This window comes from Sceloporus occidentalis, unplaced genomic scaffold (assembly GCF_023333645.1).
Source record: "Sceloporus occidentalis isolate IW3139 unplaced genomic scaffold, rSceOcc1.0.p SCAF_79, whole genome shotgun sequence".
NCBI lineage: Eukaryota > Metazoa > Chordata > Lepidosauria > Squamata > Phrynosomatidae > Sceloporus > Sceloporus occidentalis.
In genome coordinates this window covers 1,798,893-1,870,981 of record NW_028317059.1, presented here as the reverse complement: position 1 = coordinate 1,870,981, position 72,089 = coordinate 1,798,893, and the positions used below count along the sequence as shown (strand labels likewise).

Genomic DNA, 72,089 nt, shown 5'->3' with positions numbered 1-72,089 from the left:
AGTATCAAATGGTAATATGTAACAGGGAGATCCAGGTAAGTAGTTAAAGTAACACAACTCTGTCGCATCGTAACATTTTGCAACAATATACCATATAATGTCATATAATGACATTACGGTACTTCTGTTTATTAAAAAGAGCATTTTTTATTTTAAAAATTGTATCTCAACTCCAGAACTGACTTTAGGCTATAATTGAGCTCGAAATTGACACCTACTACATGGCAAACTACAAACAGAAAACTGTATTTTCCTTTCATGAGATTGCCGATATAAGAAATGTTATCCTGGTAAATCAAATGTAAATCAAATGTTTGAATGGTCCACTGCTGCCACCACCACCACGATAATGTGACCTCCCAGAAATCTGACAACAACCACATTAATGTAGTACTCATGCCACAGTGATGGTATAATTATTTTTCACAGTGATTTTATCCAGTCCATGTAATATCTATTAAATAGCCAGCTATATCACAATTATTTAGGACTTGTCAGATATATTTCTTAAATTGCAGTTTATTCCACAGAGTTCATGGCCAGTTGTGCTTTAGATTGTAAAATAGACCGCATACAGTAAAATTAGATCACTGATATCACTGATATTAACTGTCTACTAATAACGCATTTACAGAGTTTGAAATGTGTTATATAATTGTTTATTTTAACCTTATCTGCTAAAGGATCTTAAAGGTGGAAGGACTGTTAAAAATTACAAGAGGTATTTTAAAAAATATAATTTTCTAAACAGAATCTAGGGGAAAAAAAGACTTAACTTTATAAAGTGACCCCCATCTTAGCCTCACACAATTGGTGGATGAGAGTTCCTACTGTACTCATTGTGGAGAAGTGACATAGCAATAGCCAATCAGTGGTCTCAATGATTGACACCATAGTCCAACAAGATCTGGCAGTCACAAAAGCATTGGTTGTCTTGAAGGGATAGCTTCAAAGTGTTTGTGTAAGTGGCAGCATATTGCATTATGTGTTAGACCTGTGACATTGTTTTCACTGTTCAGTGACCTACACTGCCAAGCCATGGTATATTTACGGGTATGATGCCACTTTGTTTATTATACAGAGCCTTCTTTCTTCCGTTTATTCTTGTCCTACAGAGATTACCCAGCCGACCTTCTACCTGTCTAGGCTGCTAGGATTAAGGCTCTGCTTACTGAAGCATGGCAGCTTTAATGGGATAAGATGCAGATCTGGGATCAGCTGGTAGGTTTTTTCCTCCCCTATTCCAACTTGCTTATTCTATTTATTTAAGTCTTGGGTTTTTGTATATTGCCCTACTTGTAGAATAACCAACCAGTAAAAGCATGTTATGAACAGAGCAAAGAGTTTCAAAAATGATAAATTCAGGCAGAGGCTCTACTGGAACTATAAAAGTGTATGGAAAAAAATAATATACGCTTCAGATATTGTTGGACAGCATACCCTATTTCTTGTTAATCCCTTATTTCTATTATTTATAAAATCAATTTTCCAAGCCCTATATGAAATTAACATAAAATACATTAAAATACAATACTTTATTCATCTATATCGATCACTACCACCTATAGTATCAGCTCATTGATATCATAACTGTATACGCTTAAGACATGTTTCTCCTTATATCCCGATGATTAAATATTTAAAAAATCCAGTATCAGCATTTTGGATCCAAAAATATGCATAATAGAGATACGGCGCAAATAAAGAGAATGCTCAGCCATTTTCGTTTTCTTAAATTCTTGATGTGTCTTTCATGTACTCTCAAAAACTTGGGCATTTAAATGTATTTTAGTAAAAATGTAAAGATTTTTACAAGTTCCATATGTGTTAAATGACAGTGTTACCCAAAATGTGAAATTCATCTTTTATCTGGACTGGGGAAGGTTCAACATCCAGCATTGAAAACAGAACTGAGTTCACCCAGTGACAGGACCATTCTCTTTGGTCAATTTCTCCCTTTTTATGATTCCAATTTCCTCTCACCTTATAACCTCAGCAGGGAAACCACTGGTGTTTGCTCTCCACAATGCTTAGTTTGTAAATTGAAATTAAATATTTCTCACTTACAGCAATTAATTTGCAATTTGTCTGCCGTTGACTCTTTTGAGTGAATATGGTTTCCCTTGCTATCTGTGTGCGTGTGCTAACAGGTAAAGATATTGCCAGTGAGATACTCACCCAGGAGGAGCAGTTTGACTGTTCTGGCATCTTTCTCAGCATCTTCCTTCAGCTTCTTCTCCAATTCTCGAGAATGCTTTTCTTCTGCACTAGCTCCAGCTCCCATCTTCCCGTTTCCCTAGGGGGGAGATGTATGTCCCTAGACTGCTCCTCTTGGCTACTTTGAAAATGGGGTTTCCTTTTACAGAGGGACAGGGAGTTGGTGAGTCAAACTGCCTGTGTTACCACCACTTGGACTAATGGTGGAATGAGTCCTCTCACCCTGCCCTCTCCCAAATCCGATCTGTTCTAATTCCCAACTGGATTTTACACCCCCAAGTAGTCAGGTGACTGTCTGTAGCCTATGCTGGCCAAGGACAGGTATAGGGGCTGAGCAGGTGTGGGAGATGCTGAGCTCAGCTGAAGTGTATATCCCGGACACATAGGTATCCTTATCCACAGAAGAGGTTTATCTTAAATCTCTGTATACGCTGAGTCCAGAGAGGAGAGATTTATAGTGAGCCATCTGCATCCTGCAAACAGAACTGACACATTTCCACCGACATTCTTAGTCCATGCATGTTGCTTTACCGATATGTTGTTTACAATTGAAAAATAAATTATTATAGGCTGAGGCTTCTGCAATTAATACATATATAGTAGTTTGAAGAGACTCGTCTCTTTAATGTCAATGTTGTATTTCTAAAGCTGACAAAGGTAGGGTAACTAGATAGCCCTTGCTTTAGGGGACAGTCCCCGGAATAAGACATATATTTATTCAGGGAACTCTCTATTTGTACTGTATATACTATATAGTTACTAATTATTGTTGATTGATTCCAGTAGCCTTTGTGAGGGTGGCATGAGAAGAAGGAAGATAACTTGAGAAAATGAAATTGATTAGATAATACTGGCATTGCCACGTACTGTCACTGATGTCTGTTTCCATGAGGTTAAGATTTAAACAAACTATCTCAAAAGCAATTATACTAATATGCAATTTGTAACAGGCAAATGATGGGAAATACCTAATCCAAAAGTAATTAAGAGCAATGCGGGCACTGCAAGGCCCCTGTGTGGATCAAGGTGCCCAGAGGCCCCCCAAGACCAATGGCCACTTGTACTCTTGGGCTACATGTTAGACCCCTGATTGATATCCCACTGCAAGCAACAGTCTGTAAGGGTTATGTATACAAAGGAATTCTAAGTATCAAAACTTTTATTGACTACAAGCTGCAATGTCCCTGGGAAATTGACTATTGTTTTCCACTTTTTTTCCACAAGTCTAATACTCCCTTACTTTTGAACTAAATATCTGCAAACAATTACATTGATTGAAAAAAGTAGGTCTCACAAATAAGTCATTTTGTAATGTATGATAAAAGCTGTGATGGGTAATGTTCCATTGAAGCTAATGAAATGAACTACCCATCTGTTTCTGTCCATTACCAGCCGCAGACACTTAGAATACCTTTGCACTTCTACACCCTAGACTAGCTAGAATGCCATGTTCTTCATTTTATTATTATTTTCTATAGTTTACATGAAATAACTAGAGCAGTGTGCAAAGATGGCTTCAATGGCATCTATTTAGTCACATCTAATTCATTAACATGGTTGATTAATCATAGATCTATCATGGACTGTGTGCGTGCTAAAGATTAGTTTGTAACCATTTTTTAAGCATTGAATTCACATTGGGCAGTTTTTATTCTACTAAATACCAGTGGTCTGTCCTATTTGAAGTAGGGGAGGACGGCTGTCGAGCAGGATTTAGATGGTTTTGGCGTAACTGCTGCAGCTGAAATGGGACAGTTGCCAACTATGTTTTTCTATCTGAAAAGATGATATCTTTCCTGTCTAGTATTTTATCTGCTATTCTGGTAACCTCTTGTGCTGCACAGTAGTTTCTGGTTGTGACCACAAGAGGGAGCTGTACTGACATACATCTTTTACTGTACACGGATTAAGTTTGGGACAGCACAGATATGAGGCTAGAGAGGAATGGAGAGGGACATCAAATAAATCAAATAAAATATAAGGTAGCAGGAATCAGGACTGGGCTGAGGAGGAAAAGGCAGCCTTGGCACTTTAGGTCCAGCTGCAGCTGCTACTGATGTACATGCGTATCCAGATTGCAGCCAGACACTGAAATAAACTAAGTAAGGTATAGGAGTTGGAGAATCAGTTTATGAAAAAATTGCACACTTGCAGAATTTGGTGAACCTTTTGCAACCTCAGTAACTTTGCAGCTATATAACCCTTTGAATGTCAAATTAATAATTGTGTTGATAACCTCTAGGACCCAAATCCGCTAAATTACAATTTGGCCATTATAGCTCCTGGGTCCTGTCAGCACTTAATGTCTTCAACGCTAGCCAGGGTAGTGCTACATTACAGTGACTAATTGATGGTTTGAACAATGACAATTCTTGGCCCGCCATTGAATTGACATAGAGACCTCTGATATTTTCTGGGCTGGGTACACTATACAAAAAACAAAAACTGTCTATGCTTCTTACCCTAATAAAGTTGGCAACAAATATATAAACATAATATAAATGAGAGGTACCCTATAACCAGCTGTGAGAGGTTTCAGTTTTACTTAAATTAACTTTTTTCAAGCAAACTCTTGCCTACCCAATATCACAGCGTGGGAAGGATGACGATGAGGTAAGATGTTTGTTGATTAGTCACATGTTCTAACATTAAAGCCAGTATGGCACATTTTCCATATAAATAAACTTACATCATAGTGTTTACAAAGTAAATTTACTAGAAACCTAGTTTATGTGTGACAGAGAGCAGCCATCTTGACTTCCTGTTTACCTGATTCTTATGATTCATTTTAACATACTAGCGGATGTGACCATCATTAAAATGATGTAGGGAAAAAGCTCTTTTCCCCTTTATCGCTTTCTTCTTCTTTCTCTTTCATCTATCACCCCATTTTCTTCTTCTCTCTCTCTTCCTTTTCTCCCACTCTCCTTCCCTACCTTCTTTCTCTCTTTTTCTCAATCTCTCTAACCACCTTCTATCTCCCTCTATCTCCTTCTTTTCTCCCCTCCCCTACTTCTTTTTCTTTCCCTCCTTCTCCTCTCTCTCTCTCTCTCTCTCTCTCTCTGTGTCTCCTGTTTTGCTCTTTAAAGGGGGAGTCAGATGCACTGCAGCTCTTGAGCTGCAACAGAAGGGTCGGTATACCCCTCATAGGCAAGAATTCATATTGCAAAGTACTTCAAAATATGCAGTCTTCTATGGTGAAATGGATAGGGGCTGCCTCCTCTGCTGATGTCAATTCACTGCTAAGGGAAAAGAAAAAATGTCGGTGCGCTAAGCTAGTCTCAGGCTCAAATAATACAAATGTATAATATGAGGCCTACCAAACAGTGTGAGCATGCTGCAAATACAGTGTGTTGGCTGTACAATGTATACAACCTTGACGTGGCGGGTGAGCTTAATTATGCTTTGGCCAATTCATAAAACCAAAACCTCTCATTTATATTATGTTTATATATTTGTTGCCAACTTTATTAGGGTGAGAAGTGCAGACAGTATTTTGTTTTTTGTATACATTGTACAGCCAACACACTGTATTTGCAGCATGCTCACACTGTTTGGTAGGCCTCATATTATACATTTGTATTATTTGAGCCTGAGACTAGCTTAGCGCACCGACATTTTTTCTTTTCCCTGTTTGCACATATTTGAGGTTGTTGGCTCCTCATCAGTCTGGTTGCAGCTTGCTGTCCAGGGGTTAAATGGGAGGAGGTTTAATTGCACCTCCCCCAACACATTAATAAGGTTTTGGTAGCAGTATAAACTGCTTTGTGTGCCCACTATGCAGGAGGTGAGAGTAGGTTCTCGCCCTATCGAGAGTGTGCCTTGACGTGGCGGGTGAGCTTAATTATGCTTTGGCCAATTCATATAACCAAAACCTCTCATTTATATTATGTTTATATATTTGTTGCCAACTTTATTAGGGTGAGAAGCGCAGACAGTATTTTGTTTTTCATTTCACTGCTAAGCACTGGGATATGATGTCATATTCCACCTCTCTGCATCTTAAAGCCTTGCAGCCCCATTTGCTTCATATTATGGAGGCTGTAACGGCTTGGCACAGTCCTACAAAGTGTGAATACATCATTTGAAGAGATCAAAGATCTCCCTTGTAAAAAAAGAGATATGCTTTCTTGTATTCACACATACCATGCTTTCTTCGTCAGCACTTGGTAACTCATCTGCGTAGGACAGAATACTTTATTTTGCACTGTAAGAAGAATGAGATGCATCAGATTTTTCTGTGTATCCATTGATTTCTCAGCTATGACTTGTGACCAGTAAAAATATTTAATTTAACTTTAATGTGTATTTGATGTATTATTTATTTTATATAGATGAAAATTTGACACCAGATCAAAGCATGTTGGCTCATCTTGGCAGTCTAAACTAAACTAGTTCAGAATTAATTTAAAATGTTCTACTAGGGACAGACTTACTTCTATGCCAAGGATTCTTTGATGTTCCTACAGTATTCACTCTCTGCAACCTTTGCTTTAAGGCACTTGCTTGTACCTACCACACTTGCTACAAAAAGTATTTACTTATCTCCACAATTCTTTCATCCTTTTCTGTTGTGTTGTGTTGTAATATTTCATTTCTTCACAATGTATAAATTAAACTGGTTAAAGACAGAAGACAGGGATATACAATATTAGTAATATTGGAATTGGCATTGGAAGCAGGTATTGGACAATGTGGGAGACACTGCTCATTTTTGAAAATTGTGTTTATTAAAAATAATACACATGCAAGCTGTATAATAACTAGCTGATGACAATTAAAACCTTCTATTGGGAAGGATACTTATTGACAACAGACTTGCAGGGAATGATGTAATAAATCCAGTGTTTAGCAAAAGCTCTTCTACATTCTACTGATGGGCCAGCAGACCATTTTTGTTATAACCTATTATACCTGTCAGGTAGAATCTTAGTTAAAGCCATGAGTCATTTGGAACAGGTTCACCTAGTATTAATTCAAAAATGTTGTATGACTACACATTAGGACAAAACCACCAGGAGAGCATGAGTCCTTGTTAACACATTACCTTCCAACAAACATATACTATACAGACAAAAGTATTGGGACACCTGGCCATTACACCAAAAGGGACTTTTATAACATTGGATTCTAACTACATAGATGTTAATATGTAGCTGGTCCCCCCTTTTGCAGCTATAACAGCTTCCACTCTACTGGTAAGACTTTCCACGAGATTTTGGAGTATCTCTTTTTCTTTTGTTTTGTGGTTGACTCGCTGCTGTTCCTAAACGCTTCCACTTACCAGTAATATCTATTACAGTTGACCGTAGAATATCTAGCAGGGATGAAATTTCACAAAATATTTATTGCAAAGATGGTATCCTATCACAGAACCACTCTGGAATTCACTGAGCTCTTCAGAACAACCCATTTTTTTTACGTTCGTAAATGCAGACTGCATGGCTAGGTGCTTGAATTTATGCACTTGCGGCAATGGGTCTGATTGAATAATCTGAATTGAATAATTAAGAGGTGTGTCCAAATACTTTTGTCCATATAGGGTAACTAGATGATAGGTACAGAGGAGCATAGTTTGTACCCAAAGTAATCTTGTATCCTTGTGTTATGTGGGAAATACACAAAGACACCTTAAAGGTGATATTTTACGTTTCTTCCTAATCCCTGCCCATCTCAATAAATTCCAGGTCTCTTTAGTTCTTCCTTGGGCCTACAAAGATCAGCGTCTGACGACACCGGATGTTCATGTATAGCCCATATGAAATGTTTCTGTCTTACATCTGATAAATGATCAAAGGCAATCAAACACCTACAGGCATCCCCACATTATCGTACAGCATGTGGTCCAGAGCATGTATGTAAAATGAAGCACTACCTTTTTTCACTTATCAATGCATGCACTGCAATCTTCAGGTCATTTTCAACACAAAACACGAAATGCTCAAACGAATGGCAAAAGATGTTCAAAAGATGAACTAACGGACTGGCATCATGTTATGTGCCCATCCTCATAAGAGCATATATATATATATGGGGGAATGGTTGTGCTGCAACTATGTCCTTACTCGCGAGTGTCCTTAAAGTGGGGTATGCATGTTTTACACATTTGAGAGTCACGTCTGTGGCTCACACAGCTTGTGGGCCTGTTACTCTTAGGTGGCCAAATACAATAGTTGGGACTTTTGTCAGTAGCATAGGACATTGTTGACTTACTGTTTGTGAAATGCGGAATATGCTCGGCTTGTATCTGGCTAAGCATGCTATTTCTTTGTAAAGTGTCAGTATTCATCATAAGTCTATAGCCAAATTAATTGGAACCAAGCCTCGTTGACTTAAATTGAGTGTAAATTTATTAGCTAATCAGGTAATATTGGCCTAAAATGTATTAGGTGGGATAAAGGTAAACACTGTAACACTCCAATAAGACACTAGGTGGCAGTAGTGCTGTTTATTAACAGAATATCTAACAATAAAATGCATTCAATGTTTATTCTTGCAATTCAGCATCTCATTATTTGTTTTTCATAAAAACAATGATATAATAGATTTTCCATTATGTCCCCCAGTCCATGGATGCCACTAATCACTCAGTTTATTATGAAGTGTACAGTCCTAATGCAGAGCATATTCTACAGTCTATGCTCTAATTTCAGAATTGCAAGTGTGTATGTCAGGCCTTTTTGTGGAATTATTAGCATAGCAGCTCAAAGTTATCCCATGTTGAGACCCCATTTCCAGCACATTTCCTCTAGCAGAAAATAATTACTGTTGTCAGAAATGTTACAGGTACATTAATCATTAAGTGCCACCTTCCTCCAAGAGTTCAATAAAATAAAAATTATCTCAACCTCTGCTAAGATTGCCGTAAATTAAATGGATGGAAACAATAACCCTTCTGGGATGCTGTATAAACTCTCATTATTAGTATAACATGGTGATCTCTACCTAGCCAATAATAACAATAACTATCTTCTTCTATGACCCACAGCACTACCAATACCAATGGACAACTGTTTTAATGGAAGCATTTTGGCCACTTTCTGTTTGTCTAATGAAGTTCTCTGCCCCTGTGTGATTAAGACAGAGGCATTCTATGGTATAGGGTCAGTTGGGTCTAGTAACTATAAAATTATGAGCCCTTTACCCTAACACATAGCATAGCGTAAGCAGGGGAGGTCTTGGTTCATCCTGTCAACATACACTCATGCAATGGTGAGTCTTTCCAAGGGACAGCTAAAGGGAACTACCAAACTAATTTAAGCCTGCTGGTGGTTCCTCGGTGATTAAAATTGTCTATATATTAAGGACTCATGTCTGGCCTGATGTTTACGTAGAAACATAGAATCTGACCACAGATAAGGACCATTAGGCACATCTAGTCTGTCAATCTAGTTTTGACCAGCCTGTTGTACATGATATATGTTTATTTTGCAAAAAAAAGGGGGGCCTATAATTTTATAATTACTAGACCAGACTGACCCTATACCATAGAATACCTCTCTCTTAAACACACAGGGGGAGAGAACTTCATTAGTTAAACAGGACTTCATCTCATTGCCATAAAGAGCCATACCAGTGTGGTGTTTGAGCAGGAAATGTCACCCAAATTATTACAAGACTGATAACAATGGCAGCACTCAGAAATGTAGATAAAGGAAATGCATTGGAACAAAATTAAATAAAACCCATTTTGATTTATTACCAAACTACATTATTGAATATCTCACTATTTTTAAAGTGAGTATGAATGTATGAAGTAGAATGTCCCAAGCTGCCTCACCAAATTACCATAAAATGCATATCAAAGTACTTTGTAAGTACATTTCTATGAATGTGCGCCTGAACACATCTACATGGAAAATACTGTGTGTGTTGAGGGGGGTAGATATGAAGAGGTTCTACAGAATCCCACATGAATCATTCAAGGGAGACACCACATAAATTTAAAGGACCATCTAGCTCACATGTGCATCCCTTTAGTGTTCAAAGAAAAACATTATTTTCCCATAGAACTTCTTTAAGTTTGACATGATTGTTATTTATATATTTCCAATTGCTATGTACACAGCCTAACAGCAATATTGGATCACATCATTAATACCCTCTTAAGTGAACAAGACAAGTATAGTAAATTACAGTGCATGGCATGAAAGAGCTCCATGAACCTGTCTGAAGCAAGGTCATTGCCCCCTGCGTGCACATTAAACATCTGGGGCTAAGTATCCCAGGCAACACTCGCAACTCCACCAGAACGTGCCCCTATGTCATTAATAATGACCCAGCCTCATTATTCCCAACCAATCTCCCTAAATCTCTCAGTGGGTCTCATAAAAAGGGAGATTGTCCCCTAGGCTAAACACCCAGAGAATAACACAACTTTATTAACTACACAAAGTATAAAGTATGTGTTTGCTATCACCTCATTAGTTGGGTTTCCTTTGTGCCCAACCCAAATTGCTCAATAGCGGCAGCTATGGTATTGCATCTATGCCAGATCCTTCCTCATTGATGCTTTTCCTTCTCCATATGCATTGCTACAAATATTTGCTAAACTGAAAGAAAGTACATTAAAAATACACATGGAGACAGAACCATTATAACCAAAGTTCTCTTTATATTCAAATCGCTGGTAAACTATAAGGAGGGAGTCTGCAGAGAATAATTCTTATCTTCAGGACTGCCTTTTGGCATATTGGTAATCTGGGTAATCCCTTCTCAATGTGCAGATCCTCATGTATAAACATACTTTCTAGAAAAAAATATTAGCTTCTCCACCCAATCCTCCTTAAAAATGTATATGTATGATTTGGAAAAGTTATTTTTAGTATACTCCCAACATTTTGAGAAAGCAGCTTGTACTTCCAATATACTTTCTCATGGTGACAAGATCTGTCTGCTTGGAGACAAGAGCTGTTTCCTAATCCTGCACTGAGAGGCTTACTTTTAGCCTAGATCGATAGAGGTTCTATGCTGAAATGAGCAATCCTAACTGAAGAAGTACTGAGATAACGGTGCACTGTTGGCATCATCTGCACATGTCTGCAGCCCGTCAGCTGTCAGACAGCTACAGAAAAAGAGGTGCGTCTCAGTAGATATTCCACCTTCCCGTAATTCTCTTTTCGTGCTTTGGTGCCCTGAGGAAACCAATAATCCAAAAATGCAATTTCCCATAATACAGCAAGAAATGCCGTTTATACAACATCTAGTGCTGTTTAGTCAACACAAAATAAAGTGTATTCATTTTTTTCCTATGGAAAATTGATGATACATTCAATGCCAGTATATTCTATTTTTTTATTGCAGCCTCTTTCTTAAACGAACAAATGGTTACAAAAATCTCCCAAACATTTCAATTGACTAAATAGACACGCTTTAGTTTTATAGGGTGTTGTTAGAGGCATGGCCAGAAGGCAGGAGTTTTATTCACACAGCTTCATTTATAGACACATGCTTTGCTATATACATTATTTGACGGCTGTATACATTGACTTACTCATACCCACTAAACTTCATGAGGTCCTAAAAAGAGGGACATTAGGGGAGGAAAAAAACACTGGGAGATTAAGCCAAATGCGGGCAGCCACTCTTAAAGATGTTTCTTATTTGTAAAATGTCTAAAATATTGGCAGCATTGTGTATTTTCAAATAGAGTGGAAAAACAGTAGTGTTAAGGCAGTGCCGTGGGTGGGCAACACCAGAATATGACATCAGGTATGTAGGTATGTGTATTTTATTATTATTATCTTTTATTTATATAGCGCCAACAATTTACGTAGCACTTAATACAATACATATATTCAAGGGGTCTGACAAGACGAGAATTGACAGACTAAGACAAACCGATACATTAGGTGGAGAGAACCCGGCCCGCAAGCTTACAATTTTGAGGGAATGGGGTGACAAACATAAGGCACAGAGAAAGGGTGAGAGGTAGTGTGGCGGTCGTATCAATGACAAGGAGGTTCTAGCAGCTAAGACGGTGCGGTTTCTCTGAAGAAGTTGGTTTTTAAATGTTTCTTGAATGTTGGGAGGGAGGGTGAAGGCTGAAGGTTTGGTGGAAGTAGATTCCAGAGATATGGGGCAGCCCGAGTGAAATCTTGTAGATGGGAAAAGAAAGAGGTGATAAGTGAGAAGGAGAGCCTTAGCCCATGGGAAGAACATAAGGATCGAGTAGGGAAGTATTTGCTTATGAGGGCAGAAATGTATGGAGGAGCAGTGTTATGGAGGGCCTTATATGTTAGTACCCGGATTTTAAATTTAATTCTAAAGCTAATAGGGAGCCAGTGGAGGGTTTCACAGAATGGAGAAGCAGAAGAGGAGCGACATGCAAGGAAGATAAACCTAGCAGCAGCACTCAGGATAGACTGCGGAGGAGAGAGTCGAGACAGTGGGATGCCAACCAGAAGAGTTTTGTAGTAGTCAAGACAGGAAATGATAAGTGAATGAACCAGAGTTTTTATGGATTCTTGGGTGAGGAATGGGCGAATACAAGAGATGTTTTATAGGGACTGAATGTGAGGGATGAAGGAGAGGTTTGAGTCAAGGATGACCCCAAGGCATCGGGCCTGGTTAGTAGAAGAGATAGTCGTATTGTTAATGGTGATAGAGAATTCAGGTAGTGGAGAGATGGAAGGAGGGAAGTTAATGGTAATACGGGATATGAGAGATGGAGCGAGATCAGGAAAACACAGGTAGATTTGAGTATCATCTGCATATAGATGATACTGGAGGCCAAATGAGTTGGTTAGTTTGCCAAGAGATGAAGTATAAAGAGAGAACAGCAGAGGGCCAAGAACTGAACCTTGGGGACACCAACCGAAAGTGGAAGGGGTGATGATGTCTTGCCAGAGAAGCTGATGGAGAAGGAATGATTAGACAGATATGAGGAGCTCCAGGAGAGAGCTGTATGTCGAATGCCTGTAGAAGCAAGTGAGTCTAGAAGAAGGTGGTGATCAACAGTATCAAAAGCAGCAGAGAGATCCAATAGTATTAGAATGGAGAAATTACCTTTTGCTTTGGCAGAGAGCAAGTTATTGGAGACTTTTGTTAGAGCTGTTTCAGTAGAGTGAAGGGGTGTGAAACCAGACTGTAGAGGGTCAAGGAGGGAATTAGAGGAGAGGAAGTTAGTAAGGGGATTGTACACAATCCGTTAAAGCAACTTAGAAAAAGGAAAGCAGAGAGATAGGGTGGTAGTTAGTCAGACAGATGGGATCTGAGGATGTTTTTTTTAGAATTGGTGTGATTAGCGTATGCTTAAAGACTGTTGGTACAGTTCGAGATAATAGAGAAAAGATTAAATAAGTGGGTAAGTGATGGACCAAGGGATGGACATAGAGAATTTGTGAGGTGTGGTGGGATGGGGTCAAGGGGACAGGTTATTGGGTGAGAGGAAGGAAGAAGAGTGGCTATCTCTTCTTCAGTTGTAGGGGAAAAGACAGTTAGTATGGGATGAGTGGAGAGAGTGGTGGTGGGTGGTGTAGAAGGGAGTTTTAAAGAAGAGAAGTCTTGTCTTAATAGTTTTGATCTTGTCTTTGAAGTGGGAAGTAAGTCTGTGTGTGAGCATGTGTATGTAAGTATGTTATTGTGCGTATGTGTGAGTATTTGTAAGTATGTTACCGTTTGTATATCTGTAAGTAACTTACTGTGTACAAGTGTGTTACTGTGTGTGTGCAGAAATATGTTACAGTGTGTGGGTGTTTGAGTATGTGTGTGTAACTATGTTACTGTATGTGTCAGTTTGTGAGTATGTATGTTGCTATATGCATGTCTGTAAATATGTTACTGTATGTGTGAGTATGTTTGTGTCAGTAAGTTACTATATGTGTGAGTATGCTATCAGCCAGCAAAGCTAGGGATGTGTGTAGATTAAATTTGTGTTCTGTGAATTTTAAAGTATCTAAATAGAGGTTATATTTATAATATAAAAATAGGACTCTGTTTCCTTTTTGGATTTCAATCTATTTAGATTGTGGGTTTTAGTACCATATGCATCCTATTCTGTTCACTAGTTAACGTTCAGTTAGAGCCAATGCCCGAAAGTATAAATAGTATGTAAATAATAGTAAATTACAGGAGTGGGAGCGAAAAAATGCTGCACCTAGGTTGTACTAACCCAAGGTTCACCCCTTGTGAGACAAGGTGTTTGATGTCTTTTCATTGCTGACTTCTACTCCTACTAGGTTCCTCTAACACTGATTTTATCTAGCCTATGTTCTTTTGGCTGCATTTTATCTTTAACAGGACACGTTATTATTCATCCTTCTTCAGCCAGTCATTTTGAGCCATTAATCTGAGAACCGGTAAACTGCTGCTCTTGAGGTAATGTTTTTACTCCATTATTAAATGCAGGATATTTATCTCATTGTATTGTACATAAGAAAGATCTTAAGACTTGTAACAGCTAATGATCTGCTGCACACATGATTATTCGTGGCTTGAAAACAAGACAGCCTGCAATCTGTGATCTTCATACCATCTAGGGACCTTTTCAGTATATTCCTCCTATATGTTTTTTTTTTATTATTATTAGAAAACAGCATACATTTTTATTATTAGAAAACAGCATACACTAGCTTTGTGTTTTACACCCCTCATTTTGTGATATGAAATGTCATTTGACTCAACCTTAGTGGTTGACTGGTATCAGTGGCTTTTTGTGCAACCCAGCTAGAGATTGTGCATGCATCAGACCTTTGTGTGCATGGAACAGCAATGAACAAGCAGTAAAGAGATTAGATTTGTGCTCTTGGTCTTTCCTCTTGTCAAACCACATATCCCCTCCATCCTAACCATTCCCACCTTACCCAGTTTCTCTCATCTGCTCTCGTCCCCACACTAGCTCCTCTCTACTGGATCTGTGCCATCCTCCTTCAAGCATGCTATCAAAACTCCTACCTTGAAAAAGCCCTCCCTGGACAATAACGATCTGTCCAACTACCGTCCCATCTCTCCCATTCCACTCACCTCCAAGCTATGTTGCTTGGTGTCAACTCTTTACTTGACCTTCTCCAATATGGATTCCACTTTCGACATTATGCTGAGGTCGCCCTTACTAAAGTTACTAATGACCTCCTCAATGCAAAATCCAAGGGCCACTACTCCATGCTAATACTACTGGACCTTTCTAAGGCCTTTGACACTGTGGACCACTATCTTCTCCTTCAAAATATTCACAATCTTTGCCACCTTCACACACTACTCTCCCAGTTCACATCCTACCTTTCTGATTGTACCGTCAGCTTCTCCCTTTCCAGTTCCCTTCTCAGTAGGGGTACCCATAGGCTTAGTTCTAAGACCCCTTCTGTTTTCTCTTTACACTACCTCATTTGGCAAACTAATCTCAGCCTTTGGCTTTCAATATACAACCAATGATGCCCAGATCTACTTATGCTCCCCTGTTCTCTCTCCCTCTGTTCATATCCCTCTAATGTTAATGTTTTCCTCAATGTCAATAGTGCAAAGGTGTCACCCTTGACTCTGACCTTTTATTTACCCCCACCTCAATTTTAAAAACATTGCCCGCATTCGTCACTTGCTTACACAAGATACTATTAGGCTTTTGTTCATGCCCTTGTTATCTCCCATCTTGACTATTGTAATTCTATCTTAGCAGGTCTCCCTCCCTCCGTCTCCCTCCCTTAATCATCCATGAACGCTGCTTCCAGACTTATCTTCCTCACTTATTGGTTTACCAACACCTCTCCCTTCTGTCTCCCTACTTCATAGCGGTTGCCCTACTTACATCTCCTCACTCCCTTCAGAATACACTCCTAACCAATATCTCTGCTCATCCAATGATCTCCGTCGGTCCTCTCCCCTGATTTCTAGTTCTTAGAAACACTTGCGAGATTTCTCAGGGGCTGCCCCTATCCTTTACAATGCCAATCCATGTGCTATACATCTTTCCTCCTGCCTTCAGTCCTTCTGGAAAATCTTGTACTTCTTTAGTGATACCTACAAACTTCTGTGTTAACGCCCTTCATCCTGTCTTTCTTTAGCTCACCTTTCCTAGTCCCTCTACTGCTTTCGGACAATAGGTATAGTAGTGTTGCTAGTCCATTTTAAGAGTGGCACTTTGATATTTTGTGGTGTGTTCTATTCAGTGGTCTTTCTAAGTTCCTTGTGACTTGAGTTTGGTACCCCTACATTTAGATATGACAAGTTTAAGAGCTTTTATTCCAGATCTGATGTTATTGGATGACATTTTTGTACTAAAGTAACTTTTGTTTACTTTAGTTGATGTATATTTGTTATTTATATAGTGGTTCAGATAAGAATTCATGTGACTCTCCTTTTGGGCAATATTAGCATAAACATAAAAGGAAACCATTGCTATCACAACTTTTACCATAACTAAGTTAATTTGTAGAGCTACTTATAGCATGAACTTTTTATTTGTCAATCCATGGTTTTGAGGTACAGTATGTCGTTTTTTAATCTTACCTCAACTTTGAGACAGACTACCTATCAGAAGGTACTTGAGTGTAGTCCGAATAAAATGCCTGTTTGAGCAAAGATTTCTAGAATGGTAGTCACAGCTCACTCTCCCTGATCAGATACTTATACGCCAACTCCCAATAACCTCCATTTTTTATACTTTCTCCTCCTCTCCCATGAGAGGAAATTAGACATGCACACAGGTTGATAATACAGAGCCCATTGCATTGTTCATGAGAGCTGGTTACCAGGTGTGCCCGATGGTATTCAGGCATGTGGCCCGTATGTTTAGGTATTCTATGTCAATTTGTATAACCCCTCCTCTTCTTTCTTCTGCATCATATTACTCTGTTTATTACTGTGAAAAAATGTAAATATAAATTTGATTTTCCTTGAAAAAGCTGAGATTGGCATCAGTTTCATGGCATGAAGTTCTCTCCAGTGTCCTACCCATGATTACAAAGGCTACAACAATCAGAAACTTAACAATATGAGGGAGATAACTAAAAATAACTTATTTATTATCCTAAGGTCTCCAAGCTTTCAGTTAAATGTGAGAAATTTAGGAAAAGAGTCTATTTTTCTCTACAGGGCCATCTGGAAGTGGTAGCAGTCGGCAGGTGACCCATAGTAAAGAACCTCTCGTTTCATCAAGTTTTTTACGTTTATTTGTGGTGAAGGATGAAGCCTCCAGTCAGTTATCTTATTGTTTAAGGTAGCATGTGGAGACTTCAATGATGTCTGCATGCATACACAAGCTTTGTGCATTGACATCACTATGGGCAGATAAAGCTGCCAGCACTAAGAGCCAATGTTTTAGCTGTGCCTCCCAGTCAACAGATCCAGCACGAAAAAGAACTTGATTTGGATGCAAAATGGTCAATATTTCAGCTGACCTATGCCAGTGGCCGTGGGTTATGAGATTTTAATTTAGTTGTGCATTCATGTATAATAATATTAGAGGGTTTTATATAAAACATCCAATTTTATAATAGACTCGTTTATCAGTCATGACTGAAATTAGCGGATGTCTTTTTGTTTAGTGTATGCTAACGCATAAAATGTAAAGTTCAATGATTCATCTATGCCTTGGCCCAAGGTGAACAGTACCATGACTAATATCCATACAGTTTCCAGCCTCTCTCTACTCCAGACTAATGTTATAAGATATTCTTTACACCTCTGTCATAATCAGGTGCGCAGTACTGGAGTAGAGTAAGACTGGTTCCCAATTTCAGGGATAATGGTGCTTGAACCAGAGGGAAAGCCCAAGGAAAAATCACGGTATCTGGGACAGAGAGTGAGGAAAAAGTCAGGTCACAATAGCCGGAGGTCAGGGGAGCCAGAGGGCCACAGAATCAGCTAACTACTAAGCAACTCCATAGAGATTTATTTAAAATTTTGGTACCCGTAGTGAGCTGTGCCTCCTGTTCTACGGAGCTCGGCTCCGTCTGAAGATGTATTGTTGATGTATAGTTAACGGACAGGGGAGCCGCGGCGTCATCCCGCTGCAGTGCGTGACCAACGGTAAGTAAGCTTCATACTGATATTCTAGAGTTCGCTGAGAGTGCAATGCACTAATGAAATTTTCTGATGAACAGATTTTTTCTATGATGCTCCTTACTACCCTTTCATTCTCACCGCCTTTTTCTTATTTCAGAATGTTGTCACATATACATATAAATGTCAAAAAGTAACTTTAGCAAACTTTTACATTCAGTAGATCAATGATCTGAGTAAAAGTGTATCTGGAAAATTGCTTAGCTCTTCTCCAGATTATCTGTTTGCTTTCAAACTGATCCATAAAACCACAAATGCGTTGACAGATGTTTATTTGGCAATATACTCTGGCCATGAATAAATCACAATGAAAACACTGGTCTCAGCCCGGTCCTGATAGACATGTTCATCAACAAACCTGATTGTAAAAATGAATGCTTGTTCATGGGTTATTTAACGTACTTAGTGATCCAGTTAACAAATACAGTGACCAAGAGACACTTCTCTTTCCTTTGATTAAGAAGATATATAGTATAGATGTATAATAATGTTAGGGGGTTTTTTTTATATATAAAACATTCAATTTTTTAATAGACTAATTTTACCCATTTGTCAGTCATGATTCATGACTGAAATTAGCAGATGTCTTTTTCTATAGTTTATAAAGGCAAAAAACATGTTCTCCTTCCCTATGGAACATTCAAGAAGCTGCACCAAGACTGCCGACTCTGCTAACTTACAGCAAGCGGGTGAGAAGCCCTTACCGCTTGGTTGTCTATTTGTATCCGAAAATTAAATTAGCAAGTTTCAAGGAGTTTATTGGGTATTCGAGTTTGGGGGAACGTCAAAAGAATTTCAAGCAAAAATGAAATGGTTTTCACCTCAAGTTTATACATTTTTGGATAAGTATGAAATAAAACATGTATTAAAATGTATAGCTCCACATATAAATACTAAATTGGAACAAATCACCCTAACCAGATTAGCATAGGTTCTAATATTCATAGAAGGCACATTAATGATTAAAAGACAAGTTGCAGCCCTGGACGAACAAATGCTTGTCAAGGCTTTTCAATCAAAGTGGAACCCTGCATCAAATGTACACGATTAGCAGAACAACTACATATTTGTCAACCTTTCAAGTATGCTGCCCAACCCACCCTGTTCAACTTGAAAGAAAATTGGCCTGGGGGCAACCGACCTCTAGCTACTCATTAAGACATTTAACCTCACTGTCATTACCCAGGTACGCAAGAAACCAGTGTCTGTTCTATACACCGGTCCCTGCTGTAGAGAGTTACACTACTGGTACAACCATCGTTTTTGGGTTGCGATCTAGATATTATATAGTCTCCAGTTCTGTACTTGTGTTTACCATAACTACACTCCCACATGTGAATGTTTATATGGTTTACCTATTGCAGATATTAACTGCAAAATTTGAGAATAATTTAAATGTCTGAAGAAGCAAACACCCTGCAACTAAGGGTATCGGCAAAGTAAATTAATTTCTCTCGCTATATATATATACCATGCTGCAGAATTAAAACAGAGATTTCACCTTAAACAAAAGGATCCTCGGCATATGCTCTTTCCAAAAGTGTGTGTTTGGAAGAAATTATGTTGTGTTAGAAGATTCTCTTTTAATTAAAAAAATAATAAAACAAACAGAGGTGCCATATTGATCAAAGGGAAAATCAGATTGTCTTTGGAGTCAAATAATATATATTTTTTCATCATTGAGGGTTAGTTGGAAACAGTGTGTCTGTGTGTTTTTACTGGAAGACACATGGGCCAAGAGCCTGAGGCAATATCCTTGATTACCTATTAACTAATTTAGCTCTGATTATTCTAGACCAAAACAGGGATGGATAGACTGAAAAGGTGGATTTGATTATTTTATCAAAGTCAAGGGATGAGTTGGGGGCAATAACCTCTCAAGGCCACCCCAGGCAATGGAGGTTATTGTCATCCCTCTCCATGTTCTTGTTTAATACAGTGTTTTATTTATTTTCTTATTATTATTTATTTCTACTTCACCTCCCTATCTCCTCCTTTTCTCATGACCCTAAATGTCTCTTCAGTACCTCTGATTCCCTTATTCGCCTTAACCCCTACACTAAGCTTACTGCTTCTGACTTTGCCACATACTTCAATAATACAATTGAAACAATCAAATGTGAAATATCTGCTCAGTCCTCCTCCTGCCCTTGCCCCCTGTCTGACTCCACACCCTATTATACACACTGAACCCTTCTTCTACATTAAACCAATTCTCTCTGAAGATGAGGTTTATACTCTTCAACTTTGCTCTTGTCCAAACACATGTCCCCTTAATCCAATCCTTTCTCACCTTACTGAGGATCTGTCCCATGCTCCTTCATGCATGCTATCATTACTTCTATCTTGGAAAAGCCCTTCTTGGACTCGACTGATCTGTCCAGCTACTGTCCCATCTCTGTACTCCCTCTCACATCCAAACTTCTTGAAAAAGTTGTTCACGCCCAACTTAGTACGTTTTTTAAACCCTTCTCCTTACTTGACCCCCGTCAATCTGGATTTTGCTCTCAACATTCTACTGAGACCACTCTTACTAAAGTTACTAATGCCCTACTCACTGCTAATCAATGGTGTAATCATCTCCCCATCCCCTCACGCTTGACTCTGACCTCTTGTTCACCCCCCACATTCAGTCTGTCTGAAAAGACTGCCGTCTCCATCTTGAAAACATTGCCGGCGCTCTAACACAAAATTCTCCTCTGATTCCTCTGGTTCTCATGCAGGATTGCAAGATTTCTCAATGGCTGCCCCTATCCTCTGGAGTGCCCTCCCCCGCCTATCCATCTTTTCCCTTGCCATCGGTCCTTCAAAAAATCCCTCAAAACCCACTTTTTTAAGGATGTTCATGAAGGATGTTAAAGCCCTTCCTCACGTATCCCTTTGGCTCACCTTTCCTAGTCCCTCTCATACTTATACTAGTGCGGCTGGTCCATCCCTAACAGTGTCACTTTTACCTTTTGTGTATAACACCCTAACTCCCTCTGGATTGTAAAATAATTTGAGCGGAGCCCTCCTTACCTGTTGTTTCTGTAAGTCAAATTGTTATATTATATACAACTTGTTATGTCCTGTCTACCAATTGTACAGCGCTACGGAATTTGAGAGTCAATGTCAAACCACAAATGCCATATAGACATACTGGTACATCCATAAAAGAGATTGCAAGACGCTCGTGTGGATGTATTGGTACATCCAATAGAAAATACAGCGGTGAGCTCCAATGCGTCAGGTTCTCTCTTCAGTGGACTGCTTCAAAGTCCAGGGAGAACCAATCAGCAGCCAGTAGAGTCATGTAAGCGCTCTGATGACCAATCACATTGATGGCATTTAGAATCAGAATAGTCAGAATCCTGTATTTTTTAAACATAGTTTCATACCTCCCAACAGTTCAAATAGCCAAAAACACACACACCTTTGTTTTGGAGGGTGTAGTTAGAGGTGTGCCTGATTTTTTTGTAAGTGGCTTTCTGACCCCGAAATACCTTTTTATGCAACATGAACAGCATTTAAAGAAGAATGTATTTTTTTACAGAATATATAATAAAATAATTATAATATAAAAATTATATAATTGATTGTAATATAATAATAATGTATAAACACATTCCCTGCTTTTTCTATACACATCGTTGTAACTTTTTAGGGCTGCAGAACACTGTGATGATCTCATACCCAGCAAGCATTTTGAGATAACAGGAAGGGATGGAGGGATTGAGTGTTTGATCTTCTCAACTGTCACATGAAGAGCTACAGCGTAGTATAGCCTAAAAAGGCACTATCCCCCTAGAAAAGTGCTACCGTCCCTGGACCAAAAGGAAGAATATTCAACTTCCCATCTACTAACAGTGCTCTTTCCATATGATTCTGTATTGGAGACCCTTGGTTTATAGTTTTAAACTATTTGAACTCAGTGTACTCTGTGGTGAAAGGTGGAAGCTGGCATAGCAATAACGTGTCAATGCAGGGTTTTTGGCTGCATTTACGCTGTTTGCAAGAAAATTGTACCGTGCATGCATAGTCAAAGCCAGTGTACCCAAGATGACTGGATTTTCCATATGTTTCCATGACTTCTCTGACTAGGCAGACCTGGTTTGAGTCAGAGTCTCCGGGTGACGTGCTGCTTCCCTGGATCTCTGGGTATCCTGGGTAGAGGAGATGTACTTGGCCGCGCTTATGCCCACCCACTAGCCCTCCTACTACCAGCCCATCGAAGGCTGTTTGAGGCTGTCCCTGCCCCCAAAGAATACAAGCCCCACCCTCTCACATGGCTAGCCCTGCCCCTCACAAAACCACTGGTATCTCCTGTAGCCTGCCACATGGGAAGTTCCCAGTAATTCAAGCAAGTCTTGCGTTATCCTGCATTCTAACAAATAATCACTGTCATGCACCCCCTGCTGCCCTTTACACAGGCGTAATAAGCATGCCCAGCCCTCCCTGTACTATACATTGTGTGAGATTTTGGGGGGAGGGATGAGAAGTTCAGTGAAAGGGAATTTCAAAAATTGGCAACTTTGAATAAAATGAATTAAGACAGATGACTGAGGTGAGAGGTCAGGTCTCAGATGTATGTACCAAATTCTGCATGTTTCTGTGTTTGTTTGGCCTAGGCGCAGATAAATCATTCTTTGTTTAGCATTTGTGCTATTATTTGGGTTGAATCTTTGCATTTTTTGACCTCTTCTTTCCCAACCATCTGTTGTGTGGCTGCAGCTGCTTCACCCTGTTCTTGCCAGGCGTTCTTTTCTTTGAATCACTTTTTTAACTCTTTCCATGCCTGTATGCCATGCTCTCTTGTACTGCATTGCTTATGACTAGTTAACCCTTTCAGTGGATGGGGGGACACATTACACCAAAGAAGTAATTCCAATTCATTGCTCTCCCCATTGGCTTCCAGCACAAAGTGTTCTATCCATGTGAGATTCAACCAGATGTATTCCTCGCCTTACAAATAATCCACAGGAACCGGACCAGGTATAACTACTATTACTTTTGATTTATTAGGAGAATTCTGTGTTTCAGAAGGTAATGTTGTTACATTCTCAAATCATCCTAACTTAACCCACTAAAGTCACAGGGTATTCTGTCCAGGTCACAAGCCCCTAAATAGTCCACAAGATATAATGATCTGCCCTCTTGCTTGCCTGTAACATGACGCGGTTTCTGCCTCTGTAAATAATTGACTTTATTTTCTTTCCAATAAAGCAGGGAATTTACAGATGCTGTAAAAATTGTCGACGTTGGGGGGTAAAAGAGTGATTCTGGGAAAGAGACAAAAGGTTGTGATGAAATTCTTATGACTAACCCCCAACCCATCAGAAACACACAAAAAAACAATAAAAGAGAAAAACAAGCATATGTACCATGTCATTATTAATAGAACAGATCACGCAACATGGGTTTTGTATATGTTAAAGCTATAGGAATAAACTTGTGAAATGTTTACTATTCCGATCTTAAATTCCGGATTAAATCCTAAAAAGGCTATAGCAAGTATGTCAGCAAACATACCCCAATCACTTTGTTAGATGTGGTAATATCATTCATCAACATTTTTCTCATATATGCGAATTGTAAATATGTCCTGTTCGTGACAACCATGTATTAGTGCGCCTACAGGGCCTGCTTTCTACCCTTACCAGCATTGTATTGTACCCTAATTTATCGTTAACATGTTTGCATTTGAGTTGTATATATGTTTGAAGCGTGGATTGAATACACATGTACGTGCTTTCCTCTCTGCATATTTTGGGTTTTGATATAAACCAGATGTTTTTGTTTCATGCAAATTTAGATGTATGCACTATTAAAAAAATCAAAGCGTGAAACCTTTTTTTCTTTTAATTCCTGCTAATAAAAAAAAGATGATGCTATTTTTTTATTAAACAAAAAAAAAATCCTTCTTACCAGGTTTCAAATGCGAACTGCATTTGGAAAGTTTTTATGTACACGTTGTCTAAACAGTACTTGGTGGGATTTGAGGGGATTTGCAAACCTATCACAGGTAAAAAGTAGCTAAATACCCCCCTTACTAGACCTAACCTCTTTACCTTATATATAATTCTCCAGGGCAGATCATACTTGGCAGGTTTATAAGCCATTAGAGCCTGAGAATTCTCCAGCGACATTAATCACAATGACATTGAGTGGTTGAGAAACTTAACCCCTTCAGGGATTTATTTAGTTTGACAGCAGATAACTGTTTGGCCCACCCACCCTGCCATTCTACCTGCGCTAAATCCAGACCCTATTCGAGCCTTGACCTTCTCTAATGAAGATTGCGTAACTCCTGCCAGAAGCCTGCATTCATTCACTTAATTAATGCTACCAAATGAGCTTTTTAATGTGGGAGACTGAAGAAAATACTTGTCATGGCTTTCGCTGATTGCAATTAAATCCTCTAATATTAATTATTCATAAGTACCACATTCTAAATTAATATGGAACAATAATGCTTACCGAGTAAAATCCTACCACCTAAGATGGGATACTGTTCTGTGAAATAACTTCTTTTTTCTGTGAAGTATTTTCCATCAGCCAGATTTCCTACTGTGCCTGTTAGGAGAAGGCTGACATCAGGCCAGGACTAGCCAACAGACACACCAAGTAAAGGTCTGGTGGGCCAGTACCCGGCAGCACACCCTAGCAATTATTATCAGTTCAGCTCAACATATATCAGGAAAAAAGAACTGCATAAATGGAGTTGATGGCAGAACACCACAGAGGAAGCCATTGCTCTCCAACGTAACATCTCTGTTTGCCATAAGTTTGCCAAAGAGCCCAGTGACACTCCAGCACAACTGACAAAATGTTTTGTGGTGCTGATGAAGCTCAAGTTGAATTGTTCTGGAAGAACTCACAGCATTACATGTGGTGTAAAAAGGGCACTACATACCTACATGAAAACATGATCCCAAAAGAGTACGGTGAAGGAAGAATCATGAGGGACTGGACAGCTTGTCATCATTGAGGGTACAATGAATTCCCAAGTGTATCAAGGACAACGACCCTAAACATCTAAGTAAATCTACTACTGAATGGTTTAAAAAAAAGAAAATCTGTCTATTGGAGTGGCCTCCAATTGTGACCGGACACGAGCACAGTATTACTCCAAAAGAGCAATGTGGTAGGGCAACAGACATCCATGTCGACTCAGTGGGCATCGCCATGGTTCTTAGCAACCACACAGTTCCATGGATTTGCGGCTAGGTCCTGGTCAGGCGCATGGAGTCTTTTAGGCCATGTGAGCACAGGGTGACTTAGACATAAGTGGGGACTGGGCAGGCAGGCAAAGAGTCTCCACATGAATCCGTCATGGCCCCCTCCCAAACTCAAACCTACCCCCATGTATCCACAGCCTCTGTGGGTCACCGTGACAGCCCAGTCACAGCCTAGACCTTAACCTATTAGAGATGCTGTGGAATCAAGAGAGCCGTTCAACACCACACATCCTAGGAATATGACTGAGCTTAAGCGGTTCTGTAAGAAAGAATGGTCTAAAACTCCTCCTGAACGTTGTGCAGGTCTGAGCCGCAGCTACCAAAAGAAATCGCCTGAGGTTATTGGTGCCCAAGGAGGTTTGACCTGTTATTAAATCCAAGGGTTCATTTACTTTTTCACCAGCGCTGTGAATGTTTAATGGGTGTGATAAATAAAGAGATGAAAGAGCGTCATTGCGTTTGTCTAAACTTAGATGTAGATCAGATCACATTTGTATGAACAATTAATGCAGAAAACCAGGTAATTCCAAAGGGTTCATTTAATTTTTCTTGCCACTGTATCTTCTGAAAACCAAGTAAAATGTTAATAAATTCATGCCCCTTCTTCAGAATTCTAAACTTCCTCAGAGCTTGAATGCAGACACCATTTATAGAAGAGATATATGGAGCCAGACGTGATGTTATGTTATTACATCACTTTTACATGCTCACAAAAATATCATCACCACTAATGTGCGCCTTAGCTTTCTCATTATTGTGACCCCATGTCCCTCATCTTGCCTCCAAGCCTGATATATTACAGTTCTTTGGGTTTTTTTGGCGCCCTTTTTTATGACGAAGGCTGTATACCTCTTCTCTTCTACTCATTGATACAGAAGTTATACAAATTCTTGTGCTTATAGTACAGAAAACCATGACTGCAGCGCTCCTTGTAATCTCAAGGCTGCTGCCTCAAATGTACTTAGGTTTGTGGTGGTGCCAGATATTCAATTTACCGCTGTTGACCTTTGTTTTAATTAAGCACAAGTTACCTCCCATGGGGCATTAGTGAATTAACCCAGCAGTGCTTCATGCTTTGTGCTCTATGAGAGAAAATATGCATTTCTGGTTTAAGGACTAGAACTATGGGAATTGGTTACAAAACTCAACTCATTAAAAACACGGATTAAATCTATACTGCATCCATTGTGTTTATGTGGGTTGCTCCCAATATGTGTTACATTTTAAATGGTCGGTAAGCATTATGTTTTAACTATTTTTTTAAGCATTTGTAAATATGCTGTATATTATCTCCATGTCAAATTAGACCATGGGGTACAGTTTGGAAAATGTTAACATTTTAAAAATATACAGTTTTTTTCTCAAGAAAGTAATGCATTGAATAAACGGCTAGTGGAGGTAGCTTGGTAACAGTTTGTGGGAACTGGATAGTGTCAAATTTGCAGCCTGAGTAAGCTATTGAGATCTCATTGGCTGCAAAATTCTATCATTTTGGAAGTGATATACCGTATTGGCTCGAATATAGGCCGCACTTTTTTCCCCCACTTTAAGTCTTTAAAGTGGGGGTGCGGCCTATATTCGGGGTCTAGCGCCCCTGTATGTCCCGGGCGCCGGGCAAGCAGCGGGGTTAGGATACGCTCAGACAGCCTCCCCTGCCAGCACTTTCCACGGGGGGGGTGCCGGCTGCGGAGGTTGTTTACCCGCATCGCCGCAGCCGGTGACCGTCCGCACGATGCGTTTTACCTCTGCCCCCAAGACTTACCAGAGCAGACTCCCGGGTGTCTTGCGGGGCCGGCGGGGGACATCTACGCAATACGCGTATACAACTTCCGGTGCCGGCACATCCGCTGAGTGCCGGCACCGGAAGTTGTATACGCGTATTGCGTAGATGTCCCGCGCCGGCCCCGCAAGACACCCGGGAGTCTGCTATGGTAAATCAGGGGGGGCAGAGTGGCAGCATATCTCGGGGGGGGGGGGAGGAGGACAGTGGCAGCATATCTCGGGGGGGAGGAGGAGGACAGTGGCAGCATATCTCGGGGGGGAGGAGGAGGACAGTGGCAGCATATCTCGGGGGGGGAGGAGGACAGTGGCAGCATATCTTCGGGGGGGGACAGTGGCAGCATATCTCGGGGGGGGAGACAGAGTGGCAGCATGTTTTTAGGGTGCGGCCTATATACGGGGGCGGCCTATATCCGAGCCAATACGGTAAATGAGTGTCCGGTGATGTGAGTTGGATTTCTCTTCTGGTGAAAGGCATGAACTCAAGACCACCAAAGAAATAGAGCCTGTCCATATCCTGATCTTTGCCACATTTCCCAGCCCTAGATTTAAGCTGTTGACCCAATGCACCAGGTTTAGATAGGTAACAATATGCAACGCTTCAGGCATGGTTAAAGATGCTGTTCCACTCAGCATATCTTAACTAACAATACTGTCCTGTGCTTTGCCTTGCTGTTTTTCCCTTGTTTTTAATGTATGCTTTAGGACAAATAGAAGAAATTCCAAAACTGCCTTTGAACCCTTCATCCCTTGATACATTAAGAATACACCCCAGGTCATTTTAAAGTGGGTTAAATTTAGATAAGAGATACAAGTTTAATACTTACGCACCATTCACCTTCTTGATATTCCTTTTTAAAGACCCTGTTTCGTTAAATGTGACGTTTATTTAATTGAAAACAGCACAATGTCACTGCTTTCTTTTTAAACAATTTTAATGTTCTGTAACTGCAAAGAATAAAATGTAAAGCAATTCATAGGAACATTTCATTGATTTTTATGGTTTCTGCACTACATTTAGTACTAGGCCTCAGAATATGTTAATTTACATTTAGAGTATTAGACTGATACAGTGCTGTCTGTTCTAAATATGAACTGACATCCAGGTTCTTCCACCATGTACACCTCCAATCCCCAGACACCCAGGGTCTTCCAGCGTGTACATCTCTAATCCCAGACATCCAGGTTCTGTCCCATGTATACCTCTAATATCCAGACATCCAGGTTCTGTCCCATGTATACCTCTAACATCCACACATCCAGGTTCTGTCCCATGTATACCTCTAATATCCAGACATCCAGGTTCTGTCCCATGTATACCTCTAATATCCAGACATCCAGGTTCTGTCCCATGCACACCTCAGCCCATCCTCAGTTACCTGTAATATCTGTGTTCTGCACATGTAAAATCTCACAATAGCCATATTTTCAGCACTAACTAGATGTTTTAATTCACAATGCAATATATTTACACAGCCTTAATATATAATTTTAAGAGTTCATTGTATTCAATGGGAGAAACTATTTTTAGGAAATTAGTCTGCTCTAAATAAACACAGATATAGGAAATCATCAGATTTTTCATCTCTTCCACTTCAGTATAGGTTTCCTCACCATTGTTGCCTCTGGCTTTTGTTCAGATAAAGATTAAAAGCAGTGTTTGATACACAGATGGAGCAAAATGTTGTAGGGGTTATTATTTTTACAGCGTGTACAATTCATGTGCCACACCACAATCAGTATTTTTAACACATGACCAAATATTGTAATTAGGTAATCTCATTTATCATAAGTCATATTGTGTAAAACAGGACTGTATTTATTATATTCTGCTTCATCCACAGGAGAGAATTCACTGGACATTTCAGATTTATACTCTGAGAGAAACTTAGTTACATATTCATTTACAACTATTTACAGATGAACAATACAGACTCTCCCCACTAAATATCTAAAGGAGTGGGGGAACAAATATGAGAGCTACCTATTTACGCAAAACACACATTTCAGATCTTCCTATTAGAAACATACCCCTGACATCTTTCACTCCCTCCTAATACATGGGTAACACCAGAGAAAATTACATTACGCCTCATCCTTAGATCTAGATATTAGGGGTGCAAATACCTCTCACCATCTCCTGATACACCTCGCCTCCTCTTAATACAGAGACATTTGTACATGTAATTTTCATGTCTTGCTAATTCATAGGCATTAGAAGAAATATCTCCATAATTCTCATTTCCTTTCCATAATACACAATCGCCAGCCCAGGTACCTTTGGCCATGTCCTAATGCACAGTCACCGGCCCCAGTATCTATCATTTGTTAAGCTACAGACATCAACAGGTATCTGTCATCTAGTCATAAAGCACACATACATCTCATATTAGCTCCAGAACCGTACCTAGGGGCAGGCCAGAGGTGCAGCCCCTCGTTGATGTCACATAAGAGGCAGGGGCAAGGGCATTGCTCAAGTGCGCCACTCACCTTGCACCACCTCAGGCAGCTGCTCCATGGAGGTTACAGCCCTGACAAAAACAAGGACACAAGGACACATACCTCTCAGTTTCAATAACTCTTGCAAGTCTATTGTTCTTTTTCCTGGTTTACCAAAAAATACCTCCGACCCCCCCCCCCCCCCATAATCACCAACACTGGAGATGTACTTTTGATATTCGCGTATTATTTACATATTGTATATGTCCCTCGCCCCTTTTAATACACAAACTTCAGGGAAATTATTTGTTATTTGAATAAAGAAACAAACATCCTAACTTATTACATATAAAAAGGAAGACTTGTAGAAAAAAATGCTTTTGTTGTCTATTATGTCTGCACACATCTCTCTCGTATACCAATGCCTAACATATATAAATCCAAATGCCATCATCTTTGAAGCACTGGGCCCCATAAAACACAACTGTATTTTTTTATATAAAGTGCAAACGCTCACTCATGCAACACTTACATGTCCAGTACATTTTCACAATGGCAGACATTTTTAGGTAGGCCACTGAAAATATTGTATTTTACATCAATATTTCTTCTGTAACATAATAAAATAATGGAAGATTTCAAAGTGTGGTGTTTATCACCAAGGAAAAACTTTCTGAAAATGCAGCCCTCTGGTCAGCACTTATTCTTGTCCATAGTACATTTATTTTATCACTCCTTCCTGGAAAAGTCCTGTAGAATATTTTGTATAGTCCAAACAGGGATAAATGTAGGCACCACATACAGAAAGGTTTAGGGAAAGGTGGCTTCCTACAGATATGTGACTAATCCCATATGTGTTTATTTTATATCCCCAAAGACAAAAGCATGGTGAATTATTTATTTACTGGCGTGATGAGGATCTGGAGAGCAAAATGTGGAAACAGTATAACTTGTCTGGTGACTGAAAGACTGTCTGTAGACTGTATGGTACAGTGGTCATAGAGTAATGGTCTGCAGAATGCGTAATGGAACGTACAAATCATATTATCCTATTGGTCCTGTCGTCTGAGGTCAGTAGACAAAGTTGCAAAGTTCTACAGGAAATATTTAGTGCCAGTTTCAGAAAATACTCCCAACAGAGAAAAATATGAAAACAATCTGAGCTTCCAGACCAGTGACAAGATATAACTGTTCCCCATGCTGATATGTCCGAATTAGGGCAAAGTCCCTGTACTTCAAATGGCATCCCAGACAGGGTTGGTGGGGAAGTTTTGGTCTCCCCAATAAATAAAGTCTGAGAGATCCATGGAGGATCAAGCAACCATCTGTCTATATATATATATTTATATATTTATTTAATATTTATAGTTCTGCTTTTTGTCTTAATATAAAAAAGGGGGTTGGGTAAAAATAAAATAGGGATCAGTCTGCAGATGAGAAAACATTTGGGGCAAAAGGAGATGAATAGAATAAGTCCAAGGGAATGGATGTCCCTTTTCATGTTTGTAGTTCCCCAGTGGGTGGGTGATTTCTCCGGTTCCTAGCACGTTTTTGGTCCTGAAGGTCTTTAGCATCGCTATGAGCAGAGCCTGGAGGGCGCCAGTATCCCTGGCAGTACTGGTTGATAAGTCCCATCTCTGGCTGAGAGAGGAGCTGAACTAAATCATCATAGGCTCCTGGGGGGCCAGCAGGATTGGTGGCAAGAGCAGCAGGGGCATCAGGGTGAAGAAGGGCTGCAGTGACTGCCTCAGCACTCAGAACATGGAGGCGCACACGCATCACAGTGTGCTTAAAGTTGTTCTCCGTGGCTGTGCAGTGGTACACTCCAGCATCTGCAAGTTGCAAAGAGCGCAGTAGAAGGCCTTGATCGGTTTTCAAGAAACGTCCTTCAGATCGGATCTATAGGAGCACAATGGAGTTAATATAGATTCCTGATATATGTAAATCACAACAACAAATTTAACAAGCTCAGTCTCTGAAATTCTTTGTTCTAAAGCTCTCGTTTAACACATTCTTTTGTAACAACTTACTACACATCTATTCAATATGGACCATTCGAATACTAGCTGCCATACTGCCCACACATATTAATGATTCCCTGTCCTAACTTGCCGCTCCCTTTCCTAGACACTTTAATACACTACATTCTGAAAGGTAATCAGTACCTGTACTGTAGCTCTTACCTCTATACCACCCCATTAACAAATACAACTGCTTCTAATGTGTCACCTCGCTTGTTTTCGGATCATCCCTCGCATACCCTTACCTCCTTCTTCCGGTCACTATTGTCCTTCTGGAGAATCCATTTGACAGAGGCCTGTGGGGAACGTGGCTGGCATTCCAAAAAAGCTGAACTGCCCTCCACTCCATATTGCACTGCGTCCATCCCATTCTTGCTCACTGCATGATGGAAAAGTTGACACTCTTTGAGAAAGGGTTGGATGAAGTTTTACAGAGGCACACAACTCTATGGTTTGAACTCCATTAATTGCCAACTATGTATGTGGCCAGTAAAAAAAATGCTAGGATGCCAACCATGCACCATATAGGGTCCCCTCTCCACAATCACTAAAACCAATTAAGGAAGAAACCTTGTAAGAAAATGATTTTGTTTTTGTTACTTTTATGGTTTGGTTTGAAAGTTATGCGAGGTAATAGAGGGGGTATATCATGTTAACTTAAGCACAGTTTGCCCTAAACTATGTATCAATAAATAAATAACTTGTCCCAGATGCTTCCCTAAGTGTAAGCTCTTTGCACGATTATATATATATATATATATATATATATATATTTATATACACTATATGGACAGAATGTATTGGTTTGTCCCCTTCAGCATATTAAGACACTTAGGACAATGTGATACTTCCAATTTTGTGGAAACAGGGGAAGGCCCTTTTTTATTCCAGCATGACAGCTCCCCAGCACAGAAAGCAAGGTCCATAAAGACATGGTGGGATGGTTTTGCTGTGTCAGAGCCCTGACCAAAACCCCATCAAACAGCTTGGAAATAACTGGAATGGAGATTGCGAGATGGCCTTCCCATCCAACAACAGTGGCTGACCTCACAAATGCTCTACTGGAGGAATAGGGAAAGATTCCCACAGAAACACTTAAAAATCTTGTGAAATTCTTTCCCAGAAGAGTGAAAGCTGTTATAGCTGCAAAGGGGGTCCAGCTACATATTAATGTTGATGTATTTAGAATGCAATGCCATAAAAGTTCCTGTTGGTGTAACGGTCAGGTGTCCCAATACTTTTGTCCATATATTGCATGTTAAGTTGGATTGTTTTGCTTTAGATCTTACCGTTTGAATTGTATCCTCTGCACTGTCTCATGGGGTTTCCATGTCTCACATCCTGACGTCTGCTACGTCTGTGAAAGTCAAGTTATAAACAAAGAGAGTGGTAAGAGAGTGGGCATTTAAAACAGTAAGTCAATTACTCCAACATATAATCTGTCCTTACCTCTTAGAGGAAGCTGAGTAACGGGAGCAGGTTTTTCCATCCCAGGCGCAGTATGGGTCCCGAGCAAGACAACAGTCTGCACATGCTTCCCCGTAAACATCGCAACGGTGGAGGGCTAGGTGCGTCACCCCAGACATGGATGCCACGTAAAGCTGTTGCTGTAAAAGAAGAAGACAAAAGATTTATACAGGATGAACATCTCCAATTGGTAAAATGCCACCAAGTTTAAACTCTAAACTGGAGCACTCTTCCCAGTTTTAACTAGCAATATCATTGCCAACCTGATGTTATGCTACGTTTTCATTAAGGTTTAAAACTCGTGAGTCATATATATGAGCATTCCATCATACCCGCACCAACATTGCCTTTAACAAAACATGTATTTTTTATGAAGAACATTTACAGTCCCTGAAATAACAATACCTGCTCTCTACAGCTGTGAAGGCTTTATTTGATGATTGTAATAAGTGAAATTTTGATTTAAGTCAATAATTTTAATTCTATATAATAGTGTGGCAATAAAAGCAATGGTAAACGTGTGGCATTTTGTAACAAAATGTTCCGCCCTTTGTCTTGTTCAGCTTACAATGTCTGTTTCTTTCTGAAAATTGGCAAGCTGAGCCTAATAAAGGAAGACATTTGCTATTCTACCATGGGTAATAAAAGGCAGCTGTTATCTCGAGTGAGTAATATAAGAAATTTACACCTAAATATTAGTGATTGTTAACCCTGCTATTGCAGAATCAATACAACACTTTTCTATCTCACAATAATTTTGCGGGCCAGTCCCTGCAAGTGCTAAGCTCTCAAATCTAAGCGCTTGTGAAATAGACAGCCCAGGAGTCTATGTAAGCATTGAAACAGATTAGCAAAAGGGTATAATGCATTTGTGGATAGGGCAATAAATGTGGGTCAAAGATAGTATAGCATTCCCTTAATAGCAATAGTTCTCTAACCCCTGCACATTTCATTTTAACTTTGCACTTCCTATACATATGGAGGCAGAAAAACTGATTGTTTTGGATTTATTACAGGAGTTTTCTTTTTCTTTTTACAGGTTTCCCTAAAAACAGGTGCTACAAATGCGGTCATTTTGTGGGGGAGGGTGTATGAGCAAGTATGCGTGATTAAGAGAATGAATGAGTATCTGTGAATGATTAGTATCTGTGAATGAATGAGTATATGAATGAGTCAATGAATGTTTGTGAATGAGTAAGTGGGGGGTAGCATGGCATAGTGTAAACACACTCCTATCATGCTCATGTTCTAGCATGTACCTGCTGCTTGGGCATGATAGGAGTGTGATTGCTATTAACAATTCTATATATATATAATATTGTTATTGATTTTTTTTTGTCTGATTTTGGAGTGTTAACCACACTTTTATTAAAAGTAAGTAACACACCAACATTAGACAGAAAAACTAAATAACAATATATATATATAATTGTTAACAGCAATCACACTCCTATCATGTTAAGTCAGCCAGCACATGCTGGAATCTGGGTATGATCGGAGTGATTGCTGTTAACAATCATATATCTATATTAATATTGTTATTGGGGGTTTTTTGTCCAATTTTGGTGTGTTACTTACTTTTAATAAAAGTGTGGTAATATTTTTTCTTTTCGGTTTTGGCCAAGTGAATCCTGAATTTTTGATTTCGGTGCAGAATTTTCATTTCGGTGCATCCCTACCAATTGTCTTCATATTTTTATTGTTGCCAAATATTTTTTAATAATAAATCTGCAGTTTCACTACTTTTCTCTTGTGCTTTAGCCATTTACACGCTTGCAGCTGCCTGCTCTTCCTGATTGGTTACTCAATTACCTTTTTAAATCTTCGTAATGTTTTTTAAGCTCCTCAGAAAAAGATTATAAAGAGTTTCCTAGCTTGAAAAATGAAAAAAAGTTGCTAAAAATAATAAAACAGGTTCAACATTGAAAAAGATTAACAACACATTGGGCATTTTTAATGCTCCTGTGGTGGATGTAAAGTCTTTTTTCGTGACAGATACACCTTAATGATCAGTCAATCAAGATATTTCCTTAACATAGTTGAGGATAAAGAGCCTCTGTAACTTCAAAAACCTATGTAACATAATACCTTGCGTGACAGGTATGCAAGGTATGCAATTCTATGGGATCAATGCAGCTATAAACCTCTAGTGCTAATCTGTGCTAAAATTGTTAGTTGTATAGAAAGACATTTTTGTACTGGCTTCTCTTTGAAGTTGAGTTTTGTTAGTGATTAGTACAAATTGTAATGCAGGGATGGGCAAACTGCTGGTTTCAAGGTACTCTTGCCTATGTTTCTCGAAATTCCTAGCCTGTCATCTAGGGTGATGGGAGTGGTAGCCCATCTCTAGTTTGTATGGGGCTAATGGGAGGTTTTCCAATTGTGATCTATGGGAAACATATTTACATGACATATGTGAAATAGGTCTTCTACTGCTTTAGTCAAAAATCACTGAGAGTAGCTTTACAAATTCGTTTCTGAATATAGTATTTAAATACACCTTTTCATGTAGACACAGGAAACTAGAATACTTTCCACCAATCGTAAAACACGTAGTCATAGTGACATCATGAAAAGACATCATGAAGATCACCTGCATTCACTCTATTCAAGATATCACTTACTGCATTGATCTCGATCCTTTAAGCAAATGCCAGTGTGCCCAGAAGCTCATTGAGGACACATTGGGCAGTCAAAATCAGTCCTGGAGCAACAGCTATTAAATTCCTCTATGTTCTCCTCAATACCCTCCACATGTGAGAGCAGCATTGCTTTCTGAAGGGTCCTCAGAAAATGTAGGTATCTGCCATCTTACATTTTTACTGATGCTTCTCTTAAACATCATCTCATTTTCTAGCTAATATATAATGATATATTGCCTTTATGAGCCTACACAACTTGTAAATGTAATAGCTGGGTGTCATTTAGAGTCAACCTTTCTTCTATTCTAAGAGGTCACTGAGCAGTTGACCTCTCCCAGTATACAAAGGTCAGATTACCCTTCACCTCTCCCAGTCTGTTACTTACTCGCTTAGACGAAATCTTCATGGATTTGATAGGCGCCGGCACCTGAGAGACAGAAAACACTGTAAATAATATTGGAAGGGGAGACAAGGAATTAAAACAAAGGCCAACTCTGCTGGGGAGTGAACAAGAGTTATTTGCCTAGGCTCAGTCTAGACGGAATTTGTCACCTTCCCAGATATGAAAGTGGATTTAAAAGGGAATCTCCCATCCCCAACCATAATGTAACTTAAAACAATATTTACATAAAAGACACTAAATCTCTCCAATGCTGGGAGTAAAGTTACTCTTGGTAACCTCCTCTCTCCTCGGCATGATTTCATTTAGCCCTTTCTTGTGTTTGTGATGACTGATGTTACACATGTTACTATTACATTAATAATGACTACAGGGCAGATATTGGTTACATAAACGTTTTATTATTTTATTAAAGATAATGACTAAAATCTCAGGAAAAGCCTCAGGAAGTAAAAGTCTTAAAAAATTCTTTATTAAGACCAGTTGTAGTTTTTCCCACCAATGGTCGATTAAGCTTGACTTTGGCATCAGGACTCATTACCTATTGGCCATTGCGTCATTTTCCTGTTCCCCGAGTTAAGGGGGCATTATTATTATATTTTATTTGTATAGCACCGACAGTTTACGCAGAGCTTCTTACAGTCCTTACAGTTATAGGGTATAATAATATGAGAAATGACAAACTAAGACAAACTGAGACAACTTGTCTGTCCTTATTGCAATGTTACCGTTTCCTTCATATAGTGAACATACAATTTACATATAAAGGAGGCATATACACATCACGTTATAAACACATCATAAAAATATCAATTTCACACTCAACTAATGTTTGGCGGGAAAATAGAAAATAATACTTCTAACTTCTCACAAACAGGCCCGGGCCACAGCAGGGCCGCATTGACTTAGGGGCTGATGGAGCTGCAGCTCCAGGCCCCTATCCTACCTACGGCCGCATTAACGCAGGGCATAAGGGGCACCTGCCCCTTAAGCCCGCCGCAACTGCGACCGGGTCCGCCACTCTAAGGGGCCGGGAAGTCCCCACCAAGGCCGGCCTTACGGGTCTGCGGCCGCACAGGGTTTAAATTAAAACATCGGGGTTTTTTTTAACTTTATTTAACATCCTCCATGTTAAATAAAGTTTTTTTTAACTTTATTTAACATGGAGGATGTTAAATACAGTTGAGAAAAAACCCCGATGTTTTAATTTAAACCCTGTGCGGCCGCAAACCCCTAAGGCCGGCCCTGGTGGGGGCTTCCCGGCCCCTTAGAGCAGGACCGGCCTTTGGGGTGTGCGACCGCACAGGGCGTCACACTCTAGGGGGCGGTCCGCACCGGGTGCCGCTCATCAGCGGGTGCCAACTTGCGGCACCCGGCACCCCTCCAGAGACGGACAGTAATGTCCGCCGTGGAGGAGCAGGCTCGCAAGGGAGCGGTATCGGAGGTCTTTAACAGACCTCCGGTTCCCTTGAGTGATTTTAAGCCGGGTTCAACCCGGCTTAAAATCACTCAAGGGAGCCGGAGGTCTGCTAAAGACCTCCGATACCGCTCCCTTGTGATCCGCGCGGCAACAGCTGCTGTGCGCCGGGGTTTGTTGTTAGATCCCGGCGCACAACACTGAAGCCGCGCCCACCGCTGTCCGTGCCCTCTGAACCGGAAGAAGACAGAGAAGACAGAAGAACTGAAGAAGAGGAGCGATGTGTGGATTGGTATATATGTGTGGATTGGTATATATGTGTGGATTGGTATATACGTGTGGATTGGTATATACGTGTGGATTGGTATATACGTGTGGATTGGTATATATACGTGTGGATTGGTATATATACGTGTGGATTGGTATATACGTGTGGATTGGTATATAGGTGTGGATTGGTATAGGTGTGGATTGGTATATATGTGTGGATTGGTATATATGTGTGGATTGGTAAGTGTGTGAGAGTGATGGGTGTTATGCTGTACCATTTCCAATGTCTTTTTCATGATCTAATTATGCTCTAAAAGTACATCATAACTCCCATCACTCTATACTGTTCCATACAGTGGCAGAGCTGGGAGGCAGAGGCCTTGCACCCTCACCGCAGGACTCCTGAAAGGTAAGTGAACTTCAAAGAGGGAGAGGGTAGATAGTTAGGAGGGGGTAGATAGGGAGAAGGGCGTGAGACGGGGGAAAGGGGGTAGATAGGGGGAAAGGGGGTAGATAGGGGGAAAGGGAGTGAGAAGGGGTAGATGGGGCAGAAGGGAGTTAGAAGGGGTAGATAGGGCAATCATACTCCTATCATGCCAAGTCTGCGAGTACATCCTGGAATCTGGGTATGCCTGGGCATGATAGGAATGTGATTGCTGTTAACAATCATATATATATATATATATATATATAATATTGTTTTTTAATTGTTTTGTCCTATTTTGGTGTGTTACTTACTTTAAATAAAAGGTTTTTTTTTATGGTGTGGGGAGGTCATATTCGGTTTCGGACAGGTAAATGCTGCATTTTCGGTTTCAGTCCAGAATTCGTTTCGGTGCATCCCTACTACTAAGCCAGACAATGAAGTGGTAGGCCTACACCACAACGTTTGGCGTAGTATATAGTGATTGGGGTTATGCTGCACTATTGTCAATGTCTGGCTCAATGTATAGTGATAGGGATTACGCTGTACCACTGTCAATGTGTGCCTCAGTATATAGTGATAGGTGTTATGCTGTACCACCGTCATTGTCTGCCTCAGTATATAGTGGTAGGTGTTATGCTGTACCACCGTCAATTTCTGCCTCAGTATATAGTGATAAGTATTATGCTGTACCACCGTCAATGTCTGCCTCAGTATATAATAACAGTGAGAAGAGGCAGAGGTGGTAGATAGTGATACAGGGGGATAGATAGTGAGAAAGGGGAGTTTTGTTACAAGTTTTTATTCCTTTCTTTTTTTGGGATGGGGGGGCACCAGAGGAGTAGTCCGCACAGGGCGCCAGAACACCTAAGGCCGGCTCTGCCTTAGAGTGGCGGACCCGGTTGCAGTTGCGGCGGGCTTAAGGGGCTCTGCCTTAATGCGGCCATATAGGCCCAGTCAGTCCGGTCCTGACTGGGCCTATTTTAAGGTAGGAGCCTGGAGCTGCAGCTCCATCAGCCCCTAAGTCAATCCTGCCCTGCCACAGGCGCGGTCGCAGTTGCTGCTTGCTCTGGCAACAAGGTAAATAGGGTGAGGGAAGGGGCTGCAGTGAGAAGGGGCAGAGGGGGGTTAGGTAGTGAGAAAGGGGGAGAGGGGATAGATAGAGGCGGTACATATTGAGAAGTGGGGAAGGGGGTTACATAGTGAAAAGGGGGAACATAGTGAGAAGGGGCAGATAAGATGATGAGAGGGGGTAGTGTGAATGCGTATGAGAATGAATGAATAAATGTGTGGATGAATTGTGTGAATGCGTATGACAATTAATGAATTCATGTGTGGATGAATTGCTTGAATGATTTGTGAGACTGCATTAATGAATGTGTTAATGATTTGTGTGAATGATTAAATGCAAAGATGGTACATGAAGGGTGGGCTTTAACAATAAATAAATAAATATGGGCTGCTCAGGCTTAAATGCCCGGGCCTATTTTTTGTCCCAGTCCGGGCCTGCTCACAAACATTGCACACATACCCCTTTTTGGGGGGTTAGTGGCTTAATTAGCTTAGGTATTTACCAAGCTATCCGCACTAAACAGACTTAACCTTTTAAGAAACAGATGGTGAGCACAGTCTAAAATATATAACTACATAGACTTATACACTACAAAAGTAATATATAAAACTGTGAATAAAATGTATGATGCAAATATTAAAATTAAATATAACAAATAGGCAGAAACTACATTTTGACAGAGACTTAAAGATTAGGACTAGCAATGCAAGTTACAGCTTTCCTGTGTATATGAGAAAAGTGACAGAAAGATATATATATAGATATATAACGATTATGTTATTATGTTAGAATACTTTTAAACTCTATAGCTCGTCCACGTTGCACCACTTAAAATGTTCCGCATCACGATTACAAACGCACGCGGAGCCCATAAGGCCGAACTGTCTGAGCAATAAATACGACAAGGCATTCTGGGAAATGTAGTTCTGTGTGCCGGTTGAATCACATTGGCTGCTTCGGATAGACTACATGATCCATAATGCCTCCCGCCCTCCCCTCAGTAATTTTCTCCCGCGAAGAGCAGTAAAGATGTCTCACGGAAGGTGAGGGAGGTAGAGGGACGCAAGAACTTATTAAACCTGCTGTGTATAGCTGGAGGAATAGAAGTCAGCAGAGTCACCCCCATTAGTAACGGATAGTGGGCTGAGAGGGTAATGAAATGTCATAATTAAAAAAGTTGCCAAATTGGGCTAATAGCAGCTGTCATGAAAAACGTTATTGTATTGGAGACAGGGTTAGCTGAGTGAGCTTCTGGATTACAGGAAGGATGTATTAAGAATATTATCAGAATACTGCAGAACATGGGCAGCCAATAGTTCTCTCTGATTAACTCCCATTACCCACAGCCAGTTCTTAGAATACTGCCATAGATATAGTGCCATGTAGTCATGGGAGTGGGGACTGTACAGCAGCTGCAGAGTTACTTGTTGCTGTCTCTGAAGTAAAATATGTAGGCGTCAAATGTAGACTCTGTGACCTTCATGCTGAAATGTAAAGACTTTGTGTCAGTCCCTGAGAGTTCCTAATCACAATATTGAGATGTTATTACCTTCAGGCAAAGAGCCTCTTGACGGCTTTCATCCATTTTCAGTAACATCTACCATAATAAGGTGTTACTTCCAAGGAACCCACCAGTAATGGAATATGTCATCACCTATGTACAGTTCTGCAGGCGCTATCTGCTAAACGGACCTCAAAATGTGCCGCTCCTGTATATACATTAAGAAGTTGTGTAGACGTGTTTCGACTTGGCTGAGGTTAACTTACATTTAACGAGTACCAGGATAAGAATGGAAAACGACCTGACTGGAAGTATGAGTGGTGAGGAAGACTGCATTGTGAGTGGCGTGAAACATCAATGCTTATACCATTTGAACAGGATTCCCTTACAACAAATTACTGCAATTTTTGGATATGAAAAAACTGCAATACTGCACTTTTAGTGCAGTATTACTGCAGTTTTACTGCATTTGTACTTCACTGTACTGCAGTTTTACTGCACTTTTTTTTTATATTGCAAACCTACAGTTGTACTTCAATGTACTGCAGCTTTATTGCATTTGTACATCCGTACAAAAATAACCGCAGTAAAACTAGTACAGTGAAGTACACATGCAGTAAAAGTGCAGTATTGCAGTTTTTTCATGTCCAAAAAACTGCAGTATTCAGAAAAACTGCAGTAATTTTTTCGTAAGGGTTGTATAGGTTTCTGGGGCTTGAGTGACACAGCAAAGTGCCGCCTAACTACCCCCGGAATAGATTGTGTGTCATGTAATCAACTTGTATGTTTCGACATGAATATTGTGCGAATTGTAAAATGTTGTATTCCGACCAAGTTCCTCTGTACCTTAATGCTTTTTGTAGGCGCCGAACGTAGCAAACACAGTTATGTTATCACAAGCAAAAGAAAATTACATGGACCTTGATTCATGAAGGGTTTGACCAAAATCACTCCAAAGTATCTGTTATTTATAGAGCCTATTTCTCAAGCGGTGATTTTTCTCCAGAGATAAGGTTGAAGAGATTAGTGAAGAGCTTTTCTCATCACTTGATGTCTTTCCTGAGTCTTGTTGGAGTGATTCCCCTCCTTGATAAACTTAAAGTAGCTTTTTTTCTGATGGAATTGCTTGTAAACCTCTCTAGAATCACCAAGAGAATTTATATGATTTCAGTCTGATGTTGTGTTTTCTAATGATAGATGAACGCTTTAGAAAAGGAATTTATCCTTGAGAAGAAGACGAAGAAGAGATGCAGCAGAAAATTGTCCTTGAGAAGTAAGTATATACGACTGTTACTGTTAAATGTGTTATATCACCTCTGTAGAACCAGTAAGTATAAAACAGCAGTTTGATTAACTAAAGGTAATAAATGGAAGAGTATCAATTAATGTAAATTCGGGCTGTGAATCATAGTAGAAAGGGCTCATAACTTAGATTCTTTACCTATTTTTAAAGGGATATTTTGCCCCAGTAAAATAGGTTTACAAAATGTGTAACTACAACTCAGTTACTTGCAACAGCACAACCCTGAGATGGTTTAGATACATAGATGTGAAAATTCCTAGTCATAAAGTTTCTTTGATTTTAAAAACATTTTCCGATGTCGTCTATGTAAGCGTGAATTGTATAATGTTTTCTGAAGTTATAAAAGGCTATGTGGGGCATGAAGCATTAGGATATAGCAGGTAAGTAAAAGATGTTGGTAAGAGTCCGTTCGTTCGGAAACACGGTCTGGTTAGACACCCATACCATTTTCATGAATGAATCTTTTAAAAGATAGTATAGCACTAATGAGTTATATTTAAGATAACATTGCTGTCATTTTTCCATGTCCTGTTTCTAGGACTGTTTTTTCTGTAAGGTTTAATTAAGACTCAGCTACTGCGGTCTAAAAGGGTCCCTGCAAATGTATAACCTGATCCCAAATATAGAATGTTAAATACATCTTTGACTGTGCTGCAGTCTCCTCCATTTATTAAATGCCACAGTGATCTGTAAGCAAGGATAACTCCGATATACTACATTTCCCTTGGTTTTTTTAAGCCAATCACCCTTTAGCTATATTTCCTGTCAGTCATCTTCAAAAGTCAATTCTTTCTCTACTGGCCGTGACAGGCCCTGCCTCAGGGCTCTACCAGCAGAAGCTGTTTCCAGGGTCCATTTAACATTAAAGATGACCTGCATTTAAACATACAGCTACTTCCTATTATTAACAGAGCTAAGCAAAAATCCATTTTGTGGTGGAATGAGTCTGAATGTTCTTACCTTGAACACCTCTACTTCTTCAAGGATGAGTTCTTCTGTTTCTAAGTCATCTTTGGGAAGAACAATTACTTTCTGCACAGTTCCTTGATCTAAAAGGTTATCAGAAGGCAGAGAAATGTGAGTTGAGCAAAAAACACAGTGTATAGCCACATAGCGCGATGGCAACTCCAATATCTATGCTTAGGATATAATATTTGCTGGTATATATATATATATATATATATATATATATATATGCACGTACACATGTACATCAGTGTGGCTCTTATTGTAATTTACCTCATTTGCTACCGAATGGGATGGTTTGTACTATTTACAGCAACAAAAATGACTAGTTTACATTTAAGAAGCTGCAGTTGGTTAGAATAAAGCTCTGCATCGTGTTTTCAAAGCCTCATGCTCTGTTTTTTAAGGAATGGGCTTGGTAAAGTATAATAGGTCCAAGGATCCTGAATTTTCTAGAAATGAGCGAATAGTACCTGTTCCCAAGAAGAGCACCTCATATCGACCATCAGAGGCATCAACCTGGTCCACGGCAATCGTGGTGAATCGGTAGTTGACATTGGTGCGCACCAGCAGTGGTTGACGGTGTACTGGATACACAGGGTTGTACATAACTGGGTGTGTTCGCATGAAGTTTATCACTTCATCTGGGTAATCTTTGGTTGACTTCATGGAAGGAGTAAAGGTGCCACCAGGACACTGAGAGATTATAAAAATAATATTAGTAATATGTAATTAGAAAGGAAATATTTGTTCCATGTGCAATGCTTAGGGTGAAAGGATATGTGAGTATTTAAAGTTGAGATACATGCCCACTATATACCATGTGTTTTAGTTTAAAATGGGTTCTTTGTCATTCCTCCAGACTATTGTAATTACTTGGGCATTACATTTTGTTAGTTGTAAAATGTAAATGTTATGATGTAGAAGAGGAAGATACTGAGGCTTAAAAGAGTAGAAGGGTTCTCACCGTGCCAGGACGGGGATACGGAATCTTCCCTGTATATGGCATCCATTGGTAATTGGGCCCCTCCTTATGGGCAAATGGTCCATTAAATACCATCCGGATGTCAGCCATGGAGTATACGCACACTGCTGATCCCTTGAACACAGATCTAGACAGAAGAGAGAGAACAGATTGCAACGATTTGAAGGAAGCAATATGCTGGAAACTCAGATGAATACTTGATAGAAAATGATATGCTACTCACCCAGAGGAAGAAAAGACGGCATAGATTACCGGGTTTTTATTGTCTTGTGTCTGCTGGATGAAGACATCCTCTGTGGGACAGACAAGCAATGATTAGGATACATTGACCATGAAAGAAATAACGCTGACTCCACTTCCACTGCCCTCTTTCTCTGTCCATTAACTTACGTAATTCATCAAAGTGAGTTTCAATTCCATCTTCTCCAGGTACAGAGCATATGAGCCGAGCTTTCAGGAATGTGCTCCATTTATTAACCAGGCAGCAATGACCCCCATCATCATTCTACAGACAGAAGTAAATGTATTTCATGAAATGAGTGGAAGAAGTATGTGAAGGACTGCAACTGGCTGGAGCAGTAAAGCGCTTAGAGAATAAGCCCCAGTATGCAGGTTTGAGGCGTTATCTGTTAAGATTTTAGGCTGTGGTGAAGCCATATCGGTGTGTGGCATATGGCTAGTGCATTGGTATGGAAGAGAAATGTGAATTATTTATTAGACATCATGAGGTGCCAACTCTGGAGAGTTTATCTGGCAAGCAGTTGTGATTTGGCACTTAATGCAGTGAGATGGCATTCCTGAAGTGTCATTGATTTAGCTATGACTTAGATGATTTAGGTCAGGCCTTCTTACAGGACAAGCTCAAAATAGCTAGCACTTCATAATTTATGCATGTCTCTCAGACTTTTGCTATTAAACTCCAAACTCACCGGTTTTGAGTATACACCCTTAAGCCTTTCCTCTCAGAATCTCAGAACGTCAAGAGAGGGTGTTTAAGCTCTTGTTTTTCTAAAGGACAATGTATTTTTTGTGGGGGGCACTATTAATGGTGTTTCCTGGTATTGAGGAGCCGTTTACGTATCACGAAAGAAGAGCTACAACAAGAGATTCTGTGTAGGAATACCGAGGATTAATCAGTATGTTACTTACCAAGCAAACACGCCCAATTCGAGAATATATAGTGGGACTATGTGGTGCATCTGTAGATTTCTCACGGAAGAAGAAATATAATTTGTCGTCATTACGTTCTGCACTATCTGGGATCAGCTGCGCATGGACAAATGTTGGGTCTGCAGACAAAGGGTATGTTTAGTGTTAGCACACAAGTTGGTGACCTATCAAAAAACTGTAAACTCTAATTTGTATCAGAATGACGAGACAGGAAGTGTTTTATGTCCATGCCATACCCACCATTGAGCCAGCGGGAGTTGTACTGGTCCGTTCTCATAGCTGCTTGCTTGCCCATTGCTCGGAAAATGGCAGCATCTGTCCCCATGAAATCTATATACACTCCAGAGTACAGCTCCTCATCTGTGGGGTATAAGATAATGAGAACGGGTGGAAAACTGCAAGGTGGCACAAAACACATTCTTGATATAGTGGAGTAAGAACAGAATATATACCCTGAAACCAGATAAGCTTGGCAAATAGCACCTCCACTGACACCATGAGTGAAGGGTTATGAACAGACTTCCACTAGCACAAAAAAAAACTTCATGTATTTTGTAAGGCAACATATGTGAAGGGAATGGACAGTATGGAAACAGCCGGAAGGTTGGAATACCATGACATAATGCGGGTTAGTACAGGAATAGTTGAGGCTCTCTATAGCCCAAGGGACTATGGATAGGTACTGGAAATCATTAGCTGAAATTATTGGTGTTGTGCTCTTGCATGCTTTGGCCAGCTCTGAGTAATGCTCATCACAGCGTTATGCCATAGTATGCAATGTGAGTGACGCTTATCTTGTTGGCTCTTAGCCCGGCAGCTGCTCCTGATTAATTAGAGAGTCTCGACCTCGGATTGTAAGGAAAGCTCCTCAGGTGGGGGCAGGATTGGGGGGGTCACATGAGGGTCTATCAAGGGGGGCAGCAGATTAGCAGATCTGGCAGTCTTTCCTTCTATACCCCTATCCAAGTCTGGCAGCTGCTTCGGGGCAGTGTCTGTTCATTAACCCTTCAGTCCTAAAATACCTCAATAGAGAAGAGGGCAATAATTCTAAAATAACTGAATGCCACGGTGCACAAATACATTTCTGCATTTAGGGACACTATCCCCTTTAATAAGCACAGGTCCACGTTTCTGAAAGCAGTGTAAAGTATCTACCGCATACGGAATACATGAAAACATAAATATTGAATATTGCAGGATTACCACTCAGTGCAGGAGCAGAGTAATGAAGTAATTTACTGAACCCTTAAGCTGCTAAAACATACATGGAGTAGGCAATCAATTGGTTATGTAAGGTGATCATCACTTACTGATGAGAGCAGACACACTGTCCAGTTTAGGATCATAAGCACATTTTCCCTTTCCAGACTCCACGCGATCTGGCTCCAGGTAAAATACATAGTCCTGAGGGTTGCAGAAGAGAGACAAAGACATAAGTAACAAAAAACAAGAAGACCTACCGGGTCCATAGTGGATGTATAACCACACAGAACTGGCAAATCCCCATCTTTCCAAGAATTCTGAGATGTATGCCATGAACTGTACATCATATCTCTGAAACAATTACAAAAACACAGTGGTGTTCCATAAATTCTGAAGAATTAAGAAAGTAGTTGTCTAGTAGTTGGTCGTAGAGGGTTAACTGTATTGGGACCAGTAGTCGTAAACCAGGACAAAAAAAAGCCACTTGAAGACAGTTGCACTGAAGATTGCCTGCTGATGTACATCAAATAAAAAATATTCTATTCTGCAACCAGTAGCTCATTTGGCACACATATATAAGATTAGCCCCTGCTCTGCAGAGCTTACAATCTAAAGAAGAGGCTCATGCATGGTTGCACCAAGGTGACTGCACTCTCACTCATACTCTTGGATAAAGCAAATGTTGGTTTGAGACCAACCAATATGTCTTGCGTGAAAAGGGGCATGTTGGTAATGGTTGCGACAGGGTTTAGACATCTTATAATGCTTTTAATCCAGTGCAACAGAGGACTGGAAGCTGAAACAGTAAACATCTTGTAGGATGCAGCTATTTAAGCAATGAGCCATGACAGATTATTATGGGTGAGGATGATTCAACTGTAGGGATTGACAAACCCTATTACTGTTGAGAGACCACGTGCCCCACGATTGGTGTTTCAGCACTGGTGGTTTTTGGTAGGAAGGCCCTGTAGTATCGTTGTGCTTGTTGAAAAGGGTTGTGTATATTATGTGAGATTAGATATCAGTTATCTCTGTCTTAATTAATTGTAAGGCATGGGGTTTACAAGTTGGATACCAGTGCTACTGCAATCCAACCAGATCGATTACTGTGTCTATACAAAACATTATACTCAAAAACTGATTACTTCTTGGAAGTATAGGAGTTCACAACATTTTTTAGGCAGTGGCAGTTACATAGACTGCCCTTGGGGTATTCTGGCATGTATACGTGGATCATTTTGAAAATGGAAGTTCAGAGCCAGGTGATTTGTGAATTGCCTTAGAATTAACTTCTTCCTGTGAAATCAGCTGAAAGTCGGCTTCCCCTGAAAAGTTGACTGGAAATCAGTTCATTGTCCAGGGTTCACAGTAGATTACAGACTTGCCGACCCAAAATATGGTGTAAAGTGGAGTAAAGTTGAGTGGCAGATGGCAATGTGTATTAATGGTGACCATTTATAATTGGTTTATGCAACTTGTTGCCATCTAGTAGTTGTGGCCAAGTCCTGACTGATGGTATTGCATGTAAGGTTGGCAAGTCGCCTAAATCTGTAGGTGATTATTTAGAACGGCATTGTATGATAATGATGAGTTTGCGTCTCCATATGTAGTTGTTGTAATGCTTTGAGACACCCATAGACCTATGTTTTATATGATTCAACTTCTGAGGGTTAGGGGAGAGTTTAATGCTGTCATTCCCCAGTTGTTAGGATGGGGAAAGGGGGCTCCATAGCCCCTGGGAGTGGCCCCACCTTGTGCTCTGCTGGTGCTGGGCTGAGCAGGGAATCAGCAGCTCTGCTCCCTCGTCCTCCGGGGGGTGCTGTGTGATTCAGCTCTGAGGCCTGGGAAGAGGAGCATGGCAATAAAAGTTAGACCTAAAAGTAGGTCGATGAGGAGGCGAGGAGTGGGACACTGCCAGAAAAATAGGTGTGACACATGACACAAATGATGGACACACAGGGACACAGATGGAGTTTTTTTGTTGTGCCTAATCCTGGGTGTTAGTTTGGATGCAGTTCTTTGTAACTTAATTATAACGCGCATAGACATGTAACGTACACGTTATACAGAAACATGCACACAGAGAAGAGTGTTCTACTGGTAACAGGACACAGGACATTCATGCAGCACAAGTTTCAACAGGTGATAGTTACACACGAATGAGCAATTGAGTAATGTTGGTGTAGACAGAATGAATGTAACATGCCAACAAATGTGTGCAAAGCAAGTGACCAGATTCCGAATGATAATTAAGCTGAACCTTTGGCTCTATATTATTTTCTTAACTACTCACCTATTTTACACTGGTTTCCAAAAACTTTGTGATACATTCCTCACATTGCTCCCTCTCATTAACATAGATAGAGTTACCCTAAACCTGCCTCATTAAGGCCGCAGCACCTGTTCATAAGCCCACAACAATACCTTGTTCTACAAACCCAACGCTGTTTTATGCTTTATATTTCCAGAAGCTCATAAAGAACTCGTGTTCACCTCCCACAGGCTCATCACATTATATGTGCATTAATTCTGTATTTGAACCTTCTCGCTGTTGTATCAATACATTATACAGGGCCAGCTCAGCTTCTTTTGCAGGTATGAGGAAAGTTTTAAGAAATCTCTTACATTTCCTATGCATTATACCTGAGCAGCTTAGATCTTGCAAAAGAAGCTCACTAGCGTTTGCCCTTGATAATGTATAATGATATCGGGGAGATGGAATTTCCAGCTCCTCGTTTAGTGCCTAGACAGCAGCCTTATACTGCTCCCTTAAAGCGTGTAATATTAAGTATGACTCTTTCTGACATCACACAAGGTCATTTTTATGTAAGTTAAAAGTAGTAGTAAAACAGGCTTTCAGTAGAAGTGCTTTCTAAACTTTGAGCCACCAACAGAAATAGATATGACTATATATATTTGTGAATATTTAAAAAAATGTTTTTTATGGCAATCAACCTAATCAAAACCTTTCCTTTTCAATAGTATAATGTTGAAAAGAAATGATTTTGTCAATGGCATCTAATCCTGTTTCATTGCTTCCAGCTTCTAGGGCTGGATTATTTCTCCCTGCCTCCCTCTCCATATGCTCTTACAGGGCTTCACCAGCACTACATAAATGCTAAAGCAGCAATCAAAGACTTACAGACAATCATCCCCTTCACCGTCATTTTTAAAATGCTAACCTTTTGAGTGTTACAAAATAATCTCATTATATTGGCCGCTGCAAGAGAAATCTGCAAAGCTTTGCTCAATTAAACCAATTCCAAACCAAGCCAAGTATCAAAACTGTTCTCTGCATCGTGAAGCAAAGAGATGCTTCTGTCTAGATTATTCTGTGAATACTTTCCAATGGCGGATATTGTGGACACCCTTTGGTATTAGGTATTTTTACTTTGGTTGGGTAGTAAAAACTGTTGTGTTGTGATACCTGTGCTTTGCGCCCGCGGTTGATATAGGTGCACACTGGGTTATATGCTCCAGTGCCGCAAACGTATAGATGAGTCCTATTCCATGGCTGGATCAGACGAATAAAGTTGCCACATTCCCCCTATATAAGTTAGCAAAGGGTTAAGAAAGAAGGTAGGAAGAAATTGGATTGAAGGGAAATATAACAGATTTTGGTCAGTGAGAGTAAGAAAAGAAGAATGCAAGATGAAAACGAAAAAAAAAAGAAAAAACAGACGTTATTTCTCCTGTTTCAGTGATCTTTTTGTGGTTTGTTATTTAAAATGTAAGGACTGAATATATGAGCTGTCCTGTATAGTGCCCCGTGTTGGCTACACACCAGATATATTGGTTGCTGTTTGTAGGCATTATGTTGACACCATTAGTGTGTGTGGTGATTCTGTAAATGTTTGCATGAGTATAAATGGGTCTGTAACCACCCAGTGTAGAGATGGGTATTCATGTTTGCAGCTTGTAGACTCAGAAGGGCTGCTCTTTTGGAATGTGAAATTCTATTCCTTGCCGTTCTGCTGATTTTCACAGCGTTTGTATTTGGAGTGTAGTCTGTTCCGTACTGCGAATGAGTACAAACTCACATTGCTGTCTTTCCCAGATAACACGCACTCTTCTATCCTCTGCGGGGATGCTGGCCAGTGAATCTGCAGATACAGAGAACCCGGCAGGGAATGGTTATACACGGTTTACAAGAGGCACCTTAGACACAGCATATAACAATACATTACTCCAACTGGGCTTCTTCAGGATTAAATAGTCAATTTAAATGTTTCTTGTGGAATGATTCAAAACCGGCAAAGAATTTGATTTTCTCAGTGAATAATGATTTCCAACAGTTTCCGTCAGAAGTAGCTCCACTTTATGAAACCTCGCACAATTCAGTATATATTGTTTTTAAATGAAATCTAGGTTATCGGCATAGGGTTTTTAAGCATTATTGTAGATGTTCCAGATGAAAGCAACATTTTGGTTATTTTCTCTGCATGTGTCTGCCATTAACTCCACTGTGAAGACTCAAATATATTTCTTATATATAACACAACAGACACACACTAGCATACCTACGATGTGGCCCAGATAAGCACACCGTAAGTAGAATTACTGCAAAAAATATTCTGTCAAGTCAGTGAGATTCAAAATAGATATACCAGGGCAGCCTAGCAAACTTAAGACCACCTAAAGAAATCCGAACTATAAATAAATGATAAATCAGAGAAGAGAAAATAAATTGAGGATAGACAACCTAAGTACAGGTTCCCAGTATTCAGTCTCCCAAAGTAAATCAACGTACTGCATGAATGTCAACTACCTATCAATATGGGATGTTACAAATTCCCAGTTAGACTCCAACACTCAATGTGTTAAACCCCAAAGCTTCATCAGGTAAACTATGTTGTTTTATAAGATGTGAGCATTTCTACTTACCGTGAAGCTGCAGTCAATTTTCCTTACTTTCCACAGTATTTTTCCCCCATAGTGCAGGCACACATTGGAACATGTAAAGCCCACCTTTCTTACTCTGTTCCATTCTGTTAATCTCCTTGTCATTACCCCCAACTCCTATCCTTCCTACAGTTACTTGCTTTTCCATTTTGCTCAAACCGCTTTCTATTTCTCACTTAGCTTTTTGTACTATTTGTTCTCAAAACACCATTATTTTGAATAGAAATACAATGATTAGGAATAAAGTAATATCTGTATTAACAAAGCCAACTATGAAAAAGTCTCACAGGTACGGTACTTCTAATTCATGCGCTCCCTCATGCATATCAGGATTATGAAGACTTCAATTTAAAAACATCCCGTAAAGGTTGAAACAGACTTAAAGTAGATTGAAGGAGCAGTATTTGTTAATTGCATGTATATTTCCTGCATTCTTGGGGAGATGTCTGAAAATGATCAAAAGCCTTTATCTAAAAGGAATAATGTAGTTATCTACATTTATGCATCAGTGGAACAACTGGAAGGAGAACAATAGATAACAATGGTACTTACAATGAGTGGCTCGCGGTTGATATCCTGCAGATCAAGTGACAGAATGAAGTCTTTGCTCCCCACATACATTCGATCATGATCCTCGTCTTTTAGCAGAATTCGATAATCTGTTGTATTGAGCAGGAAGCTCAAGAAGTGAGCGGTGCCGGAAGTTTTCAATTCTGCAAAGACAGCAGGGGGTTAAATGTTACTTGATGTAACAGATCATAAAAAGTGTAAAGGGGTTAAGTGTTACCAGATATCACTTTTACCTGAGGATACCATAAAATAATACAGACCTGGGGAGGCAAAGAGGTGATTGTTGAGAAACCAGAAGGTATGAAAAAAGGTTAAGATGATAGAAATGGAAATAAGGTGAAGCAGGTATTTTAGGGAGTATGGTGATTTAGTTTGGTGGGTACAGCAAACTGATATTTTTAATATTTTAACTGAGATATTGGAGCTAATTAGGAGTGCTGGAGATTTTTAGATCTTTGAAGGAAGGCAGGTATGTGGAGAAAGGACAGAGGTTAATCCAGGGGCCGTAGTGCCAAGAGCTGTATACAGGTGCATGAATCGCTCAGGGGTTAATTAAAAGTTTAATGGATGCAAAATGACCTTAGAAAGCAGGACATGTCTAATTAAATTAGCTAAGAAGGCTCATGGGCCATTTAGGAACAAGCAGAAGGGAATCGAGCTTGCCACCTTTAGCCAACGTCTGAAAGAGCTACAAAGTCTGTGGAATCTGACAGCTTATGAAAGAGCCATACGTGTCTGGAGCCCGACATTGCACAACAGAACCAGAATTCTCTGGGATCAGACCCTGAGCATATGTGAGAAAGAAACCTCTAAGACCGGTTAGAGAGTAGAAACCCGTTAGACACTGGAACCTTAAAGACCTCCAAGTGAAAATCTCAAATTGAGCTTGAAAGTTTAGGGCAAGGTGGGGAGTAAGAAGCTACAGAACAAGGGTAAAAGGGTGAATATGCCCAAAGTTGTAGTACAGCATAGAGGACATTATAAGGCATGGAACCTCCAAGATCATAATCACTATATGTGTGTGGAATCAGGAGATACCATACCACCAGCACCCCAGAGTCTTATAGAACCTGCTGTCTTTAAGGCAGATCAGAGTATCAACGAACAGCAATTATTTACATCCATGAGGTTGAAGTGTGTAATGTTTAGAAAATAAAAGTTAGAATATTGAGTAAGTTCTTAGACTTAACAGTTATGGAAACTATTGGACTAAGCAGTGAAGATAATGGCTTCAAATAAGACAAGTTCTAACACTGTAAAGCTTGACACCTCTGGGGCTATGTGCTCAGCCCCCCTGCTTTCCTCTGCTGGGTGTAACCTCAGCTCTCTCAGGGGGCTGCCAGACATCCCAAAACATCTTCATTAGAAGTGTGAAGGGGCAGCGAGCCCACGACAGCTGCGGCAGGATGATGTCATGTAGATGCCGGGGGGCACTGATAGCCCTGATCCTTCCCGAATTATCCCACCCATGTCCTGCAGTGCGTAACATACATGGCCGTTTGGAAAATAAAATATGTAAAAGTTTCTATACATGCTAAACCATGTATACATTTTCAACAGACAGGTGCAGGGATTGCAGTAGATGGTTAAATAAGGTGACACAAACAGAAGCTTAATATTTTTGTAAACAGAAATGTATTGTAAATTAACGGTCTACAAATAATTAGACAATTAAGGGATTAAAAACAATGATAGACAACCTCTCGCATACCAACTTCTATAAACTAAGACTTACATGTGCTCTTACCAACCTGATAGGATCATGGGAATTGTCCTGTCATGTGTTAGAGCTCATTATATGTTCTGGATACAGAGCTCAAGTCTTTGGCAAATTGAACTACTATAATCAATTTAGTGTGTTTTTGCTACACCATCAAAAACAGCTGAACCTGTTTTCTGATTCTCTTTGGAAAAGCAAAACTGGAGAATATCGCTTTCAAAATTTGGCAGCAGCAGAGAAATCTGGATGTAACTCTTGCTTCTAATCCTGGTTCAGTTCTGCAATTGAATTTATACATACTGCTACATGTGAACTTATATAGCAGTTTGTGAGTTTTCACAACTGTGCACTCTGCTATTATTAATACATTTTAATGAAAGAGCTCCAGCAGTCTCTTTAGCACTATTATAATAAGGAGAGAACGCATAATTAACAATAACATTAATTAAGAGTCTAGCAATTTAACAATAATACACAAAATAACATACTTGTAGAGAAGAAGAGGCCATGCTTTTTCGAGCTGACAATCTATTCATTTCATAAGATACTACATATTATGTCTTGTATAAAGCTGTGTCTATTATCAAACGTCTTAATCTGCTTTACAGACTCTGGATGAGAATTATATTTGAATGTAAATTGTAGATTTTTCTTTCCATACATGCAGGGAGGTAAATAAAAAAAATAAACTACTGGCCCAGCTACTCTGCCATTATTCCATTTTAGAATACACCACTTCCATGTGACCTTCCCAGGCATTTTTGAACGGTCTCATATCATTAGTGCCCGGCCATCTCCACTAGAAGGCTATGGAATGGCGGCCAGTGGATACATAGACCTTTGTTCCAGTAGACCTATTTGAAGAGTCTTGTATTACATATCTAAGCATGAAATTCTATAAGTTCAAACCGCATTAAAAACAGACGCAAAATACACAGCAATGAAAGGGAGGGTAAATATTTAAACGATAAGACAAAATATCAGCATATGAACATCAGGTCATTAAACTGTTCCAAAAAAACCCTCGGAGCTCCTACACGCTGACAAATGAACATAGCTATTTTTCAGGACTTAAAGGGTTAAAGGACCAGGTTGACTTCAAAGCAGGTCAAATTCCAAGATGAGACAAACTGAAATGAGGAGGAGAGGTTGCAAAAATGTTTGGGCTGGTGGGGGGATGCTGTACTGTCTCCGATCAAGAAGAGATGGGAAAACTCCTTTTATGTGCGGTACCCAGAATATGGGATATCAGAGCGAGTAATCGCTACTCAGCAAGAGTGATCGCTACTCAGCAAGAGTGATCGCTACTCAGCAAGAGTGATCCAAGGGATTGACTTGAACCCAGCGTCTTATAGTGAACATTTGTGAATCACTCTGGTCAGTTTGGATCACAAAAACAAAACCCCTTACTGATAACACATGGCTTACTGTGAGCATCAGGAATAGTGCAAACATCAGCCACATGAAAGGTTTTGTTTACTTGCCATTTTGCTGTAAGTGGATTTTGGAAAAACTGACTGATTGATCTGTATATAATTCCTCCCCATTTCAGCTGACTTCTATGCTTCATGCTGTTTTCAGAACAAACTCCATGCCCACTAAATAACAGCGAGCATTTGTTCTCCAAGAGGACGAGCCCCATTACTTGGATATGATGGAGTCTCCAAATGACAGTGGGGTGAGAATTGATCCCTAAGCAGGGGGTGATGTTCCGACATATACTCTGCCTTCTAGAGGATTGATGCTGGTCTTTGAAGTTTCCTCTGGCCCCTGTCTGTCCAACTGTAATTACAGATCCCAGACCTAGAGTCGCTAATTAGGAATTGGAGAGGGAAGAATATCCCTTGACTGGGAAGGGAGCAGTGTTCTGAGATGTTTTCACAGGAATGGAGCAACTGTCCCATGGATAATGTGCAGTATTTCAGTATACCCATAGTGCATATAACACTCCTGATCGAGTGCTAGGAAAATGTTCAAAGTGTTGCTAACTACTTTTAGTCACAGCTACAGCAAAAAATGTAAATACAAAACACATAGCAGTACGAAACAAGTCTCACATAATATCAAACAAATGCCAAGGACACTCACTGGAATATATCTGATATAATAACATGCAGTGCCGTATTAATGTTTAGCGATATAGTTAGTTATTTGCAGGTCTAGTTAGATTGGTTAGAGAGATATACAGTGGGGATGTGTTCAAATACCAAGTTAGAAAACTTGTCCCTGCCTGCGGTCAGCGCAACATCTGAAAGCCAATGATCTGCTGATTGCTCCCTGTTTAGCACCGTACCCCAATATTGCACCATAGACAAAAAACAATAGATTTAGCATTGATTTCAGGTTGAGATGTGGAAGGAGTCAGTTGCCTTGTGGTGGAATTCTTGACTACAATAAAAAATGTAATATGTTGTGAATAATAGCCAGTGTTATTAAATAGTGTATTTTGATATATTTTATGATGGTTAATTTATAATGTGTGGTGTAACATAACATGCAGCTCTGTATTGTAATGCCCCCTTTGATTTAGAAAATTGATTAAATCTAAGGGTATTTTGTATGGGTTAAATATTTTAGTAGTGTGGTATAGGATATATGGAAGAAGATAAGTACTGAACATTAAACAGAACACTTCAATCTAATCATCCTTCCAAAAGCAGTTCACTAATTGGCAATGCTAATGTACATCTTTTAGATATGCTGTGTATATGGTGTCACTTAATTTCCCCTTTATGATCTGATAACACAAGGAATTTAATCTGTATTGAACAGCATTTACCCCATCCCATGCACATACCACTGCAACATGTGGTGTATGCACAGAACAGGTACGGAGCGACCTTTCCCTCAATCTTTATTCTGCATATGTAGAATGGTTAGCGCTGTTTTAAAGGATAGCATCTTAAAATAATGTTTGCCCTTCCTGGCTATGGACAGCAGCTGTCACCCAGTATTTTTTTGTTGCAATTAATTGATTCCAGTCAAGGCACATGGTACCATTGATTTGTAGGGTTGCTGGTGTTTTAGAGGAGAGAATTAAGCCCTTGGCTTTAAACTTTTATACTACAGATGAAGAACCCAGCCTGTCCACCACAGAATCACCAAAACAGGTCCAAACGTACCAATCTCAAAACATCACTGAAATGTGAAGGCAACCTACTAATGTAAAACAATACCACCACCAAGCCTCAGCATACAGCAAGGCCTCACCTAGGGAAGTCAGCATTTCATTTTTTTTTAAAAAAATACACAATTAGCTCTACCATAGTATGCAGGCTTCAGCTCACCTATGTTTACTCACGTAACAGAACCATTTTATGTGGTCGGGAAGTATCAATGGCAGTCTCCATATAAAACAAGTTATTATACATGGGCAGCACAGGTAAAACCTGGAGAGTCACACCGCATCTACACACCCATTCCCAAACCAAAGTCAGTATTGTGCACTGGAGACCACACACACACACAGTACAAGTGTTTCCTTAACCTCTCTTGGGGGTCACACTCACACAGGGCTCATTCATAGAAATCAGAGCCTGTTGCAAATCACACATATATATGTATATTAACCTTCGAGTGCTGGACTGGTATTTTGGATCTGCTTGTTCTTTTAGATTGTGTCTTAATCATTTTTTTGAATTCCCATCCTGCAATATTATCTACCTCCCCAACAGGGAGGCTGTTCAACATGCCTGTAATACTTTGCAAAGCAGGAAAACCTTTCATTCCATAAGCTTGCTAAATATTGTATCTCCCCTGTTGCTGGTTGCCTGGATTTTGTGATTGTAACCCAACAACAGTTTGAATAATGGCTGATGATATTGGTCGTTTTCACATGACAACAGCTTTAAGTCCTATGACAGTGGCAGTCCCTCGTAGGTAATGCTCTGAAAGAGCCAATCTGATATTAGTATTCTGAATACTTCTGCCATTCTGTCTACTTCTTATTAATAAGTATTTGTTTGAACATTGTAAAGAAAGTAAGGAACCAGAACAGGAAAAGGAGTCGGTAAGGTCAGAACACAAGCAACTAATGGCTGGACATACACTGACAAGGACAGTATGACAACGAACTGCATGTAGAGCCTGGCACTTGGACAGAAAATTCCTGGAGTAATGAGTAGGGGGATGAGGATTGGAGGGGAAGGTGAGTTTAATTGGTAGGAGGCTGTGATGGTCTCACGCGTGGGGATGCTGCCAATGTAAAAACGGAAATGAACAGTAAATGGAGTGATTCATAAAACATTTTATTTTTAATATGTAGCAGAAGGAAACGAGGCTTTAAAAAGTTACAGACCCGTCACATGTGCGTCACTGGAGCCAAGAATAACAAGGGGACATCCCAGAAGCATTGGACCCCTGCCTGGCAGATCGTGTTCTTTAAACTAGGTGGGGGTAGCTCTTTTGGGTTTGGTGGGTGTGAGCGTTAGTGTAGCTTAACCCTTTATTTATGGCATTTTGATATTTCAGGAATTGACAAAAATCTGGATGTTAACCTCATCTTTCATAAATAGGCTTTAACAGAAAGAATAGCCATTCCTGGTATTGATTATAGAATATGGTCCTTTAAGTAATCATCACCAACAAACAATAATAATCAACCTTAATGCTATTAAACTTGGTGTTGTCTTTTCTCCACAAAGAATGTTTTTCTTCTTCTTTTATCTTAGCTAACACATGGTACATCATTTGCAGATAGTGTATGCGGGTTGTGTACTGTATAGATATGTGGGTATGTAAATAAGCACCATTAAAAGGTGAGTAAGCCAAACCGCACTTATGGGTGTAATAGACTGCACACCCTGCGGGTGACGGTAATCCTCTAAGGATTGCTGCAGACCTGGTTTACCTTAGACAAATGGTCAGAACGTCATGCCGGAGAGAGGAGTTAATGCACATTCCAATGAGCTAATGCTACAGAGGAACTGCAGGAATATGTACACAGTAGAGCTATACATACATTTTTTTTATAGAGAGAGCGATTGTGCACATTATTACAGTGTTTGAAACCTACTGTTGCATGAAAAGTGTGTTTAAGCTGCATAAAACTATAAAATGGCACAGCCTGAGAAACAATGGAACGAATCCGAAAGTGGTGGAATAATGGTTCATCATGTATAAATCTACCACGGTGGTTACCGTATATCTGCAGCAGAAAAAATACTTAGTGATTGTGCCGTGTGTTCACAAGGGATATCAGTGCACTATGTATACAAACGGAGGTGCTTAGTCTTTAAAGTAGGAGTTTACTTAGCTTACAACCTCAGTGAGATTCTTATGCAGTAAGTGCTTGGTGGGCCCTGTGTATTACAAATTTAATTACGTATTATTTCTTTGAAGTCATGTCACTAATTTAACTATGCATGGCATGCCCAGCCCTTGACGGGACAGAGTGAAATCAGAGTGTTGAAAGCTCAACAACTCTTCTGCAAGCTCCTGCTCTAGTGAATAAAGCCCCGAGTCTGAAGGGATGCTATTGATTTGTCTGTTTACCCTTAATCAATTACTTAAACACTAGTCTTTGGAGGCTTTTATCAGATCAGATGACCCTACTGAAGTCTAGAATGATTAAGTCAGTGGCTTTGTCCATATAGGTCACCTGTTCTTAAGCAAATATACACATACAATTTCCAAATTCTAAAAACTGTCCTAGGAAAGATATAGTACAGTGACAAATCTCTGTGAACTCTAGGACAGTAACCCGATGATAAAAGAGTGTGTAGATTAGGATGATAGTCCAAAATCACAGTATGGGAACAGAAGCTATTCATATACATTTTAAAGCAGTTTTAGTAGTGACTTGTGACCCAGAATGACCCAATGTCTATGACAAATCAATGTTTAATCGCATTAAAATCTATCTTTAGGTTTTGTTACACATAATCCCTACAAATGTCAACAGGAATTGTAACAGTCAGAATGAGAGCATTAGTAGCCAGTGAGGAAGGAAGAAAACCCATTTAGTCTTCCATTTGGGAAGTAAAACTATGTGAATATAGTGCCGGCATCCTGTATTTCAACACTTCAGTATCCTTCCCTGCAAATACTCAGGAAATAACAATATTACATACATGGCATCATTTCTGTTTGTTTATCCCTTTCAATGATATTGACCCTGGTCACCACACAGCTTCTGGAAACAGTTTCACAGCTAGATATTGAAAAATAACTATAACTTAATTTTGAACATTGTTTCCATCATGTCAAAGGTTACACACAGTAGTTTTACCCATGGCCCATTTCTTTCTCTGCTTCAGTCTCTTCTGTAGACCTTTTTGGTCTAGGGGCATTAAGTCAATATTTAGAACCCCCGGGATATCACTTCAGAAGCTGAGATCCTTCAAACACAGTACTGTTCCAGTGTGGGAAGTAGGCTTCCAGAGATAAGGGGATTGAATGGGTGTTACTTGGCACATGTTAGGTAGGTACAGGTTCTGAAAGTGCTAATTCCCTCCTTAATCCTTGTAAGTGGACAATAGCAGGAAAAGGTTACTGACCCTTAGGACCTTTCAGGAAGCCACTACATTGTAGTGAGAAACCACTCATCTATGACTTCTCCACTCAGAATTATTTAGTCCTCTGCCACTCCTTCACCCTTTAAAAAGACAGAGTTGTGACTGCACCCTTATTTTTCTATATTTGACCTGCACTAAGTAAATTAAATCAGTATCTCTCATCCCCACTGTGCTGATTGCTGATCACATTGCCACTTGTCTCATGCTGTACGTGAGACAAAGATGTGATGAATCTGGCACAGAAGGAGTAACTCACTGGCAGAGGAAATCCTGTAAGGCTTCCCTGGACTGGGCAGTAACTAGAGGAAAGCCGTATCCTCCACACCCAGGCACCTCGTCTACAATGCCATTACAGTGCCTTTGGGGAGCACTTTGAAGAAAGAGGCTGTTGGGTGGGAACAAAGACCATGAGATGAGCATGTAAAGATAGAACACAGATTAAATGCCATCATGTGTTGCAACCGGAGATTAATCAGTAGCATGACAGTGGACATAATGCATTAAAGTTTCAGGATCTAGGAGGGATAGTATTACAAGTGCACCTATAGTATTTATGTCACTTGATTACCTTTTAAATATTGCACTCATATAAAAAATGCATTGAGTTCAGTGGCAGTGAAATTGATGCAACCAGCTGTACACAAAGGCTGTGTAGCAATTATTGTTTTGAGGATGTGTCCTTTGTTGGAAAAAAAAAAGTTTTTATTCCACAATATCAAAACTAGCATTAAAAAAAATAAAGCAACCTAAAGTGTCACTGGGAGGACAGGATCACATGATTTATGATCTACCATGCTTTATAAAAACTGATCTCCAGAGATCAAGACCTATGATCAATAAATAAGCTGACCAGATCACCATAATAATATGAAACAAAATGGTTTTATTTCTTTGTAATGGCTAAAATATCCATCTGTTTAACTTAGTGTTGGTTGTATTGATAGGACAAAATTCTAAGAGTGTACCCCAAAATGTGTCTTTTCATTTGTCACAAGCTGGGGGAATAAATGAAGCATGGCTATAAGTAGATACTCTGCAGGACCATATTGTGCAGATCAGAGTGCAGGATGGCCATAAAAATGCAAATCTGTCCTAGTTGAAAAGGACCAACGCGAGTATTAATCTGGCTCAGAATATGCTTCTCTCTGAGAACCAGAGAGGGGCAGCACTACACAACCCCCAAAACACAGTAACAGATTAAAACGGCTTTATTCATCTCCAGACATGACTGAAGTTCTGGAGTTAATAATTTAATAACAGTACCTGCTGGCCCGCAGGCTAGATATCCTGTGGATAATTTGCATAGAGTAATGATCAGTGCAATGCTGGGAAAAGCCAGGCATGATCGAACATCATCAATAAAACTAAAATGACAGGAGCGAAGTTCAAATAAAAACATGTAGATTGTTTCAAATTGGAATTTTTCTGGTGCTTTGCATTGAAGCAAATGGCTAGAATATAATGGTAGCGTTTTGCTGAAATCATAAATTAATCTGTGTCCCTGTATATCAGATGCCATGCATATTACATGATTAAAAATGCTTTCTATACTGTGCCAACGTAAAGGGCATATCCTTGGGACCAGAATACAATAGTAAATAGCCATAGTTATCCGCATGCTTTGCAGGGCTAGTGGTGGCAGGGGCTCATATTCTATACCGCTGGCCACCTTTTTGTGCTGCAAGCTGTGTTTGCCTTCCTCAGTAAAATCCTATGTTCAGGATAAAGCATTATGCACAATATAGGCTATTGACAAAATTCATAAGCACACGTGCTCCCAGCACCAAGCACAGGCTCAATCACACACAGATTAACACACTCACGCTCCCTTGCACACAAACATTAACACACTCACGCTCCCTCGCACACATAAACACAATCCCTACTGGCAGGTAATTATCTTTTCAGGACAAACTCGCAGATAATCAGCTCAGAGAGGGAGGGGGAGAGACAGAGCATTGGAGAAAGAGATAAAAAAAGGCAAGCACGTTAAGGAGAAATAAGAAGGGGAGAAATGATTAGGAGAGTAAATTAACGAAAAGAAAATTGGCAAACATGGGTTGCATATGAAGTGAAATGAAGCTTGGAACACAGGTTTTCTAGTGGTACCAGCTATTAATGACAGGAAGGAATCCCAGTAACAATGAAACTGGTAAATCTGTCTTACAGTCTGGTAGGGGGTGCTGGTAAATTGGACTACGAAGCCTGTTTGGATCCTGCAGGGTACTTGGCGTAAGTAAGGTGCCTCTAATGTAGCTCAACGGAAGTCAAATAAAAAGTGAATGCGGAGCGTTCTAACTTTTTATTTGTTATAAAAAATCAAACAACCAATTGTCTTTTGTAGCACAGATAGAGCACGTCCATTATGTAGGTCCCACCACCGTACAGTGAGTAAAAGCAACACAGGGTTTGTGCTCATGGCTTCCCAAGCCTGCTGAGATAGGGGAAGTGGTGAAATGGGTCATTTACCCTCTTTGCCCTTTTTTTCCAGTTGCAAATGTGCACATGGCTAGTGTCAATATCTTGCTAGCAGGACCATCCTGTGTAAATCAGGGTGTTGTCGACAAGTGTACAGTTTACAAAAGGGAGTGTGGCACTGCTGGCTAATGTACACACTGCAATAGACAAAGCAGCTGACTTTGCCTGAAAAAGAGGTTGCCAAGATTGAGTTGAACATTTTCACTGAAAGACACTGTTTCAGGTCAGTTGTACATCCGTATGAATCAAAAAAACCTCTCGCTGCTGACGAATAGGCTTCATAGAAAAATGGGGTTGATATAGATTCTTGAGAAGAGTAGTCAAGATGATGTCTTTATTGACCAAGTAGAATTAAAGTTTGATCTTTCAAGACAACCTAGGTCTCTTCATCAAGCCTCCTCCTCTTACTGAAATATGAGCTTGTCACTCGTCGTACGATACGTCTTGTTATTCACATACACAAAAGTCACAAAAATTGTGTGTAGAGAAAGATGAAACACTAACTAAATGGAATACAGAGTGGAATAATACACTGGCTATGCCTAAAGTGTAAAAGGGGGTACTGTCTGCTGCTGTGTATGTAGGTGGTAGAGGGCACTGCCAGGACCAATGTATAAACAGCTGTAGAAGCATTGATGGGTTATGTGTGTACCGTGCCGTATGACTAGCTAGTCGTGTCTGTATTGTGCATACAAAAGGAGGATGGATTGCACCAAGGAGCTCTATCTGGGTAAGTGTTTTTACATGCAGTCTCTAGCAGGGGATGAGTGGATGTTAACTCAAAGGAAGAACCATCATGGGATGTGGTTTAGGAGTAGCAGAGATGTTTGTATGCAGGTGGAAAGCAATCTCTGCTACATTACATGTGTATAGAAGCTTTTGTGAAGGTGCTTTAAGGAGATGCAGGACGCTTTTATTTTAAAGGAATAGTGGCAGTGCTCAGGAAATTGCAGAATGTTGATGTGTTTTTTCAAATGTACTCCGCAATCATTTGTAATTTTGTTTTGGTCAAGAGCAATAAAGTGGTAGCCAGAAAGTGGCCCCTGCTGATGATCTGGCAGCGGAAGAATGAAGGCAGATCTGGGTTAGTCATTATGGCTGCGTCTCGGCTGATTGAACACTTTTTCCGGTGAAAACGAGTCACCATTGTAGCGCTCTGACCTCACACAGCAGGAGAGGAGATCTGATCCTTCACAAGAACCTTAAATAAACATCATTTATATACCACAGTGCACCTCTAGCCCATTTCCATATACAGCTGAGCAGACCTTTCGTACATCAGTAACCTAACACGTCAGCATGACCAGGTGAACCACAAGGCAACAAAGCCATGTCCCAGTGGGCAATGGGAGTTATGAAAAGGTTACTAAAAGAGAAGTCGTTGCTACAGTATTAACTGAATAAATACTTTGTTAGCTGACCTATTTTTACAAACAAGCATGTGTGCATTTAAGCGCTGCTGCTCCTTTTGACCTTTAACAACCTCTATTATAGCGCAGACAAAAGCTGCAAGTGACAGAATGGCAACTGTATGCCATTAACAGCAAGATATCTCCCTGCCCTTGGCATTGCTTTTTAGAACAAGCGATAAAGTAATTATATGCTAATATTATTCTAAAAAGGATTACCTACATTTCAATACCAATATTCTTAGGGGTCACCCCGTGACGAAGTCATTTATACCAAGATACTAATGTCTCGCCACCTCAAATGAAGGAACTGGCCTCTAACCTCACAATACAATGTTGGTGTCAGACTCTGACAGATGGGAGACACCCACTCAGTTAACCCCTCCCCCAAGTCTCACTCCTTCAAATAGAGAGGGGTGAAGACACACAATAGTGAGGGCAGTGATTTGCAGAACAATGACTGACAGCTGTCACTCCCACCCCACACAGCCACATTTATATGGTCAGAAGATTAAGCAAATTTGTGAATGATGGACGTAGATAAGACGAAATTGTAACCTCTGACCTCTTCCAGGTGTTGACCCTACCAGGGGCAGTAAAATGTAAGAGAGGCTGGATTGGTAACCGAGAATGTGTGTGGCGCTTGGTACATGTTATGTTTACAATATTGTATACACAGAACTTGAGAGTTCTACTCTATAAGGAACCAGCTGATGTTTATGTGGGTCCATCTGAGTACTAAGATCGTGATTTAAATGCTAGTGAGTGATTGATTACATGCCTTGCAAGTTGTAGCCATTTACTTTTTCCTGTAATCTATTATTATCTCATGTGCAGTGTTGTTATTATCTATAAAACACATCTAAGCTTTGTGGAGCTGGCTGATTAAGTGAGCACACATCAGTTACTCGACTTAATAACTTTCATAGGTAATATTACTTTTTTATAGATATCTACATTGGCAGCTATTCATTTGTCTCTAGAGGCAGCATAGTTTTAAATTAGCTTGCTTGAGGAGGGAAGATCCCCATACAGTGGAGAGCCATCTGAGTTATTTTGATGATTTAGAGAAAAAAAATTAAAGTTAAAGCATTTAACAAGGCTATACTTCCTTTTCACATGATTGTATATAAGTGTAAAACAGTGTTCCATGAAATACAGAGACATATATGAGCTAAGTACAACTTTTACACCATGCCTCTAGAGCATGGACTTTTTCGTGAAATTACACCCTAAGGTTATTTACAGAATGCATGCTGTATAATACATATTATTATGAGTAATGAAAGACCTCTGATATTTATCACAAAGGCATTTGATAGGACAAGAGCCACAGTTTCATACATTGTTTACACCTTCACTTTTTGATTAAACCCGGGATAAATTATACTGATATACCCATCTGGCGGAGAGGTAGTTAACAAGGACTGGTACGGGCTCCTCCTTGTTTTTCTGGTACCCCTAGGAAATCAGTGTGCCAAGAAAATCCATTACATTGTGTCTGCGTCAATTAGCCTCTAATTATGGTCTTGTAATGCTCGGGAGATAATTAACATGTAAATGACATTACAATGTTTATAGTCAATAAACTCTCACTGGGACATCTCCTGGCAGAGTGAGACACCTGACTGGGTCTGGGGTGGTATACAGTGCCAGGGAGGTGTGTGGAAACGAGGGGAGGGCGGACTGGCGTCAGGAGGAAAGGGGTAAAGATTCTTTAAAAGGGAATGGCAACAATAAAGAAACAGGATAAAGACAATAATGGAAGCCAGTTGCTTTGAAAATGGGAAATAGCTTGATACGGAAAGTAGGGAAGCTGTTTAAGAGTGATAGGAAAGTAGTGGAAGCAAGACAAGGGACTGATAAAATGGGGGAGAAGTTGCTAAACAAATGCATTTGAGAAAAAATAGAGTTAAAGAGCAGAGAAAAGAGAATGAAAGGAGTGTGTTAAGAGATGATGGGGAATATTAAGAGTGGCATACTACTTAAAATATGGCAAGCTTATTGAAAACATCGAGAAACGGTGTAATAGCTTGTGAACGATGTGTCCATGCTCTAGGAATATTTTGTAATAGTCATTGTGTTCTCATTGAATATGGTGCCACGTGTACAGAATCACCACAAGCAGTTTAACACCAGGTACTTATTGCCTTCAAAATTGTGCTAACTAAATTTCTTAATAGAAGATGTTTTCTGTTGACTTCAAATTAGCTTTTTTTTCACAGTTGGAGTCTATGATTGCTGTTTAGGGTTAGGACAGGGTCTTGGATTGTAAACCCTGCGCTTTCAACCACTATTAACACCAATTATGGATGGGAGGAGGTCATTGAATCGAGCCATTGTGTCTGTCTGGACAGGTTGCTTCTAATGTTTTTGTGTTTGTGTACTTGGTTACCCCTGAGAGAATCTCTGTTATATTACATATATAGATGTGAAATCTTTATATTGTTTCATACTTTGCCTAGTGGAATACCCAAATACATAGAATATGTAGGCAATATATATTACAAAAAACACTGTACACTTTTTGATCAAAATGAAAATATTGATTTATATAATCTTTCTTCAGACGTCAGAAAGATGGCTTCCCTGCATTTTTGTAAATTATACTTACTAACCCCCACCCCCTCCAAACAATGTAGATTGCCTTTATTATTTTACTGTTTGGAAGTTGATATTCTGGATTAGAAACGTTTATAGTTCGTCTCAGACCCCTTAGGCATTTTATATAAAGCCTTATTTTACTCTCTACATGTGATATATACTGCAAATCCCTAAATTACTACACATACCAAATAGTACCTTCATGGTATCTCCAGGACTATTTCATTAAGCGTATAGTATTACTTCTATTGTCATGACGTGTCTTATAGAGTGTTCTTATGCTGTATGCAATGACGTAACATACAAAGTATATTGGTATTTTAAAACAACATTCCATTTTATAAATATTATGCAACAATCAGTATATTACCTCTAGGAATATTGAACCATATGCACAGAATTACAGCTATGATTATTACGCAACATGCAGCATACTACCTCTAGGAATAATAAACCATATGCAAAGAATTACCACTAGGAATCCAATGCAACATGCAGTGAATTACCTGTAGGAATATCAAACCATATGCACAGAATTACTGCTAGGAATCCTATGCAACATACAGGGTATTAGAAATGTCTCTAGAAATGTTAAACCATATGCACAGAATTACAGCTAGGAATATTACGTAACATGCAGCTTATTACTTCTAGGAATAAGAGCACACATTTATTGCTAGGAATCTCATGCAATATGCAGCATATCACCTCTCAGAATATTAAACTATGTGCTCAGAATTACCACCCAGAATCCTACACAACATGCAGCATTTTACCTCTAGGAGTATTAAAGCTTGCACAGAGTTACTGCTAGGAATCATAGGCAATGTGCAGAATATTACCTCTAGGAATATTATACAGACAGGGTATTAATACTGGAAAAATTACACCATATGTTCAACATTACGCTTAGGAACATCATGCAAAATGCAGAATATTACTTCTTGGAAAATCACACCATGCACATAGAGTACTGCCTTTTCATTTGACCATTCGTAATGTTACCTCTAGGGTTATATTACCATTACCATAGTCACAGCATTACCTGTAGCCGTTTCATAGGTAGACTTATATGTCCAGCAAAAGTGAATAATTAATTATAGCTAAAAACTGAGGAAGGAGAGCCGTGGCAGATGTGTGTTACAGAGTGAAAGGGCAGTGTTTATGAACAGAATATTCATAGCAATGACAGACAGGAGGAATAGAGGACTAATGGAATAACTTCCCAGGAAACAGCAAACCCAAGAAAATATATAGTATGTAAGAAATAAGAGGATTTTATATACCGAAAATATATGGTTACAGACTGATGGAAGCTTGCAGTGCATACATAAGCCTACAGTACATACATTGAAAGGTATTATCTATCTATCTATATATATAGGGAGGCCAGAGCTATACATACAACTAGCAAGGCAAAGCAAGAATGAACGGTATAGTCAGAGAACTAATGAAAGTATGAGACAGCAGAGGGAATAAGACAGGGAGGAGGGAGAGTGCTTAATTTGCCTAATATCAGGTTGGGGAGGCTGGTGAGCCACAGGCAGCTCTTAGTGGGAGAGAGAAAGCCCCGAGATTGGCAGATAATTATAACTGCTTGTACTGCGGCTGTCAGGGGACCCCCTACACTCAGTCATTACAGGAGAAGGGGGAGGCAAGGTAGAGAGGTGGATGGGAGTAAGAGAAAAAGAGAGGAGGGGGTATTAAAAGTATACAGTTGAGGGGGGCAGGGGAAGGCGAGAGAAGAAGAATATAAAAAAATATAAAGATGGAAAGAATTAACAGTCTCTTTAACACCTCGTCATAACAAACCTGGAGGCAGGGAGCCAGGGGACTATGCACACTGACTCTTTATTGGGGAGAATATGAAAAGGAAACAAGAAAAAAAGAAATAAAGACAACCAGAGATGGGAGAGGAACCAAGGGATGGTGACATAAGTATATTAATACAAAGAAGTGAGGTGGTGAATTATGTTTGGATGAGAATTGAACAGAAAGGGAGTAGAGAAAGAGTGAATTAAATGAGTGAGTTAGAATGAAGAGTGAAGTGTTCTTTGCATTCATGATTTGTTAAACTAGGAACTAAGCAGAAAAAAGAGGTACATCCATAGAGATGAATATTAAATGACATAAAGAGCTAGCAGCCAGATCAAAAAATCTAGGAGCCGTAGCTTCCTGACCGCTGGTATTCGCCAAGCCCTGTAGTAAGGTATGGCGAATTTTAGGACATTCCAGCAAAACATAACTAATTTAGTTCTTTCCAGGCCTGTACCACTTACAGTGCTTTATAAACAAGTACCACTAACACCCAGGTTTTAGAGCAAGCGCCGCTTGTATCAACATTTCACAGCATTTATCATAAGTAGCAATCATCAATAGAATTTTGTCAATATGTGTACATCCCACTAGCATAATGAAAGCAAACTGAAACAACACCCCTGCATCTGTTAGACGTATTTTGGTCTCTAACAGGAGAGAGTGAAACTCCGCTGTAAACCAGGTAGTCCCTACAGAATGATGCAATAGAGAAGAATGACAGGCACGTGGTTAAATTAAGGTATTGGTGAGGTATATCAGTTAACTTCTTGTAATAGAATATCTAGAAAGGCAAATAGCCGTTTCTGGTAGTAAAAGGTTTAGCTGAGTAATCACAGGACCCTCTCTTGATTTCATAACATGTATTGATTGCACTGACCCCCCATTTCCTTTCTTCCTGTTACTTTCCTTCATCATCCTCCTGGAACAAGTCCTTCAGAGCAGCTGAGAAATGATCACAATATATGGCGGATTGACTCTTTCCACACTGAGACACCTACAGTAACTCACACAGCTAATCCAGTACTCTCTTAAATCATTGATATGGTCACAATATTTTTTGCATATTTTGGTTATTTGAGTTTTTTAATCGAAGCATTCTTACCTCGAAAGGAGAGCTGAACGCGGGGAGTGGGTGGCGAGGTTTCTCTTGCGATGGTGCAGCAGAAGGTTAGCAGGAAGCAGGCCCAAAATGCAGGGTCCTGGAAGTACATTGTGTATAGAGCGGGGGGAACCGGGGATCCTGTCAAAACAGAAACATGGTCGTGTTATTCCTTGTCACAACATATAACTGCTATGTTTGATATGCGATGAACAGGGGGGCAGCTAATAAGCACTTGGCCTGCTGTGGCATTCTTTAGCGTGCAGCATATTTACCAGTTTGCTTCTTCCAATTTTGGCCAGGCTTTCTGCTATGAACATACTAACATTTCAGTAAATCCTAATTTTACTGCCAGTCTCCAGCTTCAGGTCATAACCTCTTCCTCTAGATTTATTTTCCCTCTAAAATATGTTTTTGTTGGAAAAGGATCTCATCTAAAGCAGTAACGCTGACTCCAAAGCAATGTGTGCAAGTGATAATTAGAGAAATTCTTATAGACACCCCTACTGCTAAACCTGTTGTCTGCAGAAGATGTAGAATGCGCAGACATAGCTGGCAGAAGACCAGAGGAAAAATGTGCAGTTAGCAGGCATCAGCCTCCCTACCAGGATGGCCATCTGTCCTGGTTTCGGTGGTTAAAGGGAACTTGCCTTGAATTTGGGACAGTCTTTTGCTTTCCATTTCAATGCTTTATCACGACAATAATGCAGTTAGTTATCTTTGCAGACCAATCAAGGATAACTGAAAAGCCACTTAGTGAGGCCACCACTATTTACAGCAACTCTGTGCAAATTAATCAGCTTGCACTCTATGAAACGTAGCTGCAAGCGCATCCCCGCTGAGGTGCCGGGGGTTCCTGTGTTTTATTTAGCAAAATCACCTTCTGATAACTGGGATTTTCTCCTGACTCCTGTGAGTGCGAGAGGGAACCTGTTTGCATTAATTCTGCAAAATGACTCACATGCTGCTTGACAATCAGACGAAAAAGGTGACATAGAAATCCTATAAACTGGGATTTTATATTTTATATTACATACACAGTCTCTCATTGGCTGTTTTTGCAGTCTGTCTAACATCCACCTCCTGCAGCATCCTTACCTTGTTTCGCAAATTATAGATCTCTTTCCTTTCTAGCTATGATTTCTCTCAGTGTCGGTCTAGTTATTCATGCACATTTACTTATAAAAATGTATATGCATACATACGTCAACCACCGTCTTGAATGTTTTTTTATAGTTAAGAAATACTTGATAGAGCCGAGCCCTGGTTTTCTGTGCCCCCCTGCAAAACACAATCCCACTTTATAGGATTTGTTCTCTATCATATTAGCCAGTAAGCTCCCCATTAACGGAGAGATCACAGCAGGGATTACATGAATAAAGAAATCCTATTTGCAGCAGCACGTGCAGTAGATGCACAATATCCGAACATTTTTTTCTCTTAATATTTGCTTTGGTTTTCCTGAGAACCGGCCACGCGGTTACCAAGAGTGACAGAAATTAGCCAATACAAAAACAAACAAAGTCTACCCGCCGCTATTCCCGTTCCTTGCCTCCCTTCCCTTATCTCTGATGCTCATTGCCAAAATTAAGCACATATGTGTGTGCATTTATATTTAAACCCCTTGTAGTTGGGCTTCCACCCTGCAAATGCAACAATTATCCATATTTTGAATGTACTGTTTTGGACGCAAGCGGTTTCAGACAAAGTCCTGCCGTGTATTCAAGAAAAGAGGTTATTTTTACCCAGAGCTCTTTGGTGTTACAAAAGATCTTTCTTTTTTTTAATTATTTTAGCTGCCGGTTAAATTACGGTATTTTCAAAGGGATCTTTTATACCAGGTAGAAAAAGAGAGTGGGGAAAGGACGCCATGAAATTGGAAGAATAAATAGATATATCTATTAGGCAAGGAAACAGTGGGGCACTGAGAGATAAAATGGCCAAGAAATGAAAAGTGGTTATAAAGGAGGAGATGTTAAACATGAGACAAATCGTGTGATAGAAAGAGTGGTTGGGATGGAGAGTTGTAATGGGATAAAAATGGCTTACCAGGCGGTAATACAAAGCGCTTAAAGAACAATGAATTGCATATGGCTGTCAATATGACTAGAGGTGACAAGTGTTGAGAAACAGGGAATATACATATTTTATATATATATATATATTAATATATATATAAATATACTGTAGAAAGAGAGTAGGGGACTGGCAATTTAGGAAGGCTGTCTGTCAAGAGAGTCAGGGAAGAGTGAGAGTCAGTGAGGGTCTGCAGGAGCAAAAAGCTGGGGAGTTTAAATCACATTGTTTTCTACTAACTATAAACTACCATTTTTATTTGAACCAGATTTCCATCTCTGAGTGATGTGAGTTGTAGTGCAGCAATAGCAGGCTGTGCTTTCTGTATGTGGATAATTAGGAGTAAAGTGTATGGATGGGTAGTATATGGGATTAGAGGAACACTCCAACCATCGTAAAAATCATGTTT

General features: G+C 39.9%; 2 protein-coding genes across 2 annotated transcripts in view; both read right to left on the bottom strand.

The window, feature by feature from the left end:
• Nucleotides 1-2,284, bottom strand: part of LOC149285383 (guanine nucleotide-binding protein G(t) subunit alpha) — an 11,370-nt gene extending 9,086 nt beyond the window's left edge. The window contains exon 1 of the mRNA XM_089495433.1: nucleotides 2,179-2,284. Coding sequence (XP_089351559.1) covers nucleotides 2,179-2,284 — 106 coding nt within the window. The remainder of the gene's footprint in view (nucleotides 1-2,178) is intronic.
• Nucleotides 2,285-31,145: 28,861 nt separating this feature from the next.
• Nucleotides 31,146-69,650, bottom strand: LOC149285382 (semaphorin-3F-like). Its single transcript, XM_089495337.1, has 17 exons — nucleotides 69,608-69,650; nucleotides 51,944-52,104; nucleotides 50,530-50,592; nucleotides 49,917-50,036; nucleotides 46,597-46,690; nucleotides 45,527-45,646; nucleotides 45,266-45,405; nucleotides 44,507-44,621; nucleotides 44,340-44,409; nucleotides 44,099-44,243; nucleotides 43,605-43,827; nucleotides 43,126-43,214; nucleotides 36,164-36,205; nucleotides 33,119-33,276; nucleotides 32,959-33,026; nucleotides 31,915-32,048; nucleotides 31,146-31,547 (listed from the first exon to the last, which is right to left on the bottom strand). Exons 2-17 carry the CDS (start codon nucleotides 52,010-52,012, stop codon nucleotides 31,146-31,148), a joined length of 2,052 nt encoding a protein of 683 aa, XP_089351463.1. The 5' UTR covers nucleotides 52,013-52,104; nucleotides 69,608-69,650.
• Between the last annotated feature and the right edge of the window lie 2,439 nt (nucleotides 69,651-72,089).

Excerpts from the sequence above, each read along its gene's own strand:
- LOC149285382 (XM_089495337.1), bottom strand. The coding sequence starts at position 52,012 with ATGTATGTGGGGAGCAAAGACTTCATTCTGTCACTTGATCTGCAGGAT. Across the intron at positions 45,647-46,596 it reads CAGTGTGTCTGCTCTCATCA|ATGAGGAGCTGTACTCTGGA; the intron begins GTAAGTGATGAT and ends TATACCCCACAG. Across the intron at positions 32,049-32,958 it reads CAGAGGATACAATTCAAACG|TGAGCAAGAATGGGATGGAC; the intron begins GTAAGATCTAAA and ends TCCATCATGCAG.